Here is a 69239-nt window from a genome sequence, read left to right as displayed (position 1 = left end):
AGAGGACTGAGTTGGATCAATTTGTCTTGCCATCAGGTGCCAACCAAGCCACAGGAAAAGGAAGAAAAATCTTATGCATCAGAAGAAAGGAAGTTCAATAGGGAAAAAACCAAAACCCAACCAGAAAAAACCAAAGCAGAACCCACCCACAACCACACAAAAACCCCACAAACAAACCAACCACAAAAAGAAAAAGCCACAAACAGGCAAAGTAAATGTGCAGGAAATCTCCTGTCAGTGGAAAATGTTCAACCACCTTGTGGCAGGAGAGGGTTCTGTACGTGTTTGCAAGAAAAATGTCTTAAAAAAAATTAATGCCCTCCACCTCCTGTTTGAAAGAAAAATGTCTTAAAAAAGAAATTAATGCCCTCCACCTCCTGCTTCTCTCAGTTTCTTGCTGATCATGGTGTGACACGGAATGGAACATCCCTTGGGTCAGTCCAGCCCAGCTGTCCCGTCCCTGTTCCCTTGGGAACACTTGCCCACCCCAAGCCCATTGGCTGGAGGGAGTTGCAGACACCCCTCATGTGGGGCGAGCACTGTGACAAGGACAGTAGGACAGAACAACATTAACTCATCAAGGACAGTAGGACAGAACAGCACAGCCTTGGAGAAATAGATAGGACTTGTGATAAGGGGTACAACGATGTCAAATAAAGTCAAAGGAAGTGGGGATAGCTAATGAATATGGAATCAGTGTGTCTGATATAAACTCTGTTCACTCCATGCTCAGTGCACTCAAATTCATGAAGGATCACCTGAGTGACCACCATGCTGTAATAAAGAATAGCTGCTTTCAAATCCTCCAAACCGTGTGAGAAGGTTTCTCTCCAGCAGATTTCAGTAGCAGTGCTGCCCTTGACTCCATGATGCCCCACAGTTTCACAATGGCTCCTTGCTTTCAGGAGGCCCTGCTGTAGAACAATGGAGCCTTGGTTCCCTTAGGGTCCATACTGTCCAAATGGCCTCCTTGGTTCTGCTCTGCCACAATGCTCTCCTTGGTTCCACGAGGCCTTGGTGTGTCACAACAGCCCCTTGGTTCCATGAAGTGCCGTAGTGTCACCGTGGTCTCTTGGATCCGCAGTGTCGCAATTGGTTACAAGCAGCCCCTCTGTGTCACAATGAATATTTGGTTCACAGGGCCCCGCAGTGTCACAATGGCCCCTTGGTTCCATGCGGCCTCGCTGTATAACAATGGCCCCTTGGTTCCATGAGGTTTGTACCATCAACCATGATCTCCTTGGTTCTGTAGTGTGGGAATGGCCCCTTGGTTCCATAAGGTTCCTCCATGTGGTGTCCTTGGCTCCATGCGGTTCTGCAGTGTCACAATGTCCCATAGTTTCCATGAGCTTCATTACAATCAACAATGTCCTTTTTTCCACTGAGGCCCACAGTGTCACAATGGCTCCCTGGTTCCACAGGCCTTGCTGTCTCACAATGGACCCTTGGTTCCAGGAGGTTCCATGGTGTCATCATGGTCTCCTTGGATCCGTATTGTCACAATGGGCTCCTTGATTCCATGATTCCCCACGGTGTCACTAAGTCAAGGTTCTAAAAGGTTAAAATTCTAACTAAGGATTAGGAGAAATTGTTATAATTACTTTATTCAGTATAAACAAAGGTAAGTTTATGATTAGTAGATGCCTAAGCTAGAGCTAAGTGATGTATTATTTACCATTATATTTTGTTTAAAGTTTTGTTTGTAGGAGGAAACAGAATAAAAGAACTCTCATCAAAACAAATTGAAACTGATTGAAACCAATAGAACCAGGAACAGCACCTGAGTTTCATAAAAATTAATCAAAAGTAGGAGATCTTCGGCTGCGCCAAGAGGTCATGAAGGCCTGGCAACAGCAAGAAGGTAAAAAGGTCACTGTGAGGAAGACATTCCTGACTTCATCTTTCAGGAACACTGACCCAATTCAAGACCCCCAACTCAATTCAAGAGAGAAACTGCGCATGCAGTGAAAGACTAATGATCTCATTTTAATACGAAGCAGAGGATGGGAGGTGCTGGGGTCATACATATGTAGAAGATGTAAAACTTTGAGTAATAAATAGAGAACAAAGAACCTTGTGCTTGGCTGGCATGTCTTTAGGAGGCTGCTCCCATGCCGCCCGCCGGTGCCTGAATAAACACACCACTTTCTAACTTTAATTAGTTAGAGGGCCTTTTGTCCATGGATATCGGGATTTAACGAATCACAGATACATTCCAGAGAGGGGGCTGTGAGGTCAGAGAGGGGCTGTGTGATGTCCCAGAGGGGGCTGTGTCAAAGAGGCACCTCTGTGGCTGTGTGTGATAGAGGCACAGAGCAGGAGTGGTGTCAGAAAGGGGCTGTGTGATATCATAGAATGGGTTGTGGGAGGTCCCAGAGTGGGCTCTGACACCACAGAGTGGGTTATGTGAGGTCATTGAGCAGCTCCGACATCACAGAGGGGACTGTGTGACATCACAGAGCAGTTGTATGACATCAGAGAGCAGGCTTGGACATCCCAGGGCAGCTGTGGGACATAACAGAGTGGGCTGTGATATCCCAGGGTGGCTGTGAGACATGGCAGAGCATGCCGTGGCATCACAGAGAGGGCTGTGAAATCCTAGAGCAAACTGTGATATCAGAGTCGGCTGTGACATCACAGGGGGGCTGTGTGACATCCCAGAGAGGCTGTGGGAGGTCACTGGGTTGGTCACTCTGCTCTGGCCCCCCTCAAATTTCCACCCCCCAGAGAAGTCTCCCCTGCTGCTCGTGCAGAGCAGGGTCCCCTCTCCCCCCAGCTCCCTCCTGTCCCCCAGCGCTGCAGCCTCCCCCAAGGATGTTCCACAAATCAACCCCCAGAGCTGGACATGGGGAAAAGGGGCTGGGGCTGCGTGACCAGGACATCAAGGACGTGCATTATCCCGGTCACTGTGGCCTGGTTTGGGTTCCTCAGGGCAGGAAAGATGTCTGGCAGCTGGAGCAGCGTTAGGGAAGGGCCTCCAAGCTGGGGCTGGAGCCCTTTGGCTCTGAGGAGAGGCTGAGGGAGCTGGGCTTGTCCAGCCCCAAGAAGGGAAGGCTGAGGAGCTCATCAGTCAACACCTTTATTGTGTTTATATCTTCAAGAATCACCTTTTCTTATGTCTTTGTATAAAACTGTTTCTTTATGGAAATCCCTTGAGAATGGTGGAAAATTCAGATGTTGCTGGGACCTCTCTCAAAGCTGAGGGAAGAGTTTTGATGTTTTTTAAATTGTACCATGTTTACATTTTTTGATGTGGGCCATGAAGGGAAACTTTCGGTGCCTCTGAGTCTCAGCAGTTCCTGACCCCCAAAGGACACAAACCTGATGAGTTGTGGTTCCCACTCCCAGTGGTGGCATTTGGACCTCCCTCCATACCCAGAGCACAGCTCCCCTGTCCCAGAAAGTCCCAGAAAGTCCCTGGCAATGGAGGGATGAAGGGAACAGGACAGGCTGTGGGGATCAGGGGCAGGGCTTAGGCAGGGATTAGGGCTGGTTGTGAGCCCAGGGCAGGACCTGGCCCTGGGCCTTGGTGAACCCCATCCAGCTGTGCTGGGCCCATCGCTGCAGCCTGTCCAGATCCCTCTGCAGAGCTTCCTGCCCTCCAGCACAGCCACACTCCCACCCAGCCTGGGGTCACCTGGGACCTGGCTGAGGCTGCCCTCGATGCCCTCGTCCAGATCAGCAATAAAGAGATTGAACTGAGCTGGCCCCAATGCTGAGCCCTGGGGCCAGCCCTGGATGTGACTCCATTCCCCAGCACTCCTTGGCCTGCACTTCTGTTTTTTATGGAGCTGTGCCTTCCCTTGGTTCTGTTTGCTGACAAGAAATGAACATCCCTCTGTGTCTCAGGCAGCTCCTTCTCCAAGGAGAGCAGGTGGGAGTTGGTGCCCAGAAGCTGAAAGCTGCAGGCACAGCCTGGAGTGGAGGAAGCTCAGATTTGCACGAGGCTGCTCTGAGTGCCAGGGGTTGGATGAGGGAAATGGTGGGGTGGGGGTAGGGAAAAAGTGTGATTGATTGTCAGCCATAAAGGGCCTTGATGTTCAGATCTATTCAGACTGCATTAGGAGGAGCCAGGATCAATATCAGCTGGAGATCCCCGATATCAGTGTATAACAGGAAGAAGGTAAACAGGGCACAGAAGAGAAATAATTTCTCCTTGTATTGTTACCACAGTATATTCACTTGGAATCGACTTCTGAAATCTGTCTAATTAACCACAAAAGAATTGAAGGCAGAAATGATTCCCAGGGGCTTCTCCTGTTAGTGTGTTTTGAATTGTTAATGTATAAACAGGAAAAGAATAAACTGGGAAAAAGATACTATTTCATTAACTTTTCAATATAATATGTTCACTTTGAAAACACTTCCGTAATCGCTCTAATTAACCAGAAAAGAATTGAAGACCTCAGTGATTCCTGGAGGCTTGTCTTGTGAGGGTGTTTTGAATGTTAATGGTCCTTTGGCACTGAATTCCCGAAGAGCTGAAGGCTGAAGAAGCCTCTGCAGAAGGAGAATTGAGCAGCAACCTCCAAGTTGCTGAGGATGTCAGCAGCCCCCACTGAGGCCATGGCTGCCAAGAGAGCGTGGGGGCAATGAGCAGACAAGGAGAGCGTCCCTGGGGCTGGGGAAGCAGAACTCAGAGGCAGCCCCGGCTCCAGGTGGGAAATGGGCTCTGGGATGTGGCTGTGAAAGCCCTGCCTGGGCTTGGCCAAGCAGCACAGCCAAGCCCTGACCCCATCCCCTGGCCATGGGCATCGGTGGCCTCACAGGATGCTGGTGGCTGTCCCGCAGCAGGGGGATGTGGGGTGTGGGATGGGGAGGGCAGGAGAGCAGCAGGAGCCCTCCAAAGCTCTGGGGGCTGCGGGAGGAGGCCACAAGTGTCGGGAAAGGCGCGGGAGACGAGCTCATGATTTCATGATCGGCAAGCCTCAATTTTATTGTCTTTTCATCTCTTATTTATACAACACTTAAACAGCTCATACATATTGCAAAACCTGAGCTCATGATTGGTCATCTTCTCTCGTGGGAACAACACACCCCGCGGTGATGGTTTCTTCATTCCAGTCTGCTCTGGCTTGTGTCCTGTTGGACACCTTGTTGATAAGAAACCCCTTTTCCCACGACAGGCTAACTCCTACATCCTGCAAGGCTCTATCTTATCATGTCCTCTGCTGCGCAGCCATTCCTCAGATAAGCTCTCTACACCTGGGCAGTGCCCTGGGCTGGGAGGGGTCTGCAGGGCAGAGCTGAGCCCCCAGGGCCGGGCTGGGCTCTGGCAGCACTGGCAGGGCCCAGGCCTGGGCACAGGGAGCAGCTGCTGGCAGGGACAGCCCCAGGCAGCAGAGCCCTGGGCAGGCAGTGGGGGGAAAGTGCCACCAAGCTGGGCTGGGATATTGAAAGTCCTCTGCAAAGCCAACTATTCCATGATTACTTTTCCACAGATCCCCATGGCCAGAGGCAGCAAATGTCCAACAGCAGCTCCATCAGCCACTTCCTCCTGCTGGCATTGGCAGACACACGGCAGCTGCAGCTCCTGCACTTCTGCCTCTTCCTGGGCATCTCCCTGGCTGCCCTCCTGGGCAGCGGCCTCATCATCAGCGCCGTAGCCTGCGGCCAGCACCTGCACAGCCCCATGTTCTTCTTCCTGCTCAACCTGGCCCTCACCGACCTGGGCTCCATCTGCACCACTGTCCCCAAGGCCATGCACAATTCCCTCTGGGGCACCAGCCACATCTCCTACTCAGCATGTGCTGCTCAGGTCTTTCTGTTTGTGTTCTTCATCTCAGCAGAGTTTTCCCTCCTCACCATCATGTGCTACGACCGCTACGTGTCCATCTGCAAACCCCTGCACTACGGGACCCTCCTGGGCAGCAGAGCTTGTGCCCACATGGCAGCAGCTGCCTGCGCCAGTGCCTTTCTCACTGCTCTGCTGCACACGGCCAATACATTTTCCCTGCCCCTGTGCCAGGGCAATGCCCTGGGCCAGTTCTTCTGTGAAATCCCACACATCCTCAAGCTCTCCTGCTCACAATCCAACCTCAGGGAGCTTGTGCTTATTGTGCTGAGTGCTTTTCTGTATTTTGGCTGCTTTGTGTTCATGGTTTTCTCCTATGTGCAGATCTTCAGGGCCGTGCTGAGGATCCCCTCTGAGCAGGGACGGCACAAAGCCTTTTCCACGTGCCTCCCTCACCTGGCTGTGCTCTCCCTGTTCCTCAGCACTGGCTTTTTTGCCTACCTGAAGCCCCCCTCCATCTCCTCCCCATCCCTGGATCTGGCCCTGTCACTTCTGTACTCGGTGCTGCCTCCAGCCCTGAACCCTCTCATCTACAGCCTGAGGAACCAGGAGCTCAAGGATGCCTTGAGGAAAATGATGACTGTATCTTTTCAGAAGCAATAAATCCTTTTATTTCTGCAGCAGAGCCTGCAGATCCAAACTCTTTAAAATTTCAGACTTTCTTTCCCTATTTCTCCATTTTTTCATAGGTACTGTTTCTTATTCTTGTTCTGGTTCTACAATGTTTTTTACAAAATAGTGTAGAATTACCCTTAGCAATTCTACATGAATATCTACCTATCTTTAGAAACACAGAGACTTTCAGGAGGCCTGTCCCCTGTGCATTTAAATAAAAACAAGTGACTGCTCTGACCTGTGTGTCCCAGATGCTTCCTGAGCCATTCTCTGGCTCTGCAGGGGCAGTGCCTGTGAGCAGAGCTGCAGGGAACAGACTCCCAGCACAGCAGCACGGCCAGGGACAATGGCCCTGGCTCTCCCCACATCTGCTCTTCCCAACTCCACCCTCCCCTTCCCTGCCCTTCTGTGGCTGTAAGGCCAGAGTGCTCTGGCAGCTCGGTCACTGTCCTGCTGCGTGTCCGTGCTGTGACCACAGGCAGGGACAGGCCGTGGGCACTGCTGGGACACAGCCGGGCTCCGGCACAGCAGCTCCATCAGCAAAGGGCATCTCGTGAGGGCAGGGCAGGAAGGCTTCGCTCTCCCTGCAGAGTCACTCTCAGGATCAGGCCCAAGGAACAGACTCTAAAGAGGCTCCTTGTGTTCCTTGTTCTCCCAGGGCTCAGTGGGATGAGATCAGGGTCCCAGGGTGGCCTTCAGGGGACTCAGGAATGGCTCAGGTTTTGCTTGTTGGTGGCCAGTGCCCATCAGATGGTGAATGGTCAGTGCTGAACCTTCCTGGGGCTCTCCAGCTGGTGCCAGGGCTGATGGCAGGGGAATGTTCTTCTGGAGGGACTTGGGAGCTGCCAGGAGAACACAGGAGAGCTGCAGGGACAGTGTGTGCCAGGGCTCAGCAGTGAGTGGAGCTCCCTGGGCACAGGCCTGTCCAGGGTGGGCTCACCCAGAGATAAAGGACTGAATGTTTCCTGTGAGCCATGAGAGCTCTGCAGCCCCAGGGGACACAGCAGGCACAGGGAAAGGAGTCTGGGCAGGGACTCGTCTGACCCTCAGGGAACTTCCCTGGGAGGATCCAGGGCAGCCCCAAGGCCATGTGGCAGCCCTGGAACAAGGCAGGCACCTCTGAGCAGCCTCCCTGGGCACAGCAGAGCCTGTGTGGGAGGGGGTCCGTGCAGGGAGCACCATCAGCTGCAGAGCTCTGTCTCGCAGCTGCAGCAGCACAGCCCAGCAGAGGCAGCCCATGGCCCCGGGCAGCACAGCCCCCATGCTCTGCAGAGCAGCACCCCCAGCTCGGGGGCTGTGGGCAGCAGGGCAGAGGCTACAGCAAGGGCTGCTCAGGCCAGCACAGACGTGTTCCCCTGGGAAAGGCTCTGTGGGGAGCTGGGATGGGCCAGGAGAAGAGCAGGAGCCCGTGGGTGTGCACAGGAGCCCTGGCAAGAGGCTGCCCTGTCCCTGGGATAGCAGCAGGAGCAGCCTGAGGAGCCCCAGAGCCAACTCTCTGCTGCTGTGCTGGGCAGCGGGGCCCTGGGGCTGCAGGAGCTGCCCGAGCTGAGGATCTCCTGAGCATCCCAGACACAGAGTCACTGTCCCGCACCTCCAGTGCCTCCAGTTCCTGCTGCAGGGCCAGACAGGACTGAGCTACTCTGCGGGACTGGGGATGGGACATGGATTTCAGAGCTGGGAGAGGGAGACAAGGAGCAGATCCAAGCAAGGCTGTGCCTGGGACAGCGTGGGTGCCATGGGAGCTTGAGCAGGGTGTGGGAAAAAGGCAGGTGTTGGCAATGCCACAGGAATTGGCCATTCCTCAGGCAAACACAGCTTTTTGTTTGAAGCAACAGAGAGGGACGACAGAGGGACATCAGGAAAGCTTTGGGAGCTCCCAGGCTCAGAGGGAGGTGGGGAAATGGGGTGCTGGGTAAAGCCTGCAAGGGAACCAGCACAGGCCTAGGCCAGGGGAGGAGAGCTGCAGTGGGGTGACCAAAGGCCTTGGGGGGCTGGGACCACACCCTGCCCAGAGCAGTGAGATTTGTGTCCCCTGGCTGTGGCTGCTGTCCCTCGCACTGAGGCCCATGAGCAGACACCAGTTCCTGCCAGCCCCAGGGCTTGTGGCCTCCTCCCGCAGCCCACAGAGCTTTGGAGGGCTCCTGCTGCTCTCCTGCCCTCCCCATCCCTCACCCCACATCCCCCTGCTGCGGGACAGCCACCAGCATCCTGTGAGGCCACCGATGCCCATGGCCAGGGGATGGGGTCAGGGCTTGGCTGTGCTGCTTGGCCAAGCCCAGGCAGGGCTTTCACAGCCACATCCCAGAGCCCATTTCCCACCTGGAGCCGGGGCTGCCTCTGAGTTCTGCTTCCCCAGCCCCAGGGACGCTCTCCTTGTCTGCTCATTGCCCCCACGCTCTCTTGGCAGCCATGGCCTCAGTGGGGGCTGCTGACATCCTCAGCAACTTGGAGGTTGCTGCTCAATTCTCCTTCTGCAGAGGCTTCTTCAGCCTTCAGCTCTTCAGGTCAGGAATTCAGTGCCAAAGGACCATTAACATTCAAAACACCCTAACAAGACAAGTCCCCAGGAATCATTGAGTTCTTCAATTCTTTTGTGGTAAATTAGAGCGATTCCCGAAGTGTTTTCAAAGTGAACATATTATATTAAAAAATTAATGAAATAGTATCTTTTTCCACAGTTTATTCTTTTCATTTTTATACATTAACAATCCAAAACACCCTAACAGGACAAGCCCCTGGGAATCATTTCTGCCTTCAATTCATTTGTGGTTAATTAGACAGATTTCAGAAGTCGATTCCAAGTGAATATACTGTGGTAACAATACAAGGAGAAATGATTTCTCTTCTGTGCCCTGTTTACCTTCTTCCTGTTATACACTGATATCGGAGATCTCCAGCTGATATTGATCCTGGCTCCTCCTAATGCAGTCTGAATAGATCTGAACATCAAGGCCCTTTATGGCTGACAATCAATCACACTTTGTCCCTACCCCCACCCCACCATTTCCCTCATCCAACCCCTGGCACTCAGAGCAGCCTCGTGCAAATCTGAGCTTCCTCCACTCCAGGCTGTGCCTGCAGCTTTCAGCTCCTTGGCACCAACTCCCACCTGCTCTCCTTGGAGAAGGAGCTGCCCGAGACACAGAGGGATGTTCATTTCTTGTCAGCAAACAGAACCAAGGGAAGGCACAGTTCAACACAATGCAAAAGTCATTCCTCTGCTGGATGGTAAATCCACTTTCCAGAGCAGACAGTCTCAGACCAATGGAAAACACATTCTGTACCCCGCACAGATCCCAAGATCCCTCAAACCCTCCCTGCCCCAATTCTGTCCAGATTTGCTCTGTGCACACACGAGTCCCATGCTGGAGGCACGAGCTCCCTCCGTGCCCAGAGGGAGGAAAAGAGGGAAAGTGGCTGAAGAGCTCTCTTGTGCAGAGCTAGAGCTGCACCGATCCCAATATTCTGGGCTCACGGGAACTTGATGCAACTCCCTCTGCAGCATCGGTTCCCTGGGTACAAATCTGCCTGGATGGCCGGGCCCAAGGAGTGCTGGGGAATGGAGTCACATCCAGGGCTGGCCCCAGGGCTCAGCATTGGGGCCAGCTCAGTTCAATCTCTTTATTGCTGATCTGGACGAGGGCATCGAGGGCACCCTCAGCCAGGTCCCAGGTGACCCCAGGCTGGGTGGGAGTGTGGCTGTGCTGGAGGGCAGGAAGCTCTGCAGAGGGATCTGGACAGGCTGCAGCGATGGGCCCAGCACAGCTGGATGGGGTTCACCAAGGCCCAGGGCCAGGTCCTGCCCTGGGCTCAAAACCAGCCCTAATCCCTGCCTAAGCCCTGCCCCTGATCCCCACAGCCTGTCCTGTTCCCTTCATCCCTCCATTGCCAGGGACTTTCTGGGACAGGGGAGCTCTTCTCTGGGTATGGACGGCAGTCCAAGAGCCACCACTGGAGTGGGAACCACAACTCATCAGGTTTGTGTCCTTTGGGGCTCAGAAACTGCTGAGACTCAGAGGCACAGAAGGTTTCTCTTCATGGCCCACATCAAAAAATGTAAACATGATAAAGTTTAAAAAACATCAAAACTCTTCCCTCAGCTTTGAGAGAGGTCCCAGCAACATCTGAATTTTCCACCATCCTCAAGGGATTTCCATAAAGGAACAGTTTTATACAAAGACATAAGAAAAGGTGATTCTAGAAGATATAAACACAATTGGGTGTTGATTGATGAGTTATTTCAACTTTGGAAAGTCTGGGAAATTCCCTGATGCTCCAAGTGTGAAGGCAGTCAATGGAGAGGCACTGGAATGAACTAGAGAGGAACTGGAGGAGGAAATCTGGGAGTAATGGGAAGGACACAGATCCTGCTGCTCTGGTGAAGAGATGTCCTTAGACATGGCCATTCAACAGGAGAGGTGGAAACACCTGAGTGAAGAGGGACATGAAATAATAGACAGAATAGTGGTAACACAAGTAGAGGGGAAGATCAGTGTTTCTTCTCCTGCCATCCGTACACTTCCAGGAAATTCCTGTTCTCTCCTGGTGGGAAAATTTGCCATTTCCTAAAAGCACTCAAATGACCCAGCTACTGAGGATGTGCTCATGCACCTCGCAAGCTGCAGGTCCCCGACAGCCCCAGAGGGCTCCTGTCCCATAAACATCTGCTCTGCTCCGGTCTGAAACAGGGAGCAGCATTGTCCCGAGATCATCAGAGAGCTGAGGTTGGAAGGGACCTCAGCAAGTCTACAGCCCAACCTGGCAGAAACTGGCTCAGACCAAGGCTTGATTTGCTCTGCATTGGAAAATCCCAAAGGACAGGGACAGGGCAGCATCTCAGCACCTGGCTGAGCCCATGGGAACAAAGGCTTCCTCATGTCCTGGCTGAAGCTCCTCTCATTCCCCTTCCACCCATTGGCTTTTGTCTCCCACCAGGCCCCCGGGGAAGAGCCTGGCTCTGTGTTCTCCATCACCTCCTCGGTGGCAGTGCCAGGCTGGGATGAGGAGCCCCTCAGCCTTCCCTTCTTGGGGCTGGACAAGCCCGGCTCCCTCAGCCTCTCCTCAGAGCCAAAGGGCTCCAGCCCCAGCTTGGAGGCCCTTCCCTAACGCTGCTCCAGCTGCTAGACATCTTTCCTGCCCTGGGGAACCCAAACCAGGCCACAGTGACCGGGATAATGCACGTCCTTGATGTCCTGGTCACGCAGCCCCAGCCCCTTTTCCCCATGTCCAGCTCTGGGGGTTGATTTGTGGAACATCCTTGGGGGAGGCTGCAGCGCTGGGGGACAGGAGGGAGCTGGGGGGAGAGGGGACCCTGCTCTGCACGAGCAGCAGGGGAGACTTCTCTGGGGGGGTGGAAATTTGAGGGGGGCCAGAGCAGAGTGACCAACACAGTGACCTCCCACAGCCTCTCTGGGATGTCACACAGCCCCCCTGTGATGTCACAGCCGACTCTGATATCACAGTTTGCTCTAGGATTTCTCAGCCCTCTCTGTGATGCCACGGCATGCTCTGCCATGTCTCACAGCCACCCTGGGATATCACAGCCCACTCTGTTATGTCCCACAGCTGCCCTGGGATGTCCAAGCCTGCTCTCTGATGTCATACAACTGCTCTCTGATGTCACACAGTCCCCTCTGTGATGCCATAGCTGCTCAATGACCTCACATAACCCACTCTGTGGTGTCAGAGCCCACTCTGGGACCTCCCACAACCCATTCTGTGATATCACACAGCCCCTTTCTGACACCACTCCTGCTCTGTGCCTCTATCACACACAGCCACAGAGGTGCCTCTTTGACACAGCCCCCTCTGGGACATCACACAGCCCCTCTCTGACCTCACAGCCCCCTCTCTGGAATGTATCTGTGATTCGTTAAATCCCGATATCCACGGACAAAAGACCCTCTAACTAATTAAAGTTAGAAAGTGGTGTGTTTATTCAGGCACCGGCGGGCGGCATGGGAGCAGCCTCCTAAAGACATGCCAGCCAAGCACAAGGTTCTTTGTTCTCTATTTATTACTCAAAGTTTTACATCTTCTACATATGTATGACCCCAGCACCTCCCATCCTCTGCTTCGTATTAAAATGAAATCATTATTCTTTCACTGCATGCGCAGTTTCTCTCTTGAATTGAGTTGGGGGTCTTGAATTGGGTCAGTGTTCCTGAAAGATGAAGTCAGGAATGTCTTCCTCACAGTGACCTTTTTACCTTCTTGCTGTTGCCAGGCCTTCATGACCTCTTGGCGCAGCCGAAGATCTCCTACTTTTGATTAATTTTTATGAATCTCAGATGCTGTTCCTGGTTCTATTGGTTTCAATCAGTTTCAATTTGTTTTGATGAGAGTTCTTTTATTCTGTTTCCTCCTACAAACAAAACTTTAAACAAAATATAATGGTAAATAATACATCACTTAGCTCTAGCTTAGGCATCTACTAATCATAAACTTACCTTTGTTTATACTGAATAAAGTAATTATAACAATTTCTCCTAATCCTTAGTTAGAATTTTAACCTTTTAGAACCTTGACTTAGTGACACCGTGGGGAATCATGGAATCAAGGAGCCCACTGTGACAATACGGATCCAAGGAGACCATGATGACACCATGGAACCTCCTGGAACCAAGGGTCCATTGTGAGACAGCAAGGCCTGTGGAACCAGGGAGCCATTGTGACACTGTGGGCCTCAGTGGAAAAAAGGACATTGTTGATTGTAATGAAGCTCATGGAAACTATGGGACATTGTGACACTGCAGAACCTCATGGAGCCAAGGACACCACATGGAGGAACCTTATGGAACCAAGGGGCCATTCCCACACTACAGAACCAAGGAGACCATGGTTGATGGTACAAACCTCATGGAACCAAGGGGCCATTGTTATACAGCGAGGCCGCATGGAACCAAGGGGCCATTGTGACACTGCGGGGCCCTGTGAACCAAATATTCATTGTGACACAGAGGGGCTGCTTGTAACCAATTGCGACACTGCGGATCCAAGAGACCACGGTGACACTACGGCACTTCATGGAACCAAGGGGCTGTTGTGACACACCAAGGCCTCGTGGAACCAAGGAGAGCATTGTGGCAGAGCAGAAGCAAGGAGGCCATTTGGACAGTATGGACCCTAAGGAAACCAAGGCTCCATTGTTCTACAGCAGGGCCTCCTGAAAGCAAGGAGCCATTGTGAACCTGTGGGGCATCATGGAGTCAGGGGCACCACTGCTACTGAAATCTGCTGGAGAGAAACCTTCTCACACAGTTTGGAGGATTTGAAAGCAGCTATTCTTTATTACAGCATGGTGGTCACTCGGGTGATCCTTCATGCATTGGAGTGCACTGAGCATGGAGTGAACAGAGTTTATATCAGACACACTGATTCCATATTCATTAGCTATCCCCACTTCCTTTGACTTTATTGGACATCGTTGTAGCCCTTATCACAAGTCCTATCTGTTTCTCCAAGGCTGTGCTGTTCTGTCCTACTGTCCTTGATAAGAGTTAATGTTGTTCTGTCCTACTGTCCTTGTCACAGTGCTCGCCCCACATGAGGGGTGTCTGCAACTCCCTCCAGCCAATGGGCTTGGGGTGGGCAAGTGTTCCCAAGGGAACAGGGACGGGACAGCTGGGCTGGACTGACCCAAGGGATGTTCCATTCCGTGTCACACCATGATCAGCAAGAAACTGAGACAAGCAGGAGGTGGAGGGCATTAATTTCTTTTTTAAGACATTTTTCTTTCAAACAGGAGGTGGAGGGCATTAATTTTTTTTAAGACATTTTTCTTGCAAACACATACAGAACCCTCTCCTGCCACAAGGTGGTTGAACATTTTCCACTGACAGGAGATTTCCTGCACATTTACTTTGCCTGTTTGTGGCTTTTTCTTTTTGTGGTTGGTTTGTTTGTGGGGTTTTTGTGTGGTTGTGGGTGGGTTCTGCTTTGGTTTTTTCTGGTTGGGTTTTGGTTTTTTCCCTATTGAACTTCCTTTCTTCTGATGCATAAGATTTTTCTTCCTTTTCCTGTGGCTTGGTTGGCACCTGATGGCAAGACAAATTGATCCAACTCAGTCCTCTTGCCCAATTCTGTTTTGCAGTCACCATTAATGAGATGAGTTTGGTTACAGACTCCCTGCAACTTGGCAGCATCCACAAAGGCATTGAAAGTGTGTTTCATCCCATTGTAGAGATATTAGAACTGTTCCCCAGTGGTGGTCAAGGGCTGGCCACTGAGGGATGGCACCAGGGAGTGGCTGCCAAGAGGACTCTGTACCATGGATGACATTTGACCCTCATTGTTCAGCCCAATTCCCACCCACCCCATGTTCCACTTCTTCAGCCCAGCTCTCACCAACCTGGCTCTGAGGAGACCCCAGCAGACCCTGGCACAGGCCTGGCTGGAGTCTGGGCACACAACATGCCCTTCTTTTCCCTCCCACAGGGCTTCTGCAATCCCTGCCTTGTCCTGCCAGTGCCTGGAATGGCTGCAGGAGCATTTGCCACATGCCCTTCCCTGCTGAGCCTGACCAGTCTGGGACTGTCCCAACACCTGGAGGAGAAGGCCAGTTCTTTCCCATAGGAAGGAAAGCACAGAGCCCTGGTGTTTCAGGGGCAGATTAGAAGCAACAAGCAGAGGCCAAGGCCAGCCAGAGCTGTCTGTCCTGGCAGCTTTTGTCTGGGAGAAAGCCTTGCATATAGGCAATTTTGGAGAAGTACCAGTTTTGGCCATGGGTGCCTGGACAGGAGGGACGGTTCTTTTCTATAGGAAGGAAAGCCCAGAGCCCCAGTGTGTGAAGGCAGGTGAGAGCCAGCTCTCAGGAAGCCAAGGGCAGCCAGACTTGTTGGTAATGGCAGCTTTTGTGTGGGAGCAATCCCTGGATATAGGGAATTCTGGAGGCAGAATCCCATTTCGGCCATGAATGCCTGGATGACAAGGACAGCTCTTTTCCCTTTGAAGGAAAGCCCAGAGCCCCAGTGTTTCAGGGGCACATGAAAGAGACCCTTGACATGCCAAGGTCAGTTGGAGCAGTCAGGCCAAGCCAACCACACCTGTTACCTGTTCCCTCGGATCCACGGGGCCCCGCAGTGTCACAATGTTGGTGTCATATTGGGTCCTTGGTTCCACGAGGCCCCACTGTGTCACAATGGTTCCTTGTTTCCATGGGGCCCAACAGGGTCCCAGTGGTTCCCCCCTGCTTCCATGAGGCCTTGCAGTGTCACAGGGGTCTCCTTGGTACCGCAGTATCACAATGGACTCTTGGTTCCATGGGGATTCACAATGTCAGAAGGGTCTCCTTGGTTCCACAAGGTCCTGCAGAGCCCCTTGATTCAAGGAGGCCTTGAAGTGTCATAATGGTCTTCAGAACTCCATGAGGCCCCGCAATATCACAATGGACCTTTGATTCCATGAGTCCCCACACTGTTACATGAATCCTTAGTTCCATGGGGCCCTGGAGTGTCACAATGCTCTCCTTGGTTCCATGGTGCCACACAGTGACACAACGGCCCCTTGGCCTGAGAAGGTCCCATAGTGTCACAATGGTTCCCTGCTTCCCTGAGGCCTTGTAGTGTCACAATGGACTCCTTGGTTCCATGGGGCTGCAAAGTGTCACAATGGCCCCTTGGTTCAATGGGGCCTGTGGTGTCACAACAGTCTCGGTGATTCCATAAGGCCCTGCAGTGTCACAGTAGACCATTGGTTCCATGAGACCCCACAGTGTCACAAGGGCCCCTTGGTTCCATTGAGCCCCACAGTGTCACTATGGTCACCTTGGTTCCACAAGGCCCTGAAGTGCCACAAGGGTCCTTTGGTTTCACAAGGCCTCAAAGTGTCAAAATGGCCCTTTGGTTTCATGAGGCCCCACTGTGCCACAATGGACCCTTGGCTCTGCAGTGTGAGAATGCCCCCTTGGGCCTTTGGAGCCTCACAGTGTCACTGTTGTGCCCTTGGTTCCACAAGGCCCTGCAGGGCCACAATGGTCCTTAGGTTCCATGAGGCCTCCAAGTGTCACAATGGTCTGCATGGTTCCATGGAGCCCCACTGGGTCACAGTGGTGAAAGGAATGAGATCAATTTGTCTTTACAAACAAACTGTGGGTCTGCTGATAGGTAGATACTGAGAGATAAAAGAAGCAATGGCAAGAACCATAAATTCCAAAAGAAAAGAAAAAGGGAGGGGTATACATTGGTAGGGTCTGTTTTAAGTGATTTGGGAAGTCTGTAGCTCTCAAGTACCTCAGCCAATGGGCAAAGAGAGAGGGAAATCGGCCAGGAAATTAGAAGAGAAAGGAGACTACATCCTCTAACAACTTGACAGACCCCAGAGAAATGCCCCATGTCCGCTTCCTTTATTCAAATACAGTAATGGGACTCCTCTGTCTCCATTTTGGACATAAACCTCTGGTGTTTTGGATTAATTTTCCTGGCAATGGCTTCCTTGGTTCCGTGATGCCTTTTAGTGTAACAATGGTCTCCTTGGTTTCATGGCATCAGAATGGACCCTGGGTGCCATGGAGCTCCACAGGGTCACAATGGTCCCTTTGATTCCATGAGGCCCTGCCGTGCTATAATGGCCCCTTGGTTATAGGAGGCTCTGCAGTGTCACAATGGCCCCTTGGTTCCAGTGGGTCCCAAAGTGCCATAATGGTCTCCATTGTTCCATGAAGCCCCACAATGTCTCTGTGGTCCCCTTGGTTCCACAGGGCTCCACAGTGTCACAATGGACCCTTGGTTCCATGAGGTTCCTCAGTCACAAGGGTCTCCTTGGACCTGCAGAGTCACAATGGCCCCATTGGCTCCATGTGGCCACTCTGTGTCACAGTGGCTCATGGTTCCATGTGCGTTCATACTGTCAACAACGATCTCCTTGGTTCCACAGTGCCACCATGGATCCTTGGATCTGCATTGGCACAATGGACCATTGGTTCCATGGGGTCCCACAGTGTCACTGTTGACTCCGTGGTTCTGTGAGTCCCTGCTGTCACCAAATCTCCAAAATATCAGCATAAGACTCCTTAACACTGATTTGGTGTTAAAGAGAGCATCATTTATTCAGGCCTGAGCTCCAGCAGGGGATAACTCCTAACCTTACGTGGACACGTGACTCTACAAGTGTGTTGATCACATCCAGTCGCTACATGCGTATTACAATTCACCCATTTCCTTAAAACCCACCCCAAAATCCCAGATTCAGTCCTTGTTTTTTCTATCCCTGCACCCTTGAGCCAGATGTCTTCTTCTTCTCTTCCAACCATCCCTGCTGGGAAAGCAGCCCCTGCATGCCTTGTTCCTCTGCTAAAAGTTCACAGACACGGCAAAAATAGAATGAACCCTTTTGGTCCCGAGCCCAAGGCTTTGTGTGCCAAGGCAGAGGCAGGCAGGACGCAGAGCTGCCAGCAAAGGAAGGGGCCAGCCAGGTGGGGCAGCCGGGGGGATGAGGACAGCCTGCAGGGACAGAGGCGCAGGGCAGGGACAGTGTGGCACAGCCTGGGCTGCAGAGGGCAGAGGGATGGGCAGCAGCTGCAAGGCCCTGACAGAGCCAACTTGTGCAGCACTTGGGCCATGGCTGCTGTCCCTGGCCCTGAGGCCAGCAGGAGACAAGTGACCCTTGCAGCCCTGGGGCCTCAGTGCCTCCTTGTCCCTGCTCAGCAGCCTGGCAGGGGCCGCCCCATGGTGCTGCCCTTGGCACTGCCCATCCCCACATCCCAGTGCCCCGGCAAGAGCCCTGAGCACTGAGGGAGGGACAGGATCTGCCTTGCCAGGGGCTGGGGCTCAGGCCTTGGCCCTTTGCATTCCTCAAACACATCCAGCTTTGCTCAGCAGCAGAGACACCTTTCCCTTGCTTGTCCCCCCCTGTCATCACTGCCTGCAGTGTTCTGCTCTGACTGGAACCTGGGGACACTTTCTCAGTCCTGTCCCTCAGTGGCACCCATTAAAACTTCAAGAAACTTCAGTGTTTCACGTTAACTTTGAGTTCTTTAGAAGTTTTTTGGACACACTCTCAGGGACTGAGACCAATGTAAACAACACCAGAGCCCCGAGAGGATCATTACAGTCCCTGTGCTGTGTCTGTGCTGCTGAGCTGGGCCGGGCTCCTGGCAAACAAAAAGACGTTTCTCCTAATGAGCAGCTCCTCTCCCAGCCCAGCAGGGCTGAGGGCACTGCCTGCAGGTGCCTGAGAGGAGTGAAGCAGACAGAGGCTTAAAGCAGCTAGAAGGACAATTCTGAGCTTATTCATGGAGAAATCTTCACCACTCCTGACACAGTGAGCCTCTGGCTGCAGGGATCCTCTAGAGCTGGCCCATGACAGGACTGCCATGGCTGTGAGGATGGCTCTGCTGCCGTTCCTGCCTTGGGGGAGGATGTGCTGCAGAGCGGGGCTGCCCTGGGCACCGTCAGAGGGACAGGGCAGGACGGCTCCTGCTGCCAGGGCCGGCTGCAGGCTGTGAAGGTGGGCAGCAGCCAGGGGTGCCCAGGGCTGTCCTGCAGAGCAGCTCCTGCAGCCCTGAGGGCTCTTTGCCAGGCCAGGGCATCTGCCACCTGCCAGGGGCAGCTCTCAGCCTGCCTGGGAGCTCCCCATGGGCGCTGGAGGGGAGCTGTGGCTGCAAGGAGTGACTGCTGCAGGGCAGGTCCTGCTGCTGTGGAGAGGCTGCTGTGGGGGCCAGGGCTGCTCCGAGCTCCAGCTCATGCCCAGCTCATTTCTGAGGGGACTCTTCATGAGCACATTCAGGGCATGGGATTCCTGCTTGAGTCTCTGCTTTCCTCAGTCTGTGCTCCCACTTCTCCCAGGCTCAGCTTGGTGGGAATGGAAACTCAGCTGTGCAGGGCAGAGCAGGGCCTGAGGCTCTTAAACCATCCCGCCGAGGATTCCTGGGAGCCTCAGCAAGTGCCTGCACCTCGCCAGCCTCCAGATGCAGCCAGCATCACCTTTCCATGGTGCCCAGGCCCGGGGGAGCTGTTCTTTAATCGCCGCAGCCCCGAGCGGCTGCCGGGCAGGGCTGGCCCAGGGGCTGGGCTGGGCTCCGGCAGCAGCGGCAGGGACGGAGCCCGGGCCGCAGGAGCAGCTCCCGGCTGGGCCAGCTCCAGCAGCAGAGCCGTGGGCAGGGAGGGAGGGAGGCAGCGCTGAGGGCAGCCCTGCTGAGGGGAGCTGTGGCAGCTGCCGGCGCTGCCCTGCAGTGCAGACACCGCCCTGAGCAGCGCAGCTCCGGTGTCCCCTCGCAGCCAGCACAGCCCTCAGCCCGGGGGCTCGGGGCCCTCACCCGGGGGCTCGGGGCCCTCGGTGCCCTCCTGGGCCGGCAGAGCAGCAGCAGAGATGAAGGGCATCTCTGCGGCCACGGGCCCGTTCCTGCTGCCCGGGGCCTGAGGGCGACTGTCCTGCCCTGGTGCTGCCCGGGAGGGGCTGGGCAGCGCTGGGCAGGGAAAGGCTTTTCCTCAGGGCCCGGCTCTCTCTCCTTGCCCTGCTCAGCTGCTCCTGGCGCTGCTGAGGGGCTCTCTGGGAATGGCACTTCCAGCTGCAGGCTCAGGCCCAGCCCTGGGGCTCCTCCTGTGCAGGCTGAGCACAGCAATGGGGTGTCCCAGCTCCCTCTGCCCCGGGAGCTCTGGGCAGGCCGGGCTGGGAGGCTGGCAATGAGCCGGCTCTCCTCCAGCAGTGCCATGGACAGGAGCCTGGCTGTGCCCTCGGGATGCCATCCCAGCTGTCAGCTGCCTTCCAGGGGACACTGGGGCCGGGAGTGTCCTTGGCCAGCAGTGGGGCTGAGACTCTGAGAAAGGCTGAGCCACTTTGCTCTGCTGTGGCTCCCTCTGCTCTCAGCTGTGCCAGGCTGATTTTCAGGGGAACACAGTGACTGCCCTCGATCTCAGGAAGGGCAGCTGGGGACAGATGGAGCGACAGAGCAGCTCCCCTCACCCTTCACTGAGTTACAGCCAATGCTCTTGCATTGCTCAGCTCTCTCTGCTCTCCCTGCGCACAGCAGGAAACCCTCTCAAAGTGCCTTTGGCCATCACCGTTCCTTGGCCCTGGCACAGGAGATGCTGCCCAGCTCCTCTGCCTCAGGAGCAGTTTTGTTTGACAAATTCCAACCCCAGGACTGGCCCTTGTCCCCCTGTCCCATGACCCCACTGCTGCAGAGCAGAGCTGATTCCTCGGTGTCCATGGGCACAGCCCCTGCTCGTCACGGCAACAGGGCCAGATCCCAGCAGAGCTCCATACACAGGGCTGAGGGAAGGGCTCGGAAAAAAGGAAAATTGGGTGGCACAGAGTGTCAGGGGCAGGGCTGGGAGAAAGGGCTTGGGCATTGCTCAGGAAAGTCTCTCCTGACTTGTCACTGTCTCCTCCTAGAACAGATCCCCATGGCCGGAGACAGCAAATGTCCAACAGCAGCTCCATCAGCCACTTCCTCCTGCTGCCATTGGCAGACACGCGGCAGCTGCAGCTCCTGCACTTCTGCCTCTTCCTGGGCATCTCCCTGGCTGCCCTCCTGGCCAACGGCCTCATCATCAGCGCCGTAGCCTGCGGCCAGCACCTGCACAGCCCCATGTTCTTCTTCCTGCTCAACCTGGCCCTCACCGACCTGGGCTCCATCTGCACCACTGTCCCCAAGGCCATGCACAATTCCCTCTGGGGCACCAGCCACATCTCCTACTCAGCATGTGCTGCTCAGGTGTTTTGCTTTGTGTTCTTCATCTCAGCAGAGTTTTCCCTCCTCACCGTCATGTGCTACGACCGCTACGTGTCCATCTGCAAACCCCTGCACTACGGGACCCTCCTGGGCAGCAGAGCTTGTGCCCACATGGCAGCAGCTGCCTGGGCCAGTGCCTTTCTCTATGCTCTCATGCACACGGCCAATACATTTTCCCTGCCCCTGTGCCAGGGCAATGCCCTGGGCCAGTTCTTCTGTGAAGTCCCACACATCCTCAAGCTCTCCTGCTCGCAATCCAACCTCAGGGAGCTTGTGCTTATTGTGCTGAGTGCTTTTCTGTATTTTGGCTGTTTTGTGTTCATGGTTTTCTCCTATGTGCAGATCTTCAGGGCCGTGCTGAGGATCCCCTCTGAGCAGGGACGGCACAAAGCCTTTTCCACGTGCCTCCCTCACCTGGCCGTGCTCTCCCTGCTTATCAGCACTGGATTTTTTGCCTACCTGAAGCCCCCTTCCATCTCCTCTCCATCCCTGGATCTGGCCCTTTCACTTCTGTACTCGGTGGTGCCTCCAGCCCTGAACCCCCTCATCTACAGCCTGAGGAACCGGGAGCTCAAGGCTGCAGTGTGGGCACTGATGGCTGGGCCATTTAAGAAACATTAAACTGGTTGCCAATTTTTGCAAATCACTTGTAATAAAACTCGTCTTTGATAGTTCTTGCTGGTTTGGTTCTGGAGTTATTTTTTCAGTCTTCAGTTATTTATTGTTGTCCACAAAGCAAGGGCAATATTTCTTCCATTCCTCATTTTGTTTCTCTGCACCTTGGCTGTGGCCCCAGACTGTGTCAATGAGGAGCTGTGCTCTCGCTGCCTTTAAATGAACTCAAGGATCTGCCAGCAAAGTTTCCAGCAGAGATGCCCCTTTAGTTGCCTTCTGTGGAGCTGCAGCAGCAATGTCTGTGTGCAGAGCTGGGGGCAGATCAGGGGGGCACAGCAGCTGTGCCCAGGAGCAGCAGCCCTTGGTGCTGCCAGTGCTGCTCCCGTGCCACTGCCCCGCTGCCCTCCTGCCCCTGGTGTTGCTGCAGGGCCTGAGTGCTCTGGGGCTCGCTCCCAGCCCTGGGGTGGCAGTGCCGGGGCTGCAGCAGGGACAGGCCATGGGCACTGCTGGGCCAGCGCTGACGCCTCAGGGCAGGGCCTGGGGGCTCCAGGCTCCTTGCCCAGGCTCTCTCAAGAGCACGCCCAGGCCAGTGCTCAGCAGAGAAAACCCCCGTGAGCAGCCCCAGGGTGGCCGTGGGCAGGGTGGGGGCAACCAGCATGGCTGGTGCTCTGCAGGGTCCCTGGGGGAGCCGGGAAGGAGCAGCAGAGCAGGGGCTGATCCATCCCCCCTGCGCTGGACACCCCAGGGCAGCGTCCCAGAGCGGCCTCATGCACCTGCCAGCAACATCCCCCCTCTGCAGCCCTGGCCTCTCCCCAGCTCAGAGAGGGGCTGGATCCTTGCAGGCACACACACGGCAGGACTGGCTCAGGAGCCCCTGTTTGCACTGCACAGCCCAGGCGTGAGCACCCCACGGTCTTGGTGTGGGGAGAGGAACCTGAGTGAGCACAAATGCCATCAGCCCCTGGGGGCCAGCAAGGGCTGGGGGACGGCAGGGAAACCTCTCAGCTTTGTCGTGGCCTCTCAAGTCAGCCAGAAAGTTTGTTCCCATCAGCTCTGAGTTTCCTGTCCCACTGCAGACGTTGTTGCTCAGAGCCAGGGCTGCCTGGCAGCCACCCCCAAACAGCCCTGAGCATTTCCTCTGCCTCACCTTTGCTTTCTTTCCTCTCTCCTGCTCCACATTTCTTGCTCTTGCCCATCCCTGTGCCCTCCCCTGCAAACAGCCCAGCCCTGGTTGCCCTTTCCTCTCTGGCCCCACTCCCCATTTCAGTTCCTGCCTTGGCACCACGGGAACGTCCCTTGGGGAGCAGGATCATCCTACAAGTGCTGCAGGAATTGTCTGCAGGGCCCTGCAGTGCCTCGAGCTGTTCCCTTGCCAGGGGCACCACAGGCCAGGGGGGCACATCTGGGCTGCTGTGTCTGGCTGTGGGGCTCCCTGTTGTGGGGCAGTGAGGAGGAGCTGGAGAGGCTCTGCAGGACTGACAGGATGGGCTTTGGGGCGCGTGTGGAGAAGCTGAGGGACAGGGGCTGCTGGACCTTCTGAAGAGGAGGCCCAGGGCTCATCCTGCAGCTGCTTCAAGGGTGGTTTCAGAGAATCACAGAATCAACCAGGCTGGAAAAGACCTTGGACATCATCAAGCCCAAGCCGTGCCCTGACACCTCCTTGTCTCCCCTGAGCCTCCTCTTCTCCAGGAGAAACAACCCCAGCTCCCTCAGCCGCTCCTCACAGCACTTGTGTTCCAGACCCCTCACCCACCTTGTTGCCCTTCTCTGGACACGCTCCAGCCCCTCAATGTCCTTCCTAAATTGGGGGCCCAGAACTGGACACAGCACTCGAGGTGCGGCCTCACCAGTGCCCAGGACAGGGGGAGAATCCCTGCCCTGGTCCTGCTGGCCACTCCATTCCTGATCCAGGCCAGGAGCCATTGGCCTTCTTGGCCACGTGGGCACACTGCTGGCTCATGTCCAGCCTGCTGTCCATCAGTGCCCCCAGGGCCCTTTCTGCCTGGCCGCTGTCCAGCCACTCTGTCCCCAGCCTGTAGCGCTGCAGGGCTTGTTGTGGCCAAAGTGCAGGACCTGGCACTTGGTCTTGTTGAACCTCCCATGGTTGGATTTGGGCCCTGGATCCAGCCTGTGCAGGTCCCTGTGCAGAGCCCTCCTACCCTCCAGCAGATCCACACTCGCACCCAGCTTGGTGTCATCTGCAGATTTGCTGGTGCTGGACTCAATGCCCTCATCCAGATCATCAATGAAGACACTGAAATCCACGCTTGGGGAGCTCATCCAGCAGCTCCCTCATCCCCCTAGGATGGATCCCATCTGCTCCCAGAGACACCTGTGAGCATCTGAGGGGCTCAGCAGTCACCAGCTGCTTCCTCCTGGATTACAGGGGCTGTTCTGCTCCCTGTCCCCATCTACCAGCCCAGGAGGCCACTTGTCCTGAGGATGACCTGTCTTAATGTTGAAAAGATAGGCAAAGAAGAGGTTAAGTAGGTCAGCCTTTTCCTCATGTTTAGTTACTAAATTCCCTCCTCCATCTAACAGGGAATGGAGGTTTCTCCTTGCCCTCCCTTTTGCCATTAATGTGTTTATGAAAATATTTTTATTGTCCTTCACAGAAGTGGCCAGATTGAGTTCTAACTGGGCTTTTGCCTCTCTAAGTTTTTTCCTACATGACCTAAAGACTCCCTTAAACATTTCCTGCGATACCTGACCCTCCTTCCAAAGGTGATGCACCCTCTTTTTTCCCTCATGTCATAGGTTAGCCAGCATAGTCCCGGAAGGGATATCCTTGCTAAGGGGTGCTTACAGCTTCCTCTGGGACCTGATAGAACCTATCAGCTGGCCAGTTTGAATATCGACAATTCTTTAAGCCACTTAAAGTTGTGACCGCCTCTGTGATCCACACTTAAGAATTGACAAACTCCCACCCAAGCTCTCTCTCGTTTCCGGCGCTGGGACAGGTGGCTGCAGGCCCCGTGTGGGGGCCAGTGGGCCCGGCCAGGCCCTGCTTGGGCCAGGCCGGGCTGGGCCACGGCCAGCCTGGAGCCATGGGCCTGTTCCAGTCATGGAACCCCCCCCACTGCCTTGCCGTGGGTGACCGGAGCAGCTCGGCTCTCCCCCCTCTCCACTGCGGCCGAGATTCAGCAAAGCGGCACCTCTGTCCGGCAGAGGTCAGTGACCAACAGCGATAAGCCACATTCCAGCTGCAAGGCCGAGGTGAGATTAACCCTTTTATTGCTGTGAAGAGCTGAAAACCTGAGGGAAGAGAGAGAGGAAATGCTTAAAGCTGAAAGTCTGTTGTGAAGCTATGATATATCAGAGTATCCCGTTGTAATTTCATGAAGATATGGGGGGTGGAGTGTTCAACTCGTAAGCAAAAGCACCTGCTCTGAGATAGGCAGATGCTGCCGCAGCTGTAATTTCATGAGAAGTTTGGACAGAGAGAGATGAACCAGATGAACCAGATGAGGACTTTTGCTCCAAAGAGGAAAGGAGAAAAACCTCAGTTCCTAGAGATGCTCCCAGAGATAGTCCTAACGATGAAGATGAGGAAGACCCTTTGCTCCCAGGGAAGGAGAAGGGCTTCTGGTTTTTGTTTCTGAACGGCTCAACCTTAAAATTGTACCCCAAACAACTTCAAGAGTGGACCCTCGAAAGCAGTTGCGGGAAAAGCTGCAAGTCGGGGGAAGGGACTCAACATCACGAGCAGAGAGACTCCTCTTCCTAAATGGACTGAACAATATTTGGAAGTGGGCAGCTGGCTCGTTGTGATAATGTTTTCATAGCACGAGCAAGAAGAGACTTCTCTTTCTAACTGGACTGAACAAGGTTATTATGGAAGTGGTAAACAGACTGAATATCTGAAGGGTTGTCTTTGTACATTGTCAGTGGGAGAAGGGAGGAAGGTGGGGGGAGGAGGAGAGTTCTGAAGCTATGGTATAATTTTTTTTCCCTCTTTTAGGTCTGTTAATAAACTTCTTTAGATTCTTTCAAGTTTGGTGCCTGCTTTGCGTTTCTCCTAATTCTTATCTCACAGAAGATAAACAGTAATGAGTATTTTGGACCAAACCACTACAGTCTCCAAACCACTGAGCCCAGGCATCTCCACCTCCACATACTGATCCTGTAGTTGAGGTCTCTAAGCCCCATCATTCTTTGATTCTTATTTTACCAACTGCTTCTCCATAGGGCTGCAAATACCTGCTTTCACCATGTTAGCATTTTCATCTCACCTAATCCCTTATATTTCCATGAAAATCAAAGAATTGCCATACCAGGGACATGAATTGCCATATTTGTGCAGAAACCATTCAAAATTCAAACCGTCTAAAACAAGTCAGAGAATGTTCCAACATTTCTGCATGAAAGATTCCCCAAGTGGGTCAGTGGCAGACTCTCCCAGGATGACCTCACAGATGAGGATGGGGTTTTTCCTCTGGGTCTGAGACTCATGGAGGTCAGACAGAAAGAGCATTTTCCAGACTTCCTGAGGGATGCCTAGAAAAGGATACAGGAAGGCAAGGGAAGGGATCATGGTGGTTTGTAGAGGCACAAGTTTGAGAAAACAGAGAGAGAACGGCATGAAGGGAGCTGGTGGCTCTGCATCTTCTCCTGCCATGGCAGAGCACACAAACAGCCCATCCCTGGGTCCCTTTCTCTGCTGGCTGGGCTTTGGCCTGGCCTGGAAACCTCCCAAGGTCCCTCCCAGGAGGAGTCCCTGTGCATTCCCCTCCCCCATGGCTCTGCCCCTCCTGATCCAGCAGCTGTGGGGCAGCAGAGCTGGGGCAGGGCAGGGACAGGGCGGGCTCTGACAGGGCCCATGAGGCCACTGCCAGGAGGTGACAGCAAGGACAGTTTGCAAAGGGGAAATGTAGAAATGGTGACTTTGTTGTTTTTAGGCAGAGAAAGCTTGGCTGGAGCGTGTGAGGAGGATGAAAGACAAGGGGTGTTGGGTGAAACAGGATGTTCAGCCAGGAGATGAGGAAAGATTTTTCCCCAGTTGCAGGGCTGGTGCAGAGCAGGGTGGCCATGAGCCCGGCCGGCCTCCCTGTGTGCCAGGGCTGGTCAGGTTGTGCAACAGAGGTGCCCCAGAATCAGAGCCCAGGTGGGGCCTCTCCCTGCTGCCGCACTCCTTCACCTCCCCAGGGATGGAATTCCTGTTGTGTGGGGTCTCTGATGTGCTGGGTGACCTCACAGTGCTTCCTGGCCACAATGTCTGCTGAGGGCCAGCCAGGCTGCTGCACTGGGAGTGACCTCACAGCCATCACCATTCCAGCCCTGTCCCCTGGGCCTGGCTCTCCCCTTTCCTCCGCCCCTGTCTTGTCTCTGCTGGCATGAGCAGTTTTGTCATTAATATCTTGTCCCCAGGTTATGGGGCCAATTGCTTCCCAACCAGGCTCCTGGAGCAGAAGAGGCTTCACAATCCCCGTGTGAACACTGAGAGATGAAGGGCAAATGGGAAATTATAGCAGATTGTGATTGCAAAGGGGCTGAGTGGATGGGGGACAGCACCTTTCTGGGGAAAATGTGGGGCATTTGGGTTGTAAAACACCAGATCTGCACAGAGCAGGTTGGAAGCAAATTTGATCTGAGCATTTGCTGTATCAGGGACAGAGCCCCTGGGCACAATGTGCCTTGGTCTGCTCATGGGGCTGTGGGACCTCACCCTGTGCATATTCCTGTCTGTGCTCCTCTCAGGGATCTTTTCCAGAGCAGGGAGAGGCACCAGGATTGCTTTGTTGCTGTGCTGTGGGATATCAGTTTGTGCTGTGAGAACATCAAGGGCAGTGGGGGTCATTTGGGATGTGTCTCCAGTGCTGCTCTCCTGCCCTGGCCTCGGGTGCTACCTCTGGGAATTCATTAATAATTGTGCCCAGCCTGTGGGGGGAACAGGGGAGGGTGATGATTTTGCCCAGCCTTTCACCCCCTTCTCCTCCTTCAGGCCTTTTCCAACAGCTTTGGGGAATTCTGAATTCCCTCTGGATGTTAAGGAAAGCCTGTTCTTGCTGCTGTGTCTGCCGGGTCTCCTCAGTGGGGTCCACACCATGTTTAGAGTCAGGACAGAAGTTTCCAGGACGGTCATTCAGAGACCTGCCCCGAGGGTGGATAGTCACGAGTGGCATGGAATGTGGGAGGGAATGGGCCAGTATTTGGAGAACTCCTCTCCTCCAATGGTTTGGAAGTTCACCCCTGAACAGCCACAGGACCCCATTAAAGTGATAGAATACGTGAAGGAAAATGCTGCAGCAGCTCCAGAGAGGTGCAAAGTGATGCAGCCTGCTGGGCCCTGGCTACTGTTTCTGGGACACTGCTGGTCACTGGACAGCACCCTCAGGGGGAGGAGGAGGAAAGCAGAGCAACAGGCACCGTGGGCATTCCAACTGCAGCTGAGCCAGAGGAACAGCCCCTGCCGGAGCAGCTCCTGCTATACAGGAGAAGAAATCTGAGACCAAATCATCACCAATCCCTCAGTGAGGGATGAAGAGGAAGAGGCAGGGCCCTCACAACAGGAGGAAGAGGCAAGGCCACAGATAATCACCCACTCCCGGTCCTCAGGTGAGCTGTGAGATGTGTGAAAAGATTTCAGCCGCCAGTCGGGAGAGCCCCTGGTGACCCGGCTGCTCCGTGCTGGGATATCGCGGCTCCCATGTGGAGCTGGATGGTGGTGAAGCCAAGCAGCCAGGATCCCTGTCCCGGGATTTGGGCATTGACCAGGTGTAAGGACCTGATAATAAGAAAAATGCCTCAAAAATTGCTTTGTCATTGTGTCTGCTCATTGTAATCTCTTTGAACACCTGGAGACTGTGTCCCCCATGTTTTCCTTGTCCCCCATTCTGTGTCCCCCATCCAACATCCTCCAAGTCCCCACTCCATGTCCCCCATTTCATGTCCCCCACCTCCTGTCCCCCATTTCCCCCATCTTCCGTGTCCCTCATCCCATTCCCCCCTTCCATGTCCTTATCCTGTGGCCCCCACTCCATGTCCCATCTCCCATGTCCCCTTGTCCCCCATCCCATGTCACTCATCACCCATCCCCCATGCCCCAAATCCCCCATGCCCCACATTTCCCTCTCCATCCCATGTCCCTCATCCCCATCTCCCATCCCCCACATCCCCCCATTCCCATTCCATCTGCCCCATCCCACATCCCCCATATCCCCATCCCATGTCTTCAATTCCATGTCCCATCCCATTGTCCCACACGCCCATATCCCCCGTTCCATGTCCCATCCCATTGTCCCACACCCCCATATCCCCTATTCCATGTCCCATCCCATTGTCCCACACGCCCATATCCCCTATTCCATGTCCCATCGCATTGTCCCACACGCCCATATCCCCCGTTCCATGTCCCGTCCCATTGTCCCACACCCCCATATCCCCTATTCCATGTCCCCCATTCCATGTCCCATCCTGTTGCTGCCTGTTCTGAGCTTCCCCTCCCATGAGGACACTTGCCTCTGCCATGTGCTCTGAGCTCCTTTGTTCCAAGCTCGGGCAAACCCAAATGTAACTCAGACTCTTTAGCAGTGTCTGATTGGCCGGTCACCCCGGGTCTGCCCCCAGTCCTCCCCTTTCCCCTTCTCCGAATAAAAGAGACGATCAAGGGAGGCCCCGCCTCTCTTGGCTCTGCTACCCCTTCTGCAAACGCCTCTTGTCATCTGTTTCTTTTGAAAGCTTCTAACTGTGGGAAATTGAGCGAGCAGACAGCTGTATTTCTCCCTCTTTGCTTCTGCTGGAGGTATTTGCTTTGCAGCTGACACAGTTACCGATTTTAGAGCTACTGAAATGCTGGATTGCCCGTGCCACCTCTCTGGGTTGTTTGAGGCTTTCTAAGGCATTGAACTACTAGCACAAGCCGGTAAAAAGCTGAAAAGATACCTCCCTCACCATCCCACTTGTCCCACACCCCCACGTCCCCCATTCCATGTCCCCCATTCAATGTCCCATCTCTCCTCCCTGCCCCAGCCCCGTATCCCTGCCCGTGACCCCACGGTGTCACCACGATGTCACAGAGGCCCCACCGAAGTCACAGTGCCACCAGCAGCGTCACCGAGTGTCCTAGGGACACAACAGGAGCTAGGCTGGTGGTGGGACATCCCACACCCCCCACATCCAGATCCCACATCCTGATCCCACATCCTGAGAGAGTGCAGAATGACCTCTCACCCTCCTGTACCCCTGGGAATGTCAGATCTGTCAGGATCCTGACTCAGTTTCCCTCAATTCCCAGAGTGGAAGGAAATTTGGGACGTGGTGGCCGACTTTGTCCTGGACCAGCTCCTGCTGCGGAACAAGGTCACCCCAGTTCCCCCACCATGTTCCCTCCTGGGGGTCGAGGTCACCTCTGGCTCATTCCAAAATCCTGAAATTCCACTTCCAGGGCGAGCAGATCCCAAAATCCCAAAGTTCTGCTTGCAGGGGGTACAGATCTCAAGATCCCAAAACTCCGGTTCCATGGAACGCAGACCCCAAAATCCCAAGTTTCCACTTCAAAATCCCAAAATTCCACTTCTGTGGGGAACCAGATCCCAAAATCCCAAAAATTCCGGTTGCAGGGGGTGCGGATCCCAACCCTTGGCACCCTGGATGTGCTGCCCGGGCAGGCGCAGGTTGGGGACATGGAGGTGACAACGCAGAGGCCGATTTTTTGCCTGGCCAGGAGTTTGGTCCAGAGCCACAATTTGATGGATGACTGGGAATTCCAGCCCGGTAGGACCATGGGCATTCTGAGGTGGACACGGATGGAGGGGGAGAGTTGAGGGAAGGGGTGGAAAATGGGGAGTTGAAAGGTGTGAAAAGAAACCAAAAAAATGTGAGGACACCCTAAAAATCCATGAGGAGATGCCAAAAAACCACAAGGAGACCCCTAAAAAATACAAGGAGATCCCAAAAATCACAAGGAAACCCCCAAAAAACCCAAGAAGAGATCCCAATAAAATGCATGAGGAGCCCCCCAAACCCATGAGGACACCCTAAAACGGCCCATGAGAAGAACCCAAAAATCACGAGGAACCCCAAAAAAACTGTGAGGAGACCCAAAATATTTTACAAGACCCCAAAAAGCACATGACAAGAACCCAAAAAAACTAGAAGAAAACCCCATAAACCTACGGGAAAACCCCCAAAATCATGAGAAGACCCCATAAACCCACGGGAAAACCTCCCAAAACCCATAAGAAGAACCCAAAAAAACATGAAAAGCCCACAAAAATCATAAGGAGACCCCATAAACTCCAAGAAGACCCCCAAAAAGCACACAGTGACTACATAAAACCATAAGAAGACCCCAAACGACCATGAGGAGACCCCCAAAATACATTACAAGACCTCGAAAAAGCACGTGGCAAGACCCAAAAAACCATGAGACCAGAAAAAACAACATGAAGACCTCAAAACCACAAGGAGATCCCATAAAACAATGAGGAGATCCCCCAAAATATAGGGATATCCCATTAAACCATGAGAACCCCCCCAAAAAAACACATTTTGCCATTAATGTAGTTATAAAAAAATTTTATTATCCTTCAGAGAAGCAGCCAGTTAAGTTCTAATGGAGCTCTCACCCCTCTAATTTTCTTTCTGCGTGACCTAACAACATCCTTAAACATTTCCTGAGTTTCCTACCCCTCTGCCCAAAGGTGATGCACCCGCTTTATTTTTTCCCCTGAGTGCCTGCAAAAGCTCCTTGCCCACTCCAGGCTGGTCTTCTTCTCGGCCAGCTCATCTTTCGGCACATAGGGACAGCCTGCTCCTGTGCCTTCAGGATTTCTTTCTTGTCGTGTGGCCATTGTTTCTGGACACCTTTGTTTTTAAGAGCTGTTTTCCAAGGTACTCCCCAAATCTGCGTCCTGAATAGGCCAAAGTCCACCCTCCAGAATTCCAGTGTAGAAGGTTTGTTGATTCCTAATGGAACCATGGAGAGCATTGTGACATTGTGGGGAATCATGGAACCATGGAGAGCATTGTGACACTAAGGAAACTCATGGAACCAAGGCGACCACTGGGACACAATGGAACCTCATGGAACCAAGCCTCCATGATGACTTTGGAGGGCCTCATGGAGCACAGGATCCATTGTGACACAGCAGGACCTGGTGGAACCAAGGAGCCTTTGTGACACTCCAGATCCACATGGAACCCAGGGTGCACTGAGACACAGCGGGGCCTTGTTGGAACCAAAGACACCTCTGCAAAAAGCAGGCTAGCTCATGGAAGCAAGGAGTCCATTGTTACAACATAAAACCTATGGAACCAAGGGACCATTGTGACACTGCGGGGCCTCATGGAACCAATTGTCCATGATGACAGTGCGGATCAAAGGAGACCATGGTGACACTGCGGAACCTCATGGAACCAAGGAGACCATTGTGACACAGGTGATCCACGTGAAGCCAAGGAGCCATTGTGCCACTTTGGGCTTCTTCCCTTGAGCTCTGCAGCTGGCTGTCCCAGCCCAGCGCACCATGTGCCACCTGCTCTCCTCAGGGCTCTGCCTGCACACAGCCCCAGGAGAAGTTTTCCTGTTTTTAAGGAAAGAATCGAAAAGCCTGAGCAGGTTTCCTAAACAACAAACCCTACTCAGGAGCCACATGCTCAGTACAGGCTGCCTGCAATGATGTCCCCTTTCTACAAGGGACAGTGGGAGCAGGAATGATCTCTGGGAGAAGAATTCTCTGTGTCTTTCCACTGAATTCTCTGTCCCTGTCCTTTCCCTGGCTCTCTGTTGCAGATGGAAGCTGCTGGTGCCATTCTCAGCTTGAAGCCCTCTTTTGATGCAAGCAGATGTGTCCCAGGTGTGTTCAGCAGCTGTTGCTCAATGTTTATGCAAAGCTTTTGTGTTCCTCATGGAACCAAGGAGCCATTGTGACACTGCAGGGGCTGATGGCATCAAGGAGACAATTGTGACAGTACAGAACCTCCTAGAAACAAGGCTCCATTGTGACACCCTGGGGAATCATGGGATCAAGGAGCCCATTGTGACACGGCCAGGCCGCACGGAACCAATGGTCCATTGTTCCACTGCGGATTCAAGGAGAGCACGGTGACACCACGCAACATCATGGAACCATGCGTCCATTGTGACACAGCGGGGCCTCATGGAAACAAGGGGACCATTGTGGCAAAGCAGGGCCTAATGGAAGCATGGAGAGCATTGTGACATTGTGGGGAATCATGGAAGCATGGAGAGCATTGTGACACTAAGGAAACCCATGGAACCAAGGCGACCACTGGGACACAATGGAACCTCATGGAACCAAGCCTCCATGATGACTTTGGAGGGCCTCATGGAGCACAGGATCCATTGTGACACAGCAGGACCTCGTGGAACCAAGGAGCCTTTGTGATGCTCCAGATCCACATGGAACCCAGGGTGCACTGAGACACAGCGGGGCCTTGTTGGAACCAAAGACACCTCTGCAAAAAGCAGGGGAGCTCCTAGAACCAAGGAGTCCATTGTTACAACATAAAACCTATGGAACCAAGGGACCATTGTGACACTGCAGGGCCTCATGGAAGCAATTGTCCATTATGACAATGCGGATCAAAGGAGACCATGGTGACACTGTGGAACCTCATGGAACCAAGGAGACCATTGTGACACAGGTGATCCACATGAAGCCAAGGAGCCATTGTGACACTCTGGGCCTCAATGGAAAAAAGGACATTGTTGATTGGAATGAAGCTCATGGAAACTATAGGACATTGTGACACTGCAGAAACTCATGGAGCCAAGCAGACCACATGGAGCAACCTTATGGAACCAAGGGGCCATTTTCACACTACAGAACCAAGGAGACCATTGTTGACGGTACAAACCTCATGGAACAAGGGGCCATTGTTATACAACGAGGCCTCATGGAACCAAGGGACCATTGTGACACTGCAGGGCCCTGTGGAACCAAATATTCATTGTGACACAGCGGGGCTGCTTGTAACCAATTGCGATACTGCGGATCCAAGAGACCACGGTGACCCTACGGCACTTCATGGAACCAAGGGGCTGTTGTGACACACCAAGGCCTCGTGGAACCAAGGAGAGCATTGTGGCAGAGCAGAACCAAGGAGGCCATTTGGACAGTATGGACCCTAAGGGAACCAAGGCTCCATTGTTCTACAGCAGGGCCTCCTGAAAGCAAGGAGCCATTGTGAAACTGTGGGGCATCATGGAGTCAAGGGCACCACTGCTACTGAAATCTGCTGGAGAGAAACCTTCTCACACAGTTTGGAGGATTTGAAAGCAGCTATTCTTTATTACAGCATGGTGGTCACTCAGGTGATCCTTCATGCATTTGAGTGCACTACGCATGGAGTGAACAGAGTTTATATCAGACACACTGATTCATTAGCTATCCCCACTACCTTTGACATCGTTGTACCCCTTATCACAAGTCCTATCTATTTCTCCAAGGCTGTGCTGTTCTGTCCTACTGTCCTTGAGAAGAGTTAATGTTGTTCTGTCCTACTGTCCTTGTCACACTGCTCGCCCCACATGAGGGGTGTCTGCAACTCCCCCAGCCAATGGGCTTGGGCTGGGCAAGGATTCCCAAGGGAACAGGGATGGGACAGCTGGGCTGGACTGACCCAAGGGATGTTCCATTCCGTGTCACACCATGATCAGCAAGAAACTGAGAGAAGCAGGAGGTGGAGGGCATTAATTTCTTTTTTAAGACCTTTTTCTTTCAAACAGCACCTACACATACAGAACCCTCTCCTGCCACAAGGTGGTTGAACATTTTCTGCTGATTGGAGATTTCCTGTGCATTTGCTTTGCCTCTGTTTGTGGTCTTTGCTTTTTGTGGTTGGTTTGTTTGTGGGGTTTTTGTGTTGTTGTTGTGGGTGGGTTTTGCTTTGGTATTTTTGGTTGGGTTTTGGTTTTTGTCCCTATTGAACTGCCTTTCTTCTGATGCATAAGTTTTTTCTTCCTTTTCTTGTGGCTTGGTTGGCACCTGATGGCAAGACAAATTTATCCAACTCAGGCCTCTTGCCCAAATATGTTTTGCAGTCACCATTAACAAGATGAGTTTGGTTACAGACTCCCTGCAACTTGGCAGCATCCACAAAGCAGTTGAAAGTGCATTTCATCCCATTGTAGAGATATTAGAAATGTTCCCCAGTGGTGGTCAAGGGCTGGCCACTGAGGGATGGCACCAGGGAGTGGCTGCCAAGAGGACTCTGTACCATGGCTGACATTTGACCCTCATTGTTCAGCCCAATTCCCACCCACCCCATGTTCCACTTCTTCAGCCCAGCTCCCACCAACCTGGCTCTGAGGAGACCCCAGCAGACCCTGGCACAGGCCTGGCTGGAGTCTGGGCACACAACATGCCCTTCTTTTCCCTCCCACAGGGCTTCTGCAATCCCTGCCTTGTCCTGCCAGTGCCTGGAATGGCTGCAGGAGCATTTGCCACATGCCCTTCCCTGCTGAGCCTGACCAGTCTGGGACTCTCCCAACACCTGGATGAGAGGCATGGTTCTTTCCTATAGGAAGGAAAGCCCAGAGCCCCAGTGTTTCAGGGGCACATGAAAGAGACCCTTGACATGCCAAGGTCAGTTGGAGCAGTCAGGCCAAGCCAACCACACCTGTTACCTGTTCCCTCGGATCCACGGGGCCCCGCAGTGTCACAATGTTGGTGTCATATTGGGTCCTTGGTTCCACGAGGCCCCACTGTGTCACACTGGCTCCTTGTTTCCATGGGGCCCAACAGGGTCCCAGTGGTTCCCCCCTGCTTCCATGAGGCCTTGCAGTGTCACAGGGGTCTCCTTGGTACCGCAGTATCACAATGGACTCTTGGTTCCATGGGGATTCACAATGTCAGAAGGGTCTCCTTGGTTCCACAAGGTCCTGCAGAGCCCCTTGATTCAAGGAGGCCTTGAAGTGTCATAATGGTCTTCAGAACTCCATGAGGCCCCGCAATATCACAATGGACCTTTGATTCCATGAGTCCCCACACTGTTACATGAATCCTTAGTTCCATGGGGCCCTGTAGTGTCACAATGCTCTCCTTGGTTCCATGGTGCCACACAGTGACACAACGGCCCCTTGGCCTGAGAAGGTCCCATAGTGTCACAATGGTTCCCTGCTTCCATGAGGCCTTGTAGTGTCACAATGGCCTCCTTGGTTCCATGGGGCTGCAAAGTGTCACAATGGCCCCTTGGTTCAATGGGGCCTGTGGTGTCACAACAGTCTCTGTGATTCCATAAGGCCCTGCAGTGTCACAGTAGACCATTGGTTCCATGAGACCCCACAGTGTCACAAGGGCCCCTTGGTTCCATTGAGCCCCACAGTGTCACTATGGTCGCCTTGGTTCCACAAGGCCCTGAAGTGCCACAAGGGTCCTTTGGTTTCCCAAGGCCTCAAAGTGTCAAAATGGCCCTTTGGTTTCATGAGGCCCCACTGTGCCACAATGGACCCTTGGTTCTGCAGTGTGAGAATGCCCCCTTGGGCCCTTGGAGCCTCACAGTGTCACTGTTGTGCCCTTGGTTCCACAAGGCCCTGCAGGGCCACAATGGTCCTTCGGTTCCACGAGGCCTCCAAGTGTCACAATGGTCTGCATGGTTCCATGGAGCCCCACTGGGTCACAGTGGTGAAAGGAATGAGATCAATTTGTCTTTACAAACAAACTGTGGGTCTGCTGATAGGTAGATACTGAGAGATAAAAGAAGCAATGGCAAGAACCATAAATTCCAAAAGAAAAGAAAAAGGGAGGGGTATACATTGGTAGGGTCTGTTTTAAGTGATTTGGGAAGTCTGTAGCTCTCAAGTACCTCAGCCAATGGGCAAAGAGAGAGGGAAATCGGCCAGGAAATTAGAAGAGAAAGGAGACTACATCCTCTAACAACTTGACAGACCCCAGAGAAATGCCCCATGTCCTCTTCCTTTATTCAAATACAGTATTGGGACTCCTCTGTCTCCATTTTGGACATAAACCTCTGGTGTTTTGGATTAATTTTCCTGACAATGGCTTCCTTGGTTCCGTGATGCCGTTTAGTGTAACAATGGTCTCCTTGGTTTCATGGCATCAGAATGGACCCTGGGTGCCATGGAGCCCCACAGGGTCACAATGGACCCCTTGATTCCATGAGGCCCTGCCGTGCTATAATGGCCCCTTGGTTATAGGAGGCTCTGCAGTGTCACAATGGCCCCTTGGTTCCAGTGGGTCCCAAAGTGTCATAATGGTCTCCATTGTTCGATGAAGCCCCACAATGTCACTGTGGTCCCCTTGGTTCCACAGGGCCCCACAGTGTCACAATGGACCCTTGGTTCCATGAGGTTCCTCAGTCACAAGGGTCTCCTGGGATCTGCAGAGTCACAAACCCTTGGCTCCATGTGGCCACTCTGTGTCACAGTGGCTCATGGTTCCATGAGCGTTCATACTGTCAACAACGATCTCCTTGGTTCCACAGTGCCACCATGGATCCTTGGATCTGCATTGGCACAATGGACCATTGGTTCCATGGGGTCCCACAGTGTCACTGTTGATTCCTTGGTTCTGTGAGGCCGCACTGTCACCAAATCTCCGAAATATCAGCATATTACTTATGACTCCTTAACACTGATTTGTTGTTAAAGAGAGCATCATTTATTCAGGCCTGAGCTCCAGCAGGGGATAACTCCTAACCTTACGTGGACACGTGACTCTACAAGTGTGTTGCTCACATCCAGTCGCTACATGCGTATTACAATTCACCCATTTCCTTAAAACCCACCCCAAGTTCCCACATTCAGTCCTTGTTTTTTCTAGCACTGCACCCTTGAGCCAGATGTCTTCTTCTTCTCTTCCATCCGTCCCTGCTGGGAAAGCAGCCCCTGCATGCCTTGTTCCTCTGCTAAAAGTTCACAGACATGGTAAAAATGGAATGAAGCCTTTTGGTATCAAGCCCAAGGCTTTGTGTGCCAAGGCAGAGGCAGGCAGGACGCAGAGCTGCCAGCAAAGGAAGGGGCCAGCCAGGTGGGGCAGCCGGGGGGATGAGGACAGCCTGCAGGGACAGAGGCGCAGGGCAGGGACAGCGTGGCACAGCCTGGGCTGGAGAGGGCAGAGGGATGGGCAGCAGCTGCAAGGCCCTGACAGAGCCAACTTGTGCAGCACTTGGGCCACGGCTGCTGTCCCTGGCCCTGAGGCCAGCAGGAGACAAGTGACCCTTGCAGCCCTGGGGCCTCAGTGCCTCCTTGTCCCTGCTCAGCAGCCTGGCAGGGGCTGCCCCATGGTGCTGCCCTGGGCACTGCCCATCCCCACATCCCAGTGCCCCGGCAAGAGCCCTGAGCACTGAGGGAGGGACAGGATCTGCCTTGACAGGGGCTGGGGCTCAGACCTTGGCCCTTTGCATTCCTCAAACACGTCCAGCTTTGCTCAGCACCAGAGACACCTTTCCCTTGCTTGTCCCCCCCTGTCATCACTGCCTGCAGTGTTCTGCTCTGACTGGAACCTGGGGACACTTTCTCAGTCCTGTCCCTCAGTGGCACCCATTAAAACTTCAAGAAACTTCATTGTTTCACTTTAACTTTGAGTTGTTGAGAAGTTTTTTGGACACACTCTCAGGGACTGAGGCCAGTGTAAACAACACCAGAGCCCCGAGAGGGCCATTACAGTCCCTGTGCTGTGTCTGTGCTGCTGAACTGGGCCGGGCTCCTGGCACAGAGGCAGCTCCTGGCAACCATAAAGACATTTCTCCTAATGAGCTGCTCCTCTCCCAGCCCAGCAGGGCTGAGGGCACTGCCTGCAGGTACCTGAGAGGAGTGAAGCAGACAGAGGCTTAAAGCAGCTGAAGGACAATTCTGAGCTTATTCATGGAGAAATCTTCACCACTCCTGACACAGTGAGCCTCTGGCTGCAGGGATCCTCTAGAGCTGGCCCATGACAGGACTGCCATGGCTGTGAGGATGGCTCTGCTGCCGTTCCTGCTTTGGGGGAGGATGTGCTGCAGAGCGGCTGCCCTGGGCACCGTCAGAGGGACAGGGCAGGATGGCTCCTGCTGCCAGGGCCGGCTGCAGGCTGTGAAGGTGGGCAGCAGCCAGGGGTGCCCAGGGCTGTCCTGCAGAGCAGCTCCTGCAGCCCTGAGGGCTCTTTGCCAGGCCAGGGCATCTGCCACCTGCCAGGGGCAGCTCTCAGCCTGCCTGGGAGCTCCCCATGGGCGCTGGAGGGGAGCTGTGGCTGCAAGGAGTGACTGCTGCAGGGCAGGTCCTGCTGCTGTGGAGAGGCTGCTGTGGGGGCCAGGGCTGCTCCGAGCTCCAGCTCATGCCCAGCTCATTTCTGAGGGGACTCTTCATGAGCACATTCAGGGCATGGGATTCCTGCTTGAGTCTCTGCTTTCCTCAGTCTGTGCTCCCACTTCTCCCAGGCTCAGCTTGGTGGGAATGGAAACTCAGCTGTGCAGGGCAGAGCAGGGCCTGAGGCTCTTAAACCATCCCGCCGAGGATTCCTGGGAGCCTCAGCAAGTGCCTGCACCTCGCCAGCCTCCAGATGCAGCCAGCATCACCTTTCCATGGTGCCCAGGCCCGGGGGAGCTGTTCTTTAATCGCCGCAGCCCCGAGCGGCTGCCGGGCAGGGCTGGCCCAGGGGCTGGGCTGGGCTCCGGCAGCAGCGGCAGGGACGGAGCCCGGGCCGCAGGAGCAGCTCCCGGCTGGGCCAGCTCCAGCAGCAGAGCCGTGGGCAGGGAGGGAGGGAGGCAGCGCTGAGGGCAGCCCTGCTGAGGGGAGCTGTGGCAGCTGCCGGCGCTGCCCTGCAGTGCAGACACCGCCCTGAGCAGCGCAGCTCCGGTGTCCCCTCGCAGCCAGCACAGCCCTCAGCCCGGGGGCTCGGGGCCCTCAGCCCGGGGGCTCGGGGCCCTCAGCCCGGGGGCTCGGGGCCCTCGGTGCCCTCCTGGGCCGGCAGAGCAGCAGCAGAGATGAAGGGCATCTCTGCGGCCACGGGCCCGTTCCTGCTGCCCGGGGCCTGAGGGCGACTGTCCTGCCCTGGTGCTGCCCGGGAGGGGCTGGGCAGCGCTGGGCAGGGAAAGGCTTTTCCTCAGGGCCCGGCTCTCTCTCCTTGCCCTGCTCAGCTGCTCCTGGCGCTGCTGAGGGGCTCTCTGGGAATGGCACTTCCAGCTGCAGGCTCAGGCCCAGCCCTGGGGCTCCTCCTGTGCAGGCTGAGCACAGCAATGGGGTGTCCCAGCTCCCTCTGCCCCGGGAGCTCTGGGCAGGCCGGGCTGGGAGGCTGGCAATGAGCCGGCTCTCCTCCAGCAGTGCCATGGACAGGAGCCTCGCTGTGCCCTCGGGATGCCATCCCAGCTGTCAGCTGCCTTCCAGGGGACACCGGGGCCGCGAGTGTCCTTGGCCAGCAGTGGGGCTGAGACTCTGAGAAAGGCTGAGCCACTTTGCTCTGCTGTGGCTCCCTCTGCTCTCAGCTGTGCCAGGCTGATTTTCAGGGGAACACAGTGACTGCCCTCGATCTCAGCAAGGGCAGCTGGGGACAGATGGAGCGACAGAGCAGCTCCCCTCACCCTTCACTGAGTTACAGCCAATGCTCTTGCATTGCTCAGCTCTCTCTGCTCTCCCTGCGCACAGCAGGAAACCCTCTCAAAGTGCCTTTGGCCATCACCGTTCCTTGGCCCTGGCACAGGAGATGCTGCCCAGCTCCTCTGCCTCAGGAGCAGTTCTGTTTGACAAATTCCAACCCCAGGACTGGCCCTTGTCCCCCTGTCCCATGACCCCACTGCTGCAGAGCAGAGCTGATTCCTCGGTGTCCACGGGCACAGCCCCTGCTCGTCACGGCAACAGGGCCAGATCCCAGCAGAGCTCCATACACAGGGCTGAGGGAAGGGCTCTGAGAAAAGGAAAATTGGGTGGCACAGAGTGTCAGGGGCAGGGCTGGGAGAAAGGGCTTGGGCATTGCTCAGGAAAGTCTCCCCTGACTTGTCACTGTCTCCTCCTAGAACAGATCCTCATGGCCAGAGGCAGCAAATGTCCAACAGCAGCTCCATCAGCCACTTCCTCCTGCTGCCATTGGCAGACACGCGGCAGCTGCAGCTCCTGCACTTCTGCCTCTTCCTGGGCATCTCCCTGGCTGCCCTCCTGGCCAACGGCCTCATCATCAGCGCCGTAGCCTGCGGCCAGCACCTGCACAGCCCCATGTTCTTCTTCCTGCTCAACCTGGCCCTCACCGACCTGGGCTCCATCTGCACCACTGTCCCCAAGGCCATGCACAATTCCCTCTGGGGCACCAGCCACATCTCCTACTCAGCATGTGCTGCTCAGGTGTTTTTCTTTCTGTTCTTCATTTCAGCAGAGTATTTTCTCCTCACCGTCATGTGCTACGACCGCTACGTGTCCATCTGCAAACCCCTGCACTACGGGACCCTCCTGGGCAGCAGAGCTTGTGCCCACATGGCAGCAGCTGCCTGGGCCAGCGCCTTTCTCACTGCTCTGCTGCACACGGCCAATACATTTTCCCTGCCCCTGTGCCAGGGCAATGCCCTGGGCCAGTTCTTCTGTGAAATCCCACACATCCTCAAGCTCTCCTGCTCACACTCCAGCTCCCTCAGGGAACTTGGGCTTCTTGCAGTTAGTATCTGTTTAGCCTTTGGCTGTTTTGTGTTCATGGTTTTCTCCTATGTGCAGATCTTCAGGGCCGTGCTGAGGATCCCCTCTGAGCAGGGACGGCACAAAGCCTTTTCCACGTGCCTCCCTCACCTGGCCGTGCTCTCCCTGTTCCTCAGCACTGCCATTTTTGCCTACCTGAAGCCCCCCTCCATCTCCTCCCCATCCCTGGATCTGGCCCTGTCACTTCTGTACTCGGTGCTGCCTCCAGCCCTGAACCCCCTCATCTACAGCCTGAGGAACCAGGAGCTCAAGGCTGCAGTGTGGACACTGATGGCTGGACCATTTAAGAAACATTAAACTGGTTGCCAATTTCTGCAAATCACTTGTAATAAAACTCATCTTTGATAGTTCTTGTTGGTTTGGATCTGGGGTTATTTTCTCTGCCTTCAGTAATTTATTGTTGTCCACAAAGCAAGGGCAATATTTCTTCCATTTCTCATTTTGTTTCTCTGCACCTTGGCTGTGGCCCCAGACTGTGTCAATGAGGAGCTGTGCTCTCGCTGCCTTTAAATGAACTCAAGGATCTGCCAGCAAAGTTTCCAGCAGAGATGCCCCTTTAGTTGCCTTCTGTGGAGCTGCAGCAGCAATGTCTGTGTGCAGAGCTGGGGGCAGATCAGGGGGGCACAGCAGCTGTGCCCAGGAGCAGCAGCCCTTGGTGCTGCCAGTGCTGCTCCCGTGCCACTGCCCCGCTGCCCTCCTGCCCCTGGTGTTGCTGCAGGGCCTGAGTGCTCTGGGGCTCGCTCCCAGCCCTGGGGTGGCAGTGCCGGGGCTGCAGCAGGGACAGGCCATGGGCACTGCTGGGCCAGCGCTGACGCCTCAGGGCAGGGCCTGGGGGCTCCAGGCTCCTTGCCCAGGCTCTCTCAAGAGCACGCCCAGGCCAGTGCTCAGCAGAGAAAACCCCCGTGAGCAGCCCCAGGTTGGCCGTGGGCAGGGTGGGGGCAACCAGCATGGCTGGTGCTCTGCAGGGTCCCTGGGGGAGCCGGGAAGGAGCAGCAGAGCAGGGGCTGATCCATCCCCCCTGCGCTGGACACCCCAGGGCAGCGTCCCAGAGCGGCCTCATGCACCTGCCAGCAACATCCCCCCTCTGCAGCCCTGGCCTCTCCCCAGCTCAGAGAGGGGCTGGATCCTTGCAGGCACACCCACGGCAGGACTGGCTCAGGAGCCCCTGTTTGCACTGCACAGCCCAGGCGTGAGCACCCCACGGTCTTGGTGTGGGGAGAGGAACCTGAGTGAGCACAAATGCCATCAGCCCCTGGGGGCCAGCAAGGGCTGGGGGACGGCAGGGAAACCTCTCAGCTTTGTCGTGGCCTCTCAAGTCAGCCAGAAAGTTTGTTCCCATCAGCTCTGAGTTTCCTGTCCCACTGCAGACGTTGTTGCTCAGAGCCAGGGCTGCCTGGCAGCCACCCCCAAACAGCCCTGAGCATTACCTCTGCTTCACCTTTGCTTTCTTTCCTCTTTCCTGCTCCACATTTCTTGCTCTTGCCCTTCCCTGTCCCCTCCCCTGCAAACAGCCCAGCCCTGGTTGCCCTTTCCTCTCTGGCCCCACTCCCCATTTCAGTTCCTGCCTTGGCACCACAGGAACGTCCCTTGGGGAGCAGGATCATCCTACAAGTGCTGCAGGAATTGTCTGCAGGCCCCTGCAGTGCCTCGAGCTGTTCCCTTGCCAGAGGCATCACAGGCCAGGGGGGCACATCTGGGCTGCTGTGTCTGGCTGTGGGGCTCCCTGTTGTGGGGCAGTGAGGAGGAGCTGCAGAGGCTCTGCAGGACTGACAGGATGGGCTTTGGGGCGCGTGTGGAGAAGCTGAGGGACAGGGGCTGCTGGACCTTCTGAAGAGGAGGCCCAGGGCTCATCCTGCAGCTGCTTCAAGGGGGGTTTCAGAGAATCACAGAATCAACCAGGCTGGAAAAGACCTTGGACATCATCAAGCCCAAGCTGTGCCCTGACACCTCCTTGTCTCCCCTGAGCCTCCTCTTCTCCAGGAGAAACAACCCCAGCTCCCTCAGCCGCTCCTCACAGCACTTGTGTTCCAGACCCCTCACCCACCTTGTTGCCCTTCTCTGGACACGCTCCAGCCCCTCAATGTCCTTCCGAAATTGGGGGCCCAGAACTGGACACAGCACTCGAGGTGCGGCCTCAGCAGTGCCCAGTACAGGGGAAGAATCCCGGCCCTGGTCCTGCTGGCCACTCCATTCCTGATCCAGGCCAGGAGCCATTGGCCTTCTTGGCCACGTGGGCACACTGCTGGCTCATGTCCAGCCTGCTGTCCATCAGTGCCCCCAGGTCCCTTTCTGCCTGGCCGCTGTCCAGCCACTCTGTCCCCAGCCTGTAGCGCTGCAGGGGTTGTTGTGGCCAAAGTGCAGGACCTGGCACTTGGTCTTGTTGAACCTCCCATGGTTGGATTTGGGCCCTGGATCCAGCCTGTGCAGGTCCCTGTGCAGAGCCCTCCTACCCTCCAGCAGATCCACACTCACACCCAGCTTGGTGTCATCTGCAGATTTGCTGGTGCTGGACTCAATGCCCTCATCCAGATCGTCAATGAAGACATTGAAATCCACGCTGGCTGGGTCTGATCCTTGGCCACCCTGTCGGTGCCGTGGGATGGCACTCAAGGTGATCTGTTCCATAACCTTGCTGGGCACCGAGGTCAGGCTGACAGGCCTGGAGTGTCCCAGCTCCTCCTTCCAGCCCTTCTTGTGGATGGGGTCACATTGGCACCTCCAGTCCTCTGGGAGCTCCCTGGTGAGCCAGGGCTGATGGTAAATGATGGAGACTGGCTTGGGGAGCTCATCCAGCAGCTCCCTCATCCCCCTAGGATGGATCCCATCTGCTCCCAGAGACACCTGTGAGCATCTGAGGGGCTCAGCAGTCACCAGCTGCTTCCTCCTGGATTACAGGGGCTGTTCTGCTCCCTGTCCCCATCTACCAGCCCAGGAGGCCACTTGTCCTGAGGACGACTTGTCTTAATATTGAAAACTGAGTCACAGAAAGGGTTAAGTAGCTCAGGCTTTTCCTCATCTTTAGTTCCTAAATTCCCTCCCCCATCTAACAGACAATGGAGGTTCTCCTTGCCCTTCCTTTTGCCATTAATGTGTTTATGAAAATATTTTTTATTGTCCTTCACAGAAGTGGCCAGATTGAGTTCTAACTGGGCTTTTGCCTCTCTAAGTTTTTTCCTACATGACCTAAAAACTCTCTTAAATATTTCCTGAGATACCTGACCCTCCTTCCAAAGGTGATGCACCCTCTTTTTTTTCCCTGAGTTCCTTCAAAAGCTCCTTGTCCATCCAGGCTGTTTGTTTTCCTCCTTGGCTCATCTTTTGGCACACAGGGACAGTCTGTTCCTGCGCCTTCAAGATTTCTGTTTAGAAGCACTTCCATCTTTCCTGGAGCCCTTTGTTTTTAAGGGCTGCTTCCGAAGGAACTCTCCAAATAAGTCTCTTGAATAGGCCAAAGTCTGCTGTGGCTTTTGTCGAGGTGGACAGAACAGCACACACTTGTTGTAATCCAAAGTCGTAGAAGTTTTGATTTTCTCTCCTGCTGTTCTTATACCTCTTCACAATGGCTGTGGCCTGTTGAGATTGGCTGCTTAGCAAACAACGCCAAGGCTGTCTAACAAGCAATGACCATTCAGGCAGTAAAACAATCAGCTGTACAAGCAAAGGTAGAGCTGCTACATATTATCCACAAGCTCTTCCTTGTACACTCTCCATGTCCCATTACAAGAACATCCTCTCCTTGTGTCCAGAATATCTTCTCTCATTGATTATCTTCTTGGCCTTCTCTGTGGCTTTCACTGAAGCTCCAAATCTTCACTGTCATATTGTCATGGGTATATTCTGACTGTCTTTAGGTCTAATTCTGTGAGGCCCCCAGCCCAGCTGTCAGCCTCATCACCCCAGCAGTGAGATTTGTGTCCCCTGGCTGTGGCTGCTGTCCCTCGCACTGAGGCCCATGAGCAGACACCAGTTCCTGCCAGCCCCAGGGCTTGTGGCCTCCTCCCGCAGCCCCCAGAGCTTTGGAGGGCTCCTGCTGCTCTCCTGCCCTCCCCATCCCACACCCCACATCCCACTGCTGCGGGACAGCCACCAGCATCCTGTGAGGCCACCGATGCCCATGGCCAGGGGATGGGGTCAGGGCTTGGCTGTGCTGCTTGGCCAAGCCCAGGCAGGGCTTTCACAGCCACATCCCAGAGCCCATTTCCCACCTGGAGCCGGGGCTGCCTCTGAGTTCTGCTTCCCCAGCCCCAGGGACGCTCTCCTTGTCTGCTCATTGCCCCCACGCTCTCTTGGCAGCCATGGCCTCAGTGGGGGCTGCTGACATCCTCAGCAACTTGGAGGTTGCTGCTCAATTCTCCTTCTGCAGAGGCTTCTTCAGCCTTCAGCTCTTCAGGTCAGGAATTCAGTGCCAAAGGACCATTAACATTCAAAACACAAGACAAGCCCCCAGGACTCACTGAGGTCTTCAATTCTTTTGTGGTTAATTAGAGCGATTCCGGAAGTGTTTTCAAAGTGAACATATTATATTAAAAATTTAATGAAATAGTATCTTTTCCCCAGTTAATTCTTTTCCTGTTTATACATTAACAATTCAAAACACCTGAACAGGACAAGCCCCTGGGAATCATTTCTGCCTTCAATTCTTTTGTGGTTAATTAGACAGATTTCAGAAGTCTATTCAAAGTGAATATACTCTGGTAACAATACAAGGAGAAAGGAATTCTCTTCTGTGCCCTGTTTACCTTCTTCCTGTTATACACTGATATTGGGAATCTCCAGCTGATATTGATCCTGGCTCCTCCTAATGCAGGCTGAATAGATCTGAACATCAAGGCCCTTTATGGCTGACAATCAATCACACTTTGTCCCTACCCCCACCCCACCATTTCCCTCATCCAACCCCTGGCACTCAGAGCAGCCTCATGCAAATCTGAGCTTCCTGCACTCCCACTGAGGGACAGGACTGAGAAAGTGTCCCCAGGTTCCAGTCAGAGCAGAACACTGCAGGCAGTGATGACAGGGGGGGACAAGCAAGGGAAAGGTGTCTCTGGTGCTGAGCAAAGCTGGATGTGTTTGAGGAATGCAAAGGGCCAAGGCCTGAGCCCCAGCCCCTGGCAAGGCAGATCCTGTCCCTCCCTCAGTGCTCAGGGCTCTTGCCGGGGCACTGGGATGTGGGGATGGGCAGTGCCCAGGGCAGCACCATGGGGCGGCCCCTGCCAGGCTGCTGAGCAGGGACAAGGAGGCACTGAGGCCCCAGGGCTGCAAGGGTCACTTGTCTCCTGCTGGCCTCAGGGCCAGGGACAGCAGCCGTGGCCCAAGTGCTGCACAAGTTGGCTCTGTCAGGGCCTTGCAGCTGCTGCCCATCCCTCTGCCCTCTCCAGCCCAGGCTGTGCCACGCTGTCCCTGCCCTGCGCCTCTGTCCCTGCAGGCTGTCCTCATCCCCCCGGCTGCCCCACCTGGCTGGCCCCTTCCTTTGCTGGCAGCTCTGCGTCCTGCCTGCCTCTGCCTTGGCACACAAAGCCTTGGGCTGCTCCAGACTCCTTCTGGGGGATGTGTTGCACTACAGCCCTGCCCTGGGAGGGAAATTCCTTTCTCTTCATGTCCCTGTTCAATCCAAGCTTCAGCTGAGGGCTGGAGGGAAGGAAAGGATGGCACCAGGACATTCCATGTCCAACCCAGCAGAGCAGGGACTGCTCTGGTGGCACAATCCCTCCTGGCCCCGGACACAAGTTTGGGAAGGTCTTTCCATGCAAAGGCTTTGCTTCAGCCAAGGAAAGCTCCTGGCTCCTGGTCACCTTTCCTGCTCAGCCAGACACCCCGAGTTCCCCAGCAGGAGAAGAGAATTCCAGCATTCCCACAGGCTGGCACAGAAAGGGGAGATTTCCCCATTGAGAGATGCTCATATTCCACTTTTTGCATTCAAGCAGCTGCAGGTCCCTCAGTTTTGGTTCCACAGCAGCTGGAATTGCAATCCAGGAGCTCTGTTCATGCCCAGCCACAGCAGATGACACAAGGACAGGGCACTGGCAGTGTGACAATTGCAGGGAGCGCCTTCAGCGAGCGCTGGCGGCTGGAACTCAGTGCCGAAAACGCCCCGCGGGCCTTCACGGCACCCACGCAAAAGGAACAAAGTTTCAGTTCTGGCCTTGCTAGGGAGGACCAAAATCGCTACTTTTCACCCCAAGGTTCCATTGCCGCGTGTTCTTCGACCCCCAGAGGAGACCCCCAAGGGGCACCAAAATGAGCCCCTGCCTGTGGTGCAGTAGGGTTCAGGGCAGAGGAAGGGCTGCAGGAGCTGGGACATGGCTGAGATGCGGCTGCCACAGCGGTGCCCCGAGCTGGCAGGGCCATGGTCACTCAGGGTCAGCAGTCAGTCACTTTTGTTGACTGGAGGCGGGTCTGGACGCTTCTCTTGGAGCATCCCCAGGGATGGAACGCTGGGGCTGCCACTGCTGTGTCACACAGCCGGGAACGCCGGGTCTGCCCTGGTCCTGTCCCACCCCCACAGCTCTGCCAGCTCCTTGTGGGGACAGAAAGGCTGAGCCAAAGGCTGAGAACTGCACAATGGGGTGAGCTGGGAGGGACCCACCGGGATCATCGAGTCCAACCCCTGGCTCTGCCCACGACACCCCAACAATCCCAGCTTGGGCCTGGGAACAGTGTCCAAAGGCTCCTGGAGCTCCGGCATTCCCTGGGGAGCCTGGGCAGTGCCCGAGCCCCCTCTGGGGGAAGAAGCTCCTCCTGCTCTCCAGCCCAGCCCTGCCCTGGCCCAGCCCCAGCCGTTCCCTCGGGTCCTGTCCCTGCTCCCCCGGGGCAGAGCTCGGAGCTGCCCCCGCACTGCCCCTCGGGAGGAGCCGCAGCCCTGGGGAGCTCTGAGCTCCGCCTGCTCTGCTGGGGCTGAACAAACGCAGCGCCCGCAGAGCTCCAGGGCAAGGTCCTGCCCCCGGCTCAGGGCTTGGCCGCTGCCACTGGGAGAAAATCAGCTTTTTCCCAACAACAGGGAGGAGCAGCAATTCTTGGATCAGAGAGACTCTTTCCAAGGGCCTGGAGGGACAGGACAAGGGGGAACAGCTTCCCACTGCCCGAGGGCAGGGTTAGATGGGATTTTGGAAAGGAATTCTTTCCCTGTGAGGGTGCTGAGGCTCTGGCACAGGTTGCCCAGAGAAGCTGTGGCTGCCCCAGCCCTGGAAGTGTTCCAGGCCAGGCTGAAGAGGGCTTCCTGCCCAGGAGGGTGGGATGTGTTGGGGTGGGGATTGTGAGGGTGGGATGGGGCCTGGATGAGACAGCTGAAGGCTGGGGATGATGAGGCTGAGTGGGACCCTGTTCCTGAGTGGGTTCTGGGGTATCCCCACATTCCTGAAGGAATTTCAGAGTATCTCCTGTTCCTGTGCACACCAGGTCATGGTTACAGGACCAGGAACAGCCCCAGCCCAGCTCCCTGGGACTCTCTGAGGGCTGATTGGGGTTGTGCTCTCTGGGGGACGCAGCGCTGAGACCCCTCCACTGTCCCCATCAGGTTCTTCTTCCCCAACTAGTGAGGACTGGGACAGTCCCAGCATTTCCAGCTGCTGAATGACCGGGCCAGGCCTGTCCTGGCCTACCCCATCACTGATTACCCTTTTGCCCAGGTGAGCCCTGCCAGGCTGGGTCCTCATCCTGCTCCTCCTCCTCTAGTGCCCACTGGTGCCTGGAGGATTTGGATCCTCTTACCTGGCTCACCTGGAGCTGCTCGTGGCCATCCCACAGTGGGCACAGGCCACCCCAGGTTGCCCAGATGGGGGTCACCGTGTCCCATGAGGGGGCTGTCATACATGAAATCCCTATTTGTGCTTGGTCTTTGCATATTAAGTGCTTTAATTAATTTGAGCTTAATATTTTTAAATTGAATGTTAAAATCAGTCCATCAGTCCAGGTACACTAATCAAGTTTTTATGGTCTTCCTGTGTTTACTGTATACTTTTACAAGTGTTTTAAGATGTGTTGGATGTATTTTTTTGTTTTACTTGTATCTTGGTTTCAAGGCAGATTTTAAAAGCCCCAGTTGCAACAAACAGCCCAGCCCCCATAAGCACATGACCCTTATCTCAACTAATATCACCCCTCTGACCAGGAAGAGCCATTGGTGGACAGAGATGGTCTGTCAAGGGGAAAACACCAATCACCTTGAACCAAAGGGGTGGGCTGTGGGCAGACTGTGGGCGGAGCAAAAGCTATAAAAGAAAGCAAAAGAAAGACACGTGCCCTCATTCTCCCTTCCTCTCCAGCTTGCTAAGGCAGTGCTGGAGAAACCTACCCCTTTCTAGGGGCTTTTAGAAATAGATTTCTTTTTGACCAGCCTAGACTGCAAGTTTTGGTTTTTTTTTTTCCTTTCCTCTACCTGAGGTTCAGAGCTGCCTTAAGCCTAAGTTCCTGAATCCCTGCGCTCCTGGGGCATACCTTGAGCCACTTGGATCCCAAATTTTTATATTTTGTTAGTTTTTTTGCAATTTTTCAATTTTTCTGTTTTAATAAATTGTTTTAATTTCTACAAAGAGTTGTCTCATTCCTCACAGGGGCCATGCCCCAGGGATGGAGGCAGGGAAGCAGCAGGAAGCCAGAGCCTGGGGCAGGATGTGATTCACATGGGCACTGGGACATGAGGATGATACAAGCATGGGTCAGGGGTCTTGGGGTGCCTCAGGTGTCCTGGCACAGCAGGAGACAGGAGAACCCCCCAAACCCTTGTGTCCTGCCCAGTCCCGCAGGGATTTCCTCAGGGGCTGTGTGGTCATGGGGCTGAGCCTGCCCATGCAGGAGGAAGGGCTGAGCCTGCTGGACATGCTGCACATCGCTGAGGAGGAGCAGCAGAGCCCCGGACAGGTCTGCAGCCGTGTCAGGTGAGCCGGGGTCTGGGGGGACAGTGTGGCACCCATGGGACCGCCCAGCATCGCTGGGGACAGCCTGGCATCCATCAGGTCAGCCTGGCACCCATGGGGGTAATGTGACACCCATAGGGACAGCCTGGCACCCACTGGGGCAGCCTGAAAACCACAGGGGCAGTCTGGTATTGCTGGGACAGCCTGGAAGCCACTGGACAGCCTGACACCCATGAGGACAATGTGGCACCCATGGGGACAGCCTGGCATCCATCAGGACAGACTGGCACCTATGGGGACAGAGTGACACCCATTGGGACAGCCTAGTACCCGTCAGAACAGCCTAGAACTCCTAGGGACAACCAGGCACCCCTGGGGACAGCCTGGCATCATTGGAACAGCCTTGTGTACCTGGGGACAGCGTGGCATTCCCTGGGAGAGCCTGATATCCATGGGGACATTCTGGCATCCCTGGGGACATTCCAGCACCCCTGGGGACAGCCTGGCACCCCCTGGGAGAGCCTGACACCCATGGGGACAGTCTGACATCCTTGGGGACACCCTGCCTGCCACCTGTGCCTCCTGTCCCAGGCAGCTCCACGTCCCGGATCCCGGTGCCGCTGCAGAGCCCCATCCAGTGGCACAACTTCCTCCCCTGCCAGGGCCTCCGCTGCAGCAAATCCCTGTGGGAGCTCGGGGGCTGCCAGACAGACAGGCCTGGTCTCAAGCTCCAGCCCCTGCTGGCCCTGGAGCAGCTCCAGCGCCACTGGCCCGAGGAGACTCCATGTCCCCTGCCCGGGATCTGCCCCAGACACTGCCATCCCCATGCCCGGAGACAGTGGCATGTCCTGGAGCTGCGGTGGCTCCGAGGCCCTGGCAGTGGCTGTGGTGGGGGTCCCGCAGTGTGGGGATGCGGGTGGCAGTGGTGCCACCCCGGCGGTGTCCCCACAGAAGTGCCAGCACTTGTGCAACTTCCCCGACATCGCCAACATCAGCCCCAAGCAGGCGGTGAGCCGGGAGGGCGGCCCCGTGGAGACCCGGCTCATCACCCTCCCCAAGGCGGACAACCGGGTGCTGTGAACTGGGGGGGGTTGGGGAGCCCCCAAGGGTTCCCTGCCCTGCTGAGCCCAGCGGTCGCTCCACAGCCACGCTCCAGCCGGGATTTCCAAGCAGTGCCAGCTCCGCCGGGATGAGGACGGGCACTTGTGGCTGTCAGGGGTGGCACAGAGGTTCTGCAGCCTGTGGGAGCTGCTGGGCACCTCCAGGCACTGGGAGCTACAGGCAGAGGGGGCTGAAATGCACCTGGAGGCCACCTGTCCTTCCCACCCAAAACGTGACACCAGGGGATGTCCCGGAGAGGGCTGTGAAATCACAGAGTGGCTGTGACACCATGGAGGGGCTGTGTGACCTCACAGAGTGGGGTGTGGCAACACAGGGCAGCTAGATGACATCATAAAGTGAGCTATGACCTCACAGAGGGACCTGTGACTTCAGGGGATGTCTGTGTGACCTCATGGGATGTCTGTATGACATCACAGAGTAGTCTGTTACATCACAGAGCAGGCTGTGACTGAATGACATCAAAGAGTGAGCTGTGAGGTCACAGGACAGCTGTGTGACCTCACAGCGCAGACTCTGACATCAGAGAAAGGTGTGACATCGCAGGATGGTGGTGTGACATCACAGGGCACACTGTGACATCAGAAAGTGGGCTGTGACATCACAGGGGGTCTGTGTGAGGTCCCTGGGTACATTAGTGTCTTGGTTTAAAAGACAGATGCCTGCCCAGGAAGGCGGGACCTTTCCTGGAATGGAAGGATGACCCCCTCATTCCGAATTGTCACTTCATGATACCAGGGGCTCCCCGGAAGAAATATGGGAAAAGGAATAACTGTGTATATACATATGCATACATATATATTCCTGTCAGAAGAGATCACACAACAACCGAGCAGTGACAGGAGTTCCCCGGTCGGGCTCCCCTTCCCCCGTGGCTGCAGTTCTGGCCACAGCCGGCAGGGGGCGCTGGGGGCCCCGGGGGGCGGGGCAGGCGCTGTCTCGCAGCCAGCAGGGGGCGCTCCGGTAGCGGGGCGGGGCCTTCGCGGGCGGTGATGGCGGAGAAAGGGAGCCGGCGGGGACGGCTCCGGGCCCCCGGGCGGCAGGGAGCAGCAAGGAGCAGGCAGGCTTCGGGGGCAGTGCCAAGAACCCCAGGGCAGCAATACCCGGGCCGGCCACACTCACTCCGCCACCCACGCGGCCGCTCCTCGATCCCGAACAGAAGGGGCAGCCCCAGACCCACCCCCGCAGGGTCCCGGCCGAGCTCACGCCTGTGACGATATCCCCCAAGATGCGGCAGGTCCGGGGGCAACAGTGACAATTCCCGGCACAAACGACCATGAGCCATCCCCAGAGACAGCATTGGGGCCGATGGGATTTGGTGTTGAATCCACTGAGATTTGGGGTTGGATCCACTAGAATTTGGAGTTGGATCTGACAGGTTTTTGGGTTGGATCTGTTGGGATTTGGGGTTGCATCTGATGGGATTTTGTGGTGGATCTGATGGGATTTGGGCTTGGATCCAATGGGATTTGGGGCAAAAAGGGCAAATTCTGGAAATCCCAATGGATCCTGAGGGAAGGAAGCTCCTCCCAGTCACCCCTCAGCTGCCCCAAACTGGAGGCATTTATTGATGGCTCCTGGAGACTCATGGAGATTCCTGGAGATTTGCAGAGATTCCCAACTACTCCAGAGACACCTCCAGCACTGGCCAGAAGTTCTCATTGCTCATCCTCATTGTCTTCGGCCTCGCAGGGCTGGGCAGGTGCTCCTTGGGATCGGGATCCTCGGGAATGCTAGAGCCAGAGCTGGACGCCGACAGCACCGTGATCACCGGCGTTTGGAAGCTCCAGGGATCCTGAGGATGGATCCGCTTGGATTTCTCCTTCTTCTTTACCTCTTCCTCATCTCCTTCTCCTCTTCCTCCTCTGGAGTGTGGAGTTTTGGCCGTGTGCATCTGGCGCCGGTGCCTGCAGCCGTCCCGTTGCTGTCTGGCCTTTGGAATCTTGGGATGATCCCTGGAAGGATCCAACGAGAAAGGTCATCCCAAGCTAGAGGACACCAGGTTGTCCCAAAGCCTTCGGCCTCACCTGTCTGGGCACTTTTCCGACTTCTTCCTCCCTTCGGTTTCCGACTTTTCTGACTTTTCCAATTTTTCCTGCTTTTCCTTCATCCCTTCGGATTCTGATTTTTCCAACTTCTCCTTTTTCGCCAGTTCAGATTCTGATATTCCCAATTTCTCCTTCCTCCCCAATTCAGTTTCCAACTTGTTTTTCCCCAGTTCAGTTTCTGACTTCCTCAACTTTTCCTTCCTCCCCAATTCAGTTTCTGATTTCTTTTTCCCCAGTTTAATTTCTGACTTTCCTGACTTTTTCTCCTTCTTCGCCAGCTCCATTTCCGACTTCCTCTCCTGCCGCTTCCTCCCCTGGGTTTTCTGGTTTTCTGGAGTTTCTTTTTCAGGTTGTTCCTCTGCTCCTGATATTCCAGAAGCTGCCTCTGGAATTGGGAAGAAGAGGCCAAGTCAGAGGTGACATCACTTGTCCCATTTCTTCCCTTTTTTCCCACGTTTCTTTGCTCTTTCCCCATTCCTTTACTTTCCCCCCTTTCCTTCCCATTTTTATCCATTCCTTTGAGTTTTCCCTCATTTCTTTGCCTTTTCACTCTTATTCCCCCTTTGCTCTTTTCCCTGTTTTTTCCTATTTTCCCTTTTTTCTTGATTTTTCCCCAGTTTCTTTCCTTTCTCCCATTTATTTGCTTCATTATCCCCAAAAATTCCAATTTCCCCCATTTTTTGCCATTCCCCCTCTTTTCTTTGGTTTTTCTTTCCTTTCCGTCCACTTCTTTTCTTTAGTGTCCCAATTAATTTCCATTTCCCTGTTTTTTGCTATTTCCACCTTTCCTTGATTTTTCCCCAGTTTTTTTGCTTTATGTCTTGGGGTGATTTTGTGATGATGCTCTGTTCCCTGACTGTGCTTTGTGCCCAGAAAACGGCTGCTGTAGCTTTAGGATGGGCCCGGGGCGTGGGGCCGGAGCCTTGGGCTCCTGCGCGGTTCACTTCAATCTCTCTCTCTGGCGTGGTCGGCGGCTGCACGGGTTGGTACTTCGCTGCCTTTGCTGGATTGTTTTCGCCAGTTTAGGTAAGAAGCTCCTGGGGGTTTTGGGGTTTTTTTCCCTTCTCCTGGCCTGGAGGCTTTTCCCCGGCGAATCCTTTCGGTGGCTTTTTGGGTTTTTTGTCCTTGAACTGTCTCAGTTTGTTTTTTTCTTTGGCCCGAGGAGCCTGCGGGGGCGGCCCCTGCCGGTCCAAATCCCGGAAAGACCGAGCCAGCGATGGAAGGGACATTAAACTCCACCACCTTCGCCTGCTGCGAGGAGGAGACCCACACCAGAAACCCAAGAGGTTCCCAGCTGCTGCGGGAACTCCTTCTTTTCTCCCCCTTCCCAGAGACAAAGAAGGGCAGCCGCCGTCTTTGCCTCTCGGCCACGTGGTGAGGTGGGGGTGGGTGTAAGGTTCAGTTTTCTCTTTTTCCTGGGCTTTGTGGGTATCTTGCTTTGTTAATAAACAGTTTTACTTTTTTTTCGCTTTCATCCCCTGGTATCCATTTCTCTCACTGGCAGAAGAAAAGGGAGTTACTGAAACCCTTTCCCCCTAGAGGCTCATTCCAGGGCGCTTCCTCCTGAAATTTGTCTCCAAAACGGAGACACTTTATTATCCTCAAATATACCCATTTCCCCCATTTTTTGCTATTTCCCCCCTTTCCTTGATTTTTTCTCTATTTCTTTCCTTTCCCCACTCCTGTACTTTATTATCCCAATTAATTCCCATTTCCCCTTTTTTTTCCTATTCACCTTTTTTTTCTTTCTTTTTCCCCATTCTTTTTCCCCATTTCTTTGCATTTTTCCCCATTTTTTTTTTAATTTTACCTTTTCTGTCTCTCCCAGGTTTCCTGCCTTTCCCGCCTTTCCTGATCCGTGGCCCCAATTCCCCCCTGGGATGTGGGGTCTCCTTGGGGAGGTTCTGGAGGCTCTGGAGCAGCAGCACCCTCGAAAGCGGCACCTGGACTATTTCCCTCTCGAACCTGGGTGGGAAACACCGGGATCACCTCAGAATCGCCCTGGAATCACCACGGTTTTCCCCAAATCCATGACATTTCCCCCTCAATTCACCTCATTTTCCTTAATCCACCTTGTTTTTTTCCCCCAAACCCACTATTGTTTTCTCTAAATCCACCTTGTTTTCCCTAATCCACCTTGTTTTTTCCCCCAAATCCACCACGTTTCCCCCAAATCCACCGTTTTCTCCCAAATACACCTTATTTTACACATATCCACCACAATTTTCCCCAAATCCACCTTTTTTTTCCCAAATTCACCGTATTTCCCCCCAAAAGCCACCATGGTTTTTCCCCAAAGCCACCATGTTTTTCCCAAATCCCCCATTATCCCCAGATCCATCACATTTTCCCCAAATCCACCTTGTTTTCCCCCAAATCCAACACATTTTCCTTTATATACTTTGTTTTTCCCCAAATCCAGCTTGTTTTTCCAAAATCCATCATGTTTTTCCCGATCATTACATTTTCCCAAATCCACCACATTTTCCTTAATCCACCTGTTTTTTTCTAAAATCCGCCACATGTTCTCCCAAATCCATCCCATTTTCCCAAAACCCACCACAGTTTTCCCAGAATCCACCATCCCCCAGGCCCACCCAGTGCAGAATTCCAGGCCCCCTAAATCCAAGGAATCCTGGAGTGGGTTGGGTCAGACCCTGTTCTGGTCCCACCCCAGCATCCCCCCCTTCCCAGAGCGCCGGGATCGACCCTGGACGCACTCGGGAAAGACGATGATGGAGCCAAACAAGGTCAGGGCGGCCACGGGGACCCCCTGAGGCACCACCATGTCCAGGAGCTCCTGGATCTGCAACGGAAGAGAACAGGGATGGGACCTTCTCCTGGGGATGAGCAGCTCAACATTAGAAGACCCCAAAGATGGTGGGATCTTCTCATCATGGATGAGGAGCTCAGCGCTGGAGGAGCCCCAAGATGGCCGGAGCTTCCTACCGTGGATGAGGACCTCCCCAATGGAAGACCCCAAAGATGAAGAACATAGTGTTGGAGGAGCCCAAAGAGGACCCCGAAGATGGCAGGACCTCCTTAAAATGGATGAAGGCATGTTGGAAGAGCCCAGAGATGGTGGGATCTCCTCAACATGGCCAAGGGACTCAGGGACCCCAGAGGTGGTGGGACCCCCTCAATGTGGATGAGGAACTCAGCATTGAAGGAGATCAAAGATGGTGGGATCTTCCCAAGGATGAGGAATTCAGCATTGGAGGAGCCCAAAGAGGACCTCAAAGACGTTGGGACCTTCTCCATGTGGATGAGGAAATGTTGGAGGATCCCAAAAATGGTGGGATCTCCTCAACATGGCCAAGGGACTTGATGACCCCAAAGATGGTGGGACCTTCTCCCCATGGATGAGGGAATTTTAAAGGACCACCCCACTCCCCTCCCCCAATCCCCTCAACCCCCTCACCTTGAAGACCCCCTTCTCCAGGTTCTCCTTCCCGACCACCGCCCCCAGGAAGTCGTAATAGAACCTCATCCGGACCTTGCGCCGCTCCACCAGCAGGACTCCAATGTCCCTCAGGACCAGGGCCACGTCCTGACCTGTCCCCAAGCATCGTGACAGGAGGGACATGGTGGTCTGGAGGGCGCCCTCCACCTTGCGCCGGGGCAGCCCCAGTGCCGCTGCCACCGCAAACGTCCGCAGGGGATCCAGGTTCCCTGGCAGGACATGGAAGATGGGGGGTTTGGGGTATTCTTGGGGGGGTTGGGGTTTTCTGGTGGGGTTTTGGGTGTTTCTCAGTTTTTATGGGGTCTCCTTGTGGCTATTGGGGTCCTCTCATGGTTTTTTGAGATTTCTCAGGGTTTTTTTGAGTTTTCTTGTGGGGTTGTTTTGGTCTCCTTGTGGTTTGGGAGGTCTTCTTGTGGTTTTATGGAATTTCCTCATGCTTTTTTGGGGTCTCCTCATGTTTTTTTGGGATGTCCACTTGATTTTTTTAGTTTTTTGGGCATCTCCTTAGGGGTTTTGGAGCCTTCTCCTGTTTTGGGGGGGTTTTCTTGTGGGTTTTTGAGGTTTTCTCATGTTTCTATTGGGTCTTCTCATGGTTTTTTTGGGGGTCTTCTCTTTGTCTTATAGGGTCTTCTCATGGGTTTTGGGGTCTTCTCATGGTTGTATGGGGTATCCCTGTATTTTTTGAGGTCTCCTCATTGATTTATGGGGTCCTCATTGATTTATGTGCTTTTTTATGGGTTTCCTCATGATTTTTGAGGTCCTCTTGTGTTTTTTGGGGTCTCCTCATTGGTGTAAGGGTCACCTGATGGTGTTGTGGGGTCTTGTTATTTTTCGGGTCTTCTTGTTGTCTTGGGGGGGTTTCCTTGTGGTTTTCAGGGTCTTCTCTTTTTTTTTTTTTTTGTGGTCTTTGTAATTTTTGGGTCTCCTATTTGAGGATCTCCTCATGATTTTGAGGGTCTCCTCATGGTTTTTCGGGGTGTCCTCATGGCTTTATGGGGTCTCCTGGTGAGTTCTGGGGTCTTATTGTGGTTTTTAGGGTCTCCACAATATTTTTGGGGTGCCTCATGCATTTTAGGGTCTTGTGATTTTTAGGGACTTCTCGTGGGGATTTTGGGGTCTCCCCATGTTTTTTGGGGTTCTTGTGAATTTGGTGGTCTCCTTGTGGGATTTTTGGGGGTCTTCTCATGGGTTTTAGGGGATATCCCTACATTTTGGGGGATCTCCTCATTGTTTTATGGGATCTCCTTGTGGTTTTGAGGTCTTCTTGTTGTTTTTTCTAGTCTCATGGTTTTTTGGGTCTTGCCACATACTTTTTCAAGGTCTTGTGTTTTGGGGGTCTCCTCATGGTCACTTGGGGTCTTCTTATGGTTTTATGGGGTCTCTGTGTGCTTTTTGGGGGTCTTCTTGGGGTTTTTGGGGTCTCCTTATGATTTTTGTGGGCTTGTCATGGTTTTTTGGGTTCTTCTTATGGGTTTTTGTGGGTTTTCCCATGGGTTTATGGGGTCTTCTTCTAGTTTTTTGGGTTCTTGTCACGTGCTTTTTTGGGGTCTTGTAATATATTTTTGGATCTCCTCACAGGTTTTTTGGGGCTCCTTGTGATTTTGGGGTTCTTCTCATGGGGCTTTTTAGGGTGTCCTCATGGGTTTGGGGGGCTCCTCATGCATTTTATTGGGATCTCTTCTTGGATTTTTTGGGGGTTTCCTTGTGATTTTTGGGATCTCCTTGTGTTTTTAGGGATCTCCTTGTGGTTTTTTGGCATCTCCTCATGGATTTTTAGGGTGTCCTCCCATTTTTTTGGTTTCTTTTCACACCTTTCAACTCCCCATTTTCCACCCCTTCCCTCAACTCTCCCCCTCCATCCATGTCCACCTCGGAATGCCCATGGTCCTACCGGGCTGGAATTCCCAGTCATCCATCAAATTGTGGCTCTGGACCAAACTCCTGGCCAGGCAAAAAATCGGCCTCCGCGTTGTCACCTCCATGTCCCCAACCTGCGCCTGCCAGGGCACCACATCCAGGATGCCAAGGGTTGGGATCCGCACCCCCTGCAACCGGAATTTTTGGGATTTTGGGATCTGCTTCCCCCCAGAAGTGGAATTTTGGGATTTTGAAGTGGAAATTTGGGATTTTGGGGTCCACACTCCATGGAACCGGAATTTCGGGATCTTGAGGTCTGCACCCTCTGCAAGCAGAACTTTGGGATTTTGGGACCTGCTCGCCCTGGAAGTGGAATTTCAGGATTTTGGAATGAGCCAGAGGTGACCTTGACCCCCAGGAGGGGACATGGTGGTGGAACGGGGGTGACCTTGTTCCGCAGCAGGAGCTGGTCCAGGACAAAGTCAGTCACCACGTCCCAAATTTCCTTCCTCTCTGGGAATTGAGGGAAACTGAGTCATGATCCCGACAGATCTGACATTCCCAGGGGTCCAGGGGATGCCGGTACCTTTGGGGGTGGTGGTTGAAGCCACCTCTGTCCTCCCCCAGAGCTCCACCTTGGTCCTCCTGGTGGTGGGAGGGTGAGAGCTCATTCTGCACTCTCTCAGGATGTGGGATCAGGATGTGGGATCAGGATGGGGGGGATCTGGGATGTCCCACCACCAGACTTGCTCCTGTTGTGTCCCTAGGACACTCGGTGATGCTGCTGGTGGCACTGTGACTTCGGTGGGGCCTCTGTGACATCGTGGTGACACCAGGGGGACATGGGCGGGGATACAGGGCTGGGGCAGGGAGGAGGATGGGACATGAAATGGGAGACATGGAATGGGGGACGTGGGGGTGTGGGACAAATTGGATGGGACATGGGACGGGGATATGGGGCACATGGTATGGGGACAGGGGGGATGTGGTGCATGGGGGATGAGGGACATGGGATGGAAGACAAGGACATGGGAGATGGGACATGGAATGGGGGCCACAGGATGGTCACATGGAATGGGGAACATGGGGGACATAGAATGCAGGAATGGGATGACGGACATGGGGGATGGGGGGACATGAAATGGGGCACATGGAGTGGGGACTTGGAGGATGTTGGATGGGGGACACAGAATGGGGGATAAGGGAAACATGAGGGACACAGTCTCCAGGTGTTCAAAGAGATTACAATAAGCAGACACAATGACAAAGGAATTTTTGAGGCATTTTTCTTATTATCAGGTCCTTACACCCGGTCAATGCCCAAATCCTGGGACAGGGATCCCGGTTGCTTGGCTTCACCACCATCCAGCTCCACATGGGAGCCGCGATATCCCAGCACGGAGCAGCCGGGTCACCAGGGGCTCTCCCGACTGGCGGCTGAAATCTTTTCACACATCTCACAGCTCACCTGAGGACCGGGAGCGGGTGATTATCTGTGGCCTTGACTCTTCCTCCGGTTGTGAGGGCCCTGCCTCTTCCTCTTCATCCCTCACTGAGGGATTGGTGATGATTTGGTCTCAGATTTCTTCTCCTGGAACCTGGGGACACTTTCTCAGTCCTGTCTCTCAGTGGGACCCAGTAAAACTTCAAGAAACTTTGGAGTTTGATTGTGACTTTGAATTCCTGAGAGGTTTCTTCAGCTCCCTCTCAGGGACTGATGTTCAGAGCCTCAGCACCAAAGCCCCAAGAGGATCATTACAGTCCTTGTGCTGTGTCTGTGCTGCTGAGCTGGGCCGGGCTCCTGGCACAGAGGCAGCTCCTGGCAAGCGGCAGCGCTGCAGAGAGACAGCTCTGGCCACGAGCAGCTCCTGGGCACAGCCCAGCAGGGCTGGGCCACTGCCTGCAGCCAGCCCGGGCACAGCACAGAGGCACAGAGAGCTTCAGTCAGGCAGGGCTGGGAAGATGCTGAGAAGTGACTGCGCGAGAATCATGGCCAGCCCTTGACACAGGAAGCCTCTGGCTGCAGGACAAGGCAGCTGCAGCTCCTGCAGTGATCTCCTCAAGCTGGAACATCCCAATGCCTACAGATTCTGTAAGTACAACTCAGAGAATCTCGAGTCTAGAGGAGGTGAAAAGTTCAGGAAGCTCTAAGATGCTGAGAGCTTCAGCTCGCTCCCAGAATATTTCCATGACAAGGATTTTTATGAAAATGAGGACATTTCCTGAGCCTTTGTTTTCAGTTCTCTCCTACTGAAGAATGGTGGGGAACAAATATTAAAGCTATCATTAAGTTTGACATGTCCCTGGTATATCAGAACTATTAGTTCTAGGGATTGTTTGGGGGAGTTTCCTAATGTGCTTTCAGCCACTCCTGTGCCCACACACAGCACCAGCATTGCCTTGGCTGGACCCACCAGCCTTAATCTGACCTGTCCTTTCTCCACCCTGCAAACAGAACCTGCCCCCAGCCAGTGCCCTGCACACAGGCAGGTTTCTGTAGGGCCAAGGACAGTGCACAGAGATTTTGGGGTCAGTGAGTGCTGGCAGGGAGAGATCAGGCACAGGGAAACAGCCCCAGGAGGAAAATCTCCAGGAAGCAGAGAGAAGATTAGGCAGTGAGAGAAAACAAAACCCAGAAATGCATCAGGGAGAGTTTAGAGATCTCCACAGGATCCCCTCCAGTGCAGTCCCTCCCTCCTCTGTCCCCCAGCCAAGCCTCTGCCCTCAGGGCCGGGGGTCCAAGGCGTGAAGCCCCTCCTGTGCAGGCAGAGCTGCAGCAGAGCCGTGGGGCAGCTCTGCAGCCCCGGGCCCAGTTCCCTCTGCAGAGCACAGGGCCGGGAGCATCTGCCTGGCACTGGGGGGCTCTGGGAGGGGGCACAGCTGGCTCAGGGTGACGCTGTCCCCAGTGCCCGGCTCTGGGCAGGGCTGTCAGTGCAGCCAGGGCAGCAGCTCAATCTCCCTGAATCCAGTGCCAGCTCTGGAACACTTGGATGTCTCCCTGAGATTTCCTTCCAAGCTGGGAGCTTTTCTCCAAGATGCCAACCTGTGCTAGAGCATTTTTTTGTTACCTGAAAGACCCACGGGGAAAGGCAGAGGTGTTATGACAGTGAAAATGCTGTTGGGGTGGTGAAATGAGCCACGTGAGTCCTTGCCTACAAATGTGGTGCTGCACTGTGGTGGATCCATCTGTTCTCAGCAGTACCTGGTGGTTTTTAAGGGAAACACGGGAGGGTGATCACCCTTCACCGGAGAAAGGTTAAAGCCCAGAGAAAGTCTGAACAGGTCAGAATGACAGACCATCTTCCTTCACTCTCCGCTCATCACTTTGCCTCACAGAACTTGCTCTCTTCTCCCTGAGTGCAGCAGAAATGCTGAGGGTTTCTGACAACCTAGAATACCAGGAGAGATATGGGGGGAGCTTGAAAAGAAAACCCATAGAACTCTTAAACACGAAAGGGTGTCTGTGTGTTACAGGGGAAGGTGTCAGGGAAATGGCTTTGATTTTGATTAGAGACATCTCCTCTAACTCTTCTCTGTTTTTTTTCTCCATGACAGACCTCAATGTCCAGAGGCAGGAAATGTCCAACAGCAGCTCCATCAGCCACTTCCTCCTGCTGCCATTGGCAGACACGCGGCAGCTGCAGCTCCTGCACTTCTGCCTCTTCCTGGGCATCTCCCTGGCTGCCCTCCTGGGCAGCGGCCTCATCATCAGCGCCGTAGCCTGCGGCCAGCACCTGCACAGCCCCATGTTCTTCTTCCTGCTCAACCTGGCCCTCACCGACCTGGGCTCCATCTGCACCACTGTCCCCAAGGCCATGCACAATTCCCTCTGGGGCACCAGCCACATCTCCTACTCAGCATGTGCTGCTCAGGTGTTTTTCTTTGCCTTTTTCATCTCAGCAGAGTTTGCATTTCTCACCATCATGTGCTACGACCGCTACGTGTCCCTCTGCAAACCCCTGCACGACGGGACCCTCCTGGGCAGCAGAGCTTGTGCCCACATGGCAGCAGCTGCCTGGGCCAGTGCCTTTCTCACTGCTCTGCTGCACACGGCCAATACATTTTCCCTGCCCCTGTGCCAGGGCAATGCCCTGGGCCAGTTCTTCTGTGAAATCCCACACATCCTCAAGCTCTCCTGCTCACACTCCAGCTCACTCAGGGAACTTGGGGTTTCTGTCTTCACTACCTCCGTAGCCTTTGGGTGTTTTGTGTTCATGGTTTTCTCCTATGTGCAGATCTTCAGGGCCGTGCTGAGGATCCCCTCTGAGCAGGGACGGCACAAAGCCTTTTCCACGTGCCTCCCTCACCTGGCTGTGCTCTCCCTGTTCCTCAGCACTGCCATGTTTGCTCACCTGAAGCCCCCCTCCATCTCCTCCCCATCCCTGGATCTGGCCCTGTCACTTCTGTACTCGGTGGTGCCTCCAGCCCTGAACCCCCTCATCTACAGCCTGAGGAACCAGGAGCTCAAGGATGCCTTGAGGAAAATGATGACTTGATGCTTTTCAGAAGGAATAAAGTACCCTTTTTATACAGCATAACACTCAGAATGGAACTCATTACAGATCCAGTCTGCCTTTCCATATATTGGTAGTGAGGTGATGGTGGGTATTTTTGTTTTTCTTGTGATCATCTTGATCACAACAAAATCTTGTTATTCATCCATCTTCTATTTCAATATTTTCGTCTGTAATTTGACTCATAGAATGTTTATATTGGGAACTGTGCTCTCTGGTTTTTTAAACAAAATAAAACTGCATCAAACAATTTCTCTGCCATCCTTGCACTGAGACTTTTGTCAAAGCTGCAATGCTTTGCAGCACAGCAGCACTGACAGGGAGCACCAGCACGTGATCTTTTCAGAGGTGCCCTTGACTCTTCCACACTCTCCTTCGGAGCCCTAGTGGTGGTCTAAGGTCTGAGTGCTCTGGAAGCAGGGACAGCAGTGAGGGCTTTTGTGAGCGAGCCGACCTCCATCACAGCCCTGCCACCAGGAAGGGGATCTCCTCAGCCCAGTGCCTGGGGGCTTCTTCCAGAGCTTCTCTCAAGAATATGCCCAAGGGATGGAATCTAAAGAGGCTCCTTGTTCTCCCAGGGCTCAGTGGGAGGAGATCCCAGGGTGGCCTTCAGGGGACTCAGGTCTGGATCAGCTTTTGCTTGTTGGTGGCCAGTGCCCATCAGATGGTGAATGGTTCTGGGGCTTCCTGGGGCTTCTTCTGGGGCTCTCCAGCTGGTGCCAGGGCTGATGGCAGGGGAAGGTTTTCTCTACCGCCTCCTTTCACCTCGCAATGCCGCAGTTTTCTGGGGCATCCTCATGAATTTCAGTGTCACTGGTGCCCAGATCAGTTGTGTCTCCTGAGCCATTCTGACACAGCCTTTTTTAAACACAGTCCCTCCCCTGCTGAACTCTCTCATCTACAGCCTGTGGAGCAGAAAGGATGGGCTTAGAGAGGCACTGAGGAAAGTCTCAGGAGAGCTGTGAGCTGCACAGTGGAGCTGTGTAGGAATAAAACACCACTGTCACCCTTCCAAACTGGCCCTCAGGACAGGGACAGCTGTGTGTTGTGTCCTGGGCACTGCTCTGGAAGAGCTTTTTGGTGTCAGGGATGCTGAGAAGGCTGGGCAGTGTCACTGTGGGACCTCTCTTAAACCCCTTGGAAAGGCCAGAGCCATCCCAGAGGGTCCTGTGCACTCGGGAAGGGCAGACATAGAACCAGTCTGCAAACAGGGCAGGGACGGGGACTGGGAGAGTCCCAGACTAGTCAGGCTCAGCAGGGAAGGGCATGTGGCAAATGCTCCTGCAGCCATTCCAGGCACTGGCAGGACAAGGCAGGGATTGCAGAAGCCCTGTGGGAGGGAAAAGAAGGGCATGTTGTGTGCCCAGACTCCAGCCAGGCCTGTGCCAGGGTCTGCTGGGGTCTCCTCAGAGCCAGGTTGGTGGGAGCTGGGCTGAAGAAGTGGAACATGGGGTGGGTGGGAATTGGGCTGAACAATGAGGGTCAAATGTCAGCCATGGTACAGAGTCCTCTTGGCAGCCACTCCCTGGTGCCATCCCGCAGTGGCCAGCCCTTGACCACCACTGGGGAACATTTCTATTCTCTTCGCAACATGGAATGAAATGCATTTTCAACTTCTTTGTAAATTATGTCAAATTGTGGGGAGCCCTTGAGCAACCTCACTAATGCTGCCTGCAAGGGAAGGACTGGGCAAGAGGACTGGGTTGGGTGACATTGCTGGATATCAGTTCCCAACCAACCTCCTCTCTCTTTCCTCCTCCTCAGGAAGACAGTGCGATAAAATAGGATGAAAAAACTCATGGGTCAACATAAAGGCAGATGAATGGGGGAGAGAAGAAGGGCAGGTGCTGGAAAGCAAAAACAAAAAGCCACAAGCAGAAGCAAATTGATTTGAAAGGAGGTATAAACATTACTTCCCATTAGCAGAAAATATCCAGCCACCTCCTGGGAGGAAAGGATTTATGTAGCAATTGCTTTAAAACACTAAGAAAGTGTCTTAAAAAATAATGTCCCCAGCCCTACCCAGCTCTTCCCCGTTCCCCTGTTCCTTTCCCCAGTTCATTGCTGACCATGATGTTACATGGAATGGAACACCCCTGAGTCAGTCTAGCCCAGCTGTCCCCTCCCTGTGCCCTCAGGAACACTTGCCCACCCCCAGCCCATGGTTTGGGGGGCCTGAGAGACGCCTCATGGGGGACCAGCCCTGCTCAGGGACAGCCAAAGCCTTGGGCTGGGACCAACCCCACTGCAGCCACAAGTGTCAAGCACAGCAGCCCAGGGGCTACTCTGGGCAAAGGGAACTCCAGCCCAGCCACAGCCTGGCCAAGGGGGCTCAGGGGGCTCTTCCCACCTCTGACATTCCACAATTCAATGAACCTTTTCCCTGGAGAGCTCTTTGAAGACAGAATTGAGAGAGAGGCAGAAGCAGAGCTATAAAATGCACCAGTACAAACACAGCAGCTCCTGTGAGGAATGAACCCTCCCAGGGCAGCGCTGGGGCAGGAGAAGCACCCAGAGGGAGGATGAGCTCAGGGCATGCGTGTGTGTCCAAGGCACAGAGGGTGAGGCTGGGCACAGCTCAGGCCAGGGCTGGAGGTGGCAGGGCAGAGCTGGTGGTGGGGCAGCGAGATGGGAGTGTGCAGCCTGCAGGGACACAGCAGCAGCGGTGGGACAGCGCAGGACAAGCTGTGCTGGACATGGCCAAGGGCCTTGGCAGGGCTGGCAATGCCCAGGAGAAGCCAAGTCTTGGTGCCCTGGGACACAGCAGCGTCTGTGCCACCAAGGGCTGTGAGGAGACACCTTGTGCTGAGGCCCTGGGGCCTCCTGGCACAGCCCCAGCAAGGCTGGGCACTGTCAGCCCCTTGTCCTGCCCTCAGCATCCCCCCACATCCCAGTGCCCCCGGCAGAGCCCTGAGCAAGGCGGGAGGGACAGGATCTGCCTTCCCCGGGGCTGGGGCTCAGGCCTTGGCCTTTCTGCTGCCCCACCCAGCCCAGGCTTTGCTCAGCAGCTGAGCTGCCTGCACAGAGCCTCTGCCTCCCTGCACTCCTGGCCTCAGGGATCTGCTGGGACCAGTCCCTGGGGAGCCTTGGTCAGGAATGGCCCTGGGGGGCTCCTGAATGCTCCCAGGGACTGCAGGCTTTTCAAAGGACTCTGGGTTTGGCTTTGCCTTGGAGTCCCTGAGAGCTTTGTGCAATCCTGGCCTCCAATGATCTGCTGTAATGAGTCCCTGGAGAGTCTCTGTCAGTAACAACACTCAGTGGGGCTCATTAATGCTTGGAGATACTCAGGGTTTAATGAAGTCCTTCCCTTTGACACTGAGTCCCTGAGAGCTTTGTGCAATCAGAGCCTCCAATCATCTACTTTAACGAGTCCCTTGAGAGGCTTTGTATTGACACTCAGTGGGGCTCATTAATGCTCCGAGATAATCAAGGGTTTTAAGGTACTTTGGATTTTCCTTTCCACACGGAGTCTCTGAGGGGTTTGTGCAATCCTGGCCTCCAATTCTCTCCTCCAAGGAGTCCCTGAGGAGCCTGTGTTGGGGATGGACCTCAGTGGGACCCATCAATGCTTTGAGACACTTTGGGTGTTTCCTCTGCCTTGGACTCCTGGAAAGGTTTGTGCAATCTCCTCTCAGGCCCTGAGCTTCAAGGGCTCAGCCCCAAACGCACCACGGGGCTCATTAGGATCAAGCAAGTGCTGACAAACCCTGGCTCTGCCTTGATTTCCCTCTGCTCTGGCGCAGTTCATTAGGAAGGTTTCCTTCTCCAGTTATGGAAAAACATGTCAAAGAACTTCTAAGAAATATCCATTCCTATTTTAAAGGCCCCACCGAGCCTTATATCCAGGCCTCCATCTCCCATCCTGCCCCACGGCCACAGAGCCCATCATTTCACAGTTACGCGCCTACAACTCCCGTCATACCCCGCGCACCAAAGTGCCCACGTTAAAGCCTCCCAGTTGCTCCCAAGTTCTTCCCGAACTCGTAAGTTCCCCGCAGGTTCCACCCTGAGGACCCAAAGTGGCCACTCGGACCCCCAAATGGCCCGTTAGAACGAGCTTTGGGACTACAACTTCCATCATGCACCGCGGGACCCATGGAGTCCAATTACAGCCGGGACTTCATCTCCCGTCATGCCCCGCACCCGAGTGGGCGTCATTAGACTTTGGACTTCATCTCCCATCGTCCCCCGCGGCCCCGGAGCCCCCCCCTCATAACCCAGTTCCGCTCCTACAACTCCCGTCATGCCGCGCGGCCCCACAGAGCCGTGTTAGCGCTCTCCAGCCGCTTCCAAGGGCTCCCCGACCCCACAAGGTCCCCCCGGTACCCCCTGAGGACCAGAAGTGGCCGCTCGGACCCATCAGTGGCTCCCGGACACCCGGGAGTGCCGCATTAGAGACCATGTCGGGACTACAGCTCCCGTCATGCACCACGGCACCGTTAGGGTTTTATTGTAGCCGGGACTTCATCTCCCGTGGCGCTCTGCGCGCCGTAGCGCGTCATTCCAGCCGGGCCTCCATCTCCCTCATGCCCCGCGACCTTCGGCTGCCGACATAACCCAGTTCCGCCCCTACAACTCCCGTCATGTTCCGATCCCCAAACAGACCCATTGCAGCTCCCCCAGCGCCCCCCAAGGGCTTTCCGACCCCATGGATTCCCCGCAGGTGCCCCCTGAGGACCCGAAGTGGCCGCTCGCACCCACAAGTGGCTCCCGGGACCCCCAAGCGCCGCAGGTCAGCAACGTCTGGGACTTCAGCTCCCGTCATGCTCCGCGGCGCTCATAGAGCGCTACTGCAGCCGGGACTTCATCTCCCGTCATGCCTGGCGCTTCCCAGAGCGCCATTGGAGCCGCGCCTTCAACTCCCATGATGCCCCGCAGCGCCCTTGCGTTTGTTCTACCCGCGCCTACAAGTCCCGTCATCCCCCGCGGCCCTCAGAGCCCCGTCACAGCCCCCAAAGTCCTCCCCGGACCCCGAAGGGCCCCCAAATTCCTCTCCCTGACTTCCAAGCGCCTCCCTGGACCCCCAAGCGATCCTCCGGACCCCAAACTGCACCTCAGGATCCCTCAGTTGCCCCACCATTTCCCACTCGACCCCCAAGTTCCCCCTAAATTCCCTTCCCAGACTCAAAACCGCCCCAAATGTGTCCCACAATTATCTCTGTGGAACCTGAAGTGCCCCCGTGGACCCCGTGTGAGAAAAAGATGATCAAAACCATGACAAAGATACTAAACATAGCGCAAATTAGTATAAAGAGGGAGAAATCAATAATCAGTAGAGGCTAATTAATGAATGAAGGGAAATGTGTTACTTCGAACCAATGAACATTACTTTCTTTGGTTGCTAAAAATGTATAGATTTTTTTATCTAAATATATAAATTTGGTCATAAGAATAAAACAATATTATTATTATTACAAATAAGAAATAAGTAGAACAAATTCATTTATTAATAAAAATATTAATAAAGAATAAATGACATAAATATTTTTGGCTATTTTGGGATGTCAGTGCCAGGTGGGCGATGTCAGACATGGTGAGGTTGGGGTGAGGAGCAGGTTGTCCAAACAGGGTCAGCCCACAAGGGGCTCGTTCTTCTCCATGCCCAGACCTCCTAAGGAGACATTCAGCACCAAGATCACTTGGGGAATGCTTCCGTCACCTCTTCTCCGAGCTGGAAAGTAAAAAACCAAAAATCCGATGATTAAAAACCGAAATCATGAGGTGCTCTTTGTAGTCTCCCTCCTTAACAGAACTCCAAACTGACTCCAATCAGCTGCACAAGCCCTGGAGACTTGAAGACAACTGAAGGAAGAGAAAGAGCTCCTGAGGGCTTTCTGTATTTGAATGAGCCCACGCTGGATTTGGGGCTGAGCCCAGGACCCTCAGGCACTGAGAGAAGGATGAAGAAGCTGCTCAAGGAGTCAGAAGCCAAACTCCAAGTCCCTTGGAGCATCAATGGCCCCACTGAGGGCAGGGACTGCCAAAGCCTCCCCAGGGACTCGTGAGAGCAGAGCCTTGAGCTGTGCCAGGATTGCAGGGAGCCAAAGGCTCTGAGCAGGGAACTGCAATGCTGAGAAAGCCCTGGGCTGGCTGGAGGAAGCAGAAAGGCCCA

At 54.5% G+C, this 69239-nt stretch overlaps 4 protein-coding genes and 1 long non-coding RNA gene across 7 annotated transcripts; 4 read left to right on the top strand and 1 right to left on the bottom strand.

Moving 5' to 3' along the window:
* The first annotated feature begins 5464 nt into the window (after window positions 1-5464).
* Window positions 5465-6397, top strand: LOC138101975 (olfactory receptor 14J1-like). Its single transcript, XM_068999720.1, has one exon. The coding sequence runs from the start codon at window positions 5465-5467 to the stop codon at window positions 6395-6397; it is 933 nt and encodes a 310-aa protein (XP_068855821.1).
* Window positions 6398-20768: 14371 nt separating this feature from the next.
* Window positions 20769-21701, top strand: LOC138102051 (olfactory receptor 14I1-like). Its single transcript, XM_068999806.1, has one exon. The coding sequence runs from the start codon at window positions 20769-20771 to the stop codon at window positions 21699-21701; it is 933 nt and encodes a 310-aa protein (XP_068855907.1).
* Window positions 21702-25977: 4276 nt separating this feature from the next.
* Window positions 25978-29253, bottom strand: LOC138102052 (uncharacterized). Its single transcript, XR_011147295.1, has 3 exons — window positions 29154-29253; window positions 28234-28419; window positions 25978-26192 (listed from the first exon to the last, which is right to left on the bottom strand). It is a non-coding gene; the product is annotated as an uncharacterized lncRNA (long non-coding RNA).
* Window positions 29254-40635: 11382 nt separating this feature from the next.
* On the top strand, window positions 40636-41571 carry LOC138102034 (olfactory receptor 14J1-like). The gene has a single exon (XM_068999786.1). It carries the CDS (start codon window positions 40636-40638, stop codon window positions 41569-41571), a length of 936 nt encoding a protein of 311 aa, XP_068855887.1.
* Window positions 41572-60478: 18907 nt separating this feature from the next.
* Window positions 60479-63354, top strand: LOC138102011 (olfactory receptor 14J1-like). 3 transcript variants are annotated; one of them, XM_068999760.1, is made up of 2 exons: window positions 60479-60705; window positions 62169-63354. In XM_068999760.1, the coding sequence occupies exon 2, from the start codon at window positions 62192-62194 to the stop codon at window positions 63107-63109; it is 918 nt and encodes a 305-aa protein (XP_068855861.1). In that variant the 5' UTR covers window positions 60479-60705; window positions 62169-62191; the 3' UTR covers window positions 63110-63354. The 3 variants fall into 3 exon arrangements, with proteins under 3 accessions (XP_068855861.1, XP_068855862.1, XP_068855860.1); XM_068999761.1 differs by lacking the exon at window positions 60479-60705 and adding an exon at window positions 61788-61895; XM_068999759.1 differs by lacking the exon at window positions 60479-60705 and having other exon boundaries at window positions 62162-63354.
* Window positions 63355-69239: the final 5885 nt, after the last annotated feature.

The sequence above is a fragment of the Aphelocoma coerulescens genome, unplaced genomic scaffold (genome assembly GCF_041296385.1).
Source record: "Aphelocoma coerulescens isolate FSJ_1873_10779 unplaced genomic scaffold, UR_Acoe_1.0 HiC_scaffold_60, whole genome shotgun sequence".
NCBI lineage: Eukaryota > Metazoa > Chordata > Aves > Passeriformes > Corvidae > Aphelocoma > Aphelocoma coerulescens.
The sequence above is the reverse complement of the archived record's forward strand: the minus strand, read 5'-3'. Positions and strand labels throughout refer to the sequence as shown.

Bases quoted from the DNA above. Each gene is read 5' to 3' on its own strand.
- LOC138102011 (XM_068999759.1), top strand. From the start codon at position 62,162: ATGACAGACCTCAATGTCCAGAGGCAGGAAATGTCCAACAGCAGCTCC.
- LOC138102034 (XM_068999786.1), top strand. From the start codon at position 40,636: ATGTCCAACAGCAGCTCCATCAGCCACTTCCTCCTGCTGCCATTGGCA.
- LOC138102051 (XM_068999806.1), top strand. From the start codon at position 20,769: ATGTCCAACAGCAGCTCCATCAGCCACTTCCTCCTGCTGCCATTGGCA.
- LOC138101975 (XM_068999720.1), top strand. From the start codon at position 5,465: ATGTCCAACAGCAGCTCCATCAGCCACTTCCTCCTGCTGGCATTGGCA.